The sequence below is a fragment of the Marmota flaviventris genome, chromosome 5 (genome assembly GCF_047511675.1).
Source record: "Marmota flaviventris isolate mMarFla1 chromosome 5, mMarFla1.hap1, whole genome shotgun sequence".
Lineage (NCBI taxonomy): Eukaryota > Metazoa > Chordata > Mammalia > Rodentia > Sciuridae > Marmota > Marmota flaviventris.
In genome coordinates this window covers 41,256,303-41,327,590 of record NC_092502.1, presented here as the reverse complement: position 1 = coordinate 41,327,590, position 71,288 = coordinate 41,256,303, and the positions used below count along the sequence as shown (strand labels likewise).

The window sequence follows — 71,288 nt, the reverse complement described above, 5'->3', positions numbered from 1 at the left end:
TGTTTACAAGGAGATTATTTGAGAGTTTGGGGATATAGGTCAGTGGTAGAGCACTTGCCTAGCATGCACAAGGCCCTAAGTTTGATCCCCAGCACTGGAAAAAAAAAAAAAGACCCAAGAACAAAAACCAAGGAGATCATTTGGAACACTTTCTCTCTCCCAAGAACCCTTGTCTAGAAACCAGTATCTCCAGGAATGTGTCCCTGAAAAGGGAACCTGGTAACCTAGGAGGGGAGAGGGATGTTGATTCCTGACTTCTGATGTCTGGGGTGGGTGTCGGATTGGTGGGATGGATCTATTTAGGATAGAGGAGGAAGAGGGCTTTGAGGATCCCATCAGTCATGAGAACTGGACCCGGGATAGCTTCTCTATCCCTCTCTTGTTTTTCTAATTCCCATTGTGTCCCTGGTAGCAAGAACCATGCCAGCAAGAGGGTCAATGTAAAGATGAAAGGTGCTAACTAAACCAGATAGAGATGGTTTATCAAACGGTAATGGTCTCAGGAGGTGGACATGTAAAGCCCAAAGGCTCTTCTTCCCTTTTGTCAGCTCTCCTGGAGCTGGTGTGGATGGGTGGGGCAGAGACACACACAGTTAGTGTAGGTCAGCTTACCAGACTCCAGTGGGCTAATTCTTTACATCACAGGTAGCCAGTCCCTTTAGGTTCTTTAACCAAGTACCTCAATCTACAGTTTTGCTGGATTATAGATAATAGATAAAGAAACCCTGTTTTTCACCTTTCTACCCACTCCATGACCCCCCCAACCATAGTCTGTGTGACCTGGGTCATGTGATGATTTCTTTGATCCTGGGTTTATTATCTGCAAAATTGGAGGGTGGGGTTAATAATATTATCTACATCATAATGATTGTGAAGATACCATTAACTAACATAATAAATGATATTGCCATTTCTTGCTCTAGTTCCTATTTGGGGGCTTGTATATAACAGGCATTCTACATACATTTATAGAAAGAATGAAGGAATGAATTTCAGAAAGATAATCCTACCCCCTCCTTTCAGTGAGGTGCTAACTTTCCTGTTTTCTTAGACCAGGGAAATCCCACAGCTTTCCAGAAATGGATGTTTAGCCTTCAGAAACTGATGCATTAAATTGAGAGAAAACAAACAAATCAACTCTGTTTTTTTATCTCCCTGGCAGCTGTTGGTGAACCGGTAAATAGACATCTGGAGAGAGGTCTGAGCCAGAGCTCATTAAATCACAAAGTCAAGGGCTTTCCTTCAAGAATGTTGCTTTTTGCATATTTACATAATGATACCAATGTGGCTGCCCTGACCTTGTCAGGAAACAGAATTCATGCTAGGTTCCAGATGTGGCTGGCAGGATTCTAGTCTGCTTCCTGCTCGGACAGTACTGGGCCCTATGGGAGGAAAAAGATTGGAGAAAATCAGACACTCCCTCTCTGCTGGCCTTGGGCTGCTGTCCCAGTAGATGTGGTCCCTACCTCTGGTGGTGATTCTCAAACTGTGCCCCACATCACCTAGGGGAGTTGCTAAAGCTACAGGGAATTGTTGATGGAGTTGGGCTGAGGTTAAGCCCACAGATTTCATTTTTTAACATGTTCTCAGGAGATGTTGTAACTTAGAGGCTGCTAAAAAACACTGATTCTTCACTTGAGCCTTCGGATGCCCAGTGGGTAACTAAAATAGGATAAAAACTTGATCTTTCTTTCTTCATTTTGCATCTGTCTCATTTCTATCTTAAATTCTGGGTCAGATTCCAGTTCAACTCTACACATAGACATGTTAATCACTTAAAGAGTATTCATCCAAATCTGATAATCCTGCCCCTCCAAGGTAGAAGGCATCAAGAACACTTTTGAGATTTGCAGGAACATCATAATCAACTGATTGTCAACTGCTGGCTTTTACAGTGTTCTGTTTCAGACCCTTGGAGCAGTGTCTAGAAGTCTCCAGTCATGCCCTAAACCTGAGAAAAAATAATATCATCTTACCTTTCCAGCTTATCCTTTGTTCTGAGTCATTCTTTCTTGTAGACACCTGGATATGAGGGACAATAGGTCTGATTCATAAATCCTTCAAGTGTTGAAATAACCCATAGACAACATCAACTTTCTTATAGCCGATAATTATCAACCAGACTACAGTTTGATATACACGTGGCCATATTGGAGGACCATTGTTCTGCATATTCAAATCATCTGGGGGAGGTTTTCAAACAGTTTTGGTAAGACCAACTAAAATCAGAATCTCTGGAGTAGAGGTCCAGGCACCAGTGTTTTAAAAAGTTCCCCAGAGAATTCTAATATGCAGCCAGGATTAAGAACCACCTCTGTGTTGTGCTGAATGCACATCTTACCATTGGCCACTCAAAGTGGCGGTTCAAAGAGACTAAAGCCAGGCAAGGTGGTACAGCTACTTGGGAGGATGAGGCAGGAGGATTGCAAGTTTTGAGGCCCGCCTTTGAAACTTAGCAAGACCTTTGTCAAAGTAAATAAAAGAGGGCTAGGAGTGTAATTCAGTGGTAGAGCACTTGCCTAGCATGCACGAGGCCCCGGGTTCCATTCCCAGCACTTCCAAAAACAAAACAAAACAAAACCTCTCACACAACCAAAATAAATTCTGGTTCTATCACCCCATCACTACCACTCAGGTACTAGGGATGGATCCTGTGTTAATGTAGGAATATTCAGAGGTGAAATGATTGGATTATGAGAGCTGTAACCTAATTAGTTCATCCAAGTCTGAATAGACTACCTGTGTGGTAACCATAGTCAGGTGGGGTATGGCTGGAAGAGGTCCCTGGGGGTATGCCCTGGAAAGGCTCATCTTCCCTGTGTCCTCTTCCCCTCTCTTTCTTTCTCTATTTCTGTTTCTTGGCCACAGTGAGCACAGCAGTAGTCCTCTACCATGCCTTTGCACCAGACTATTTCTGCCTCACATTTGTCCCCAAGCAATGGAGTTGGCTAAACCATGGACTGAACCTCTGAAGCCATTAGCCCCAAATAAACCAGCTCCTCTAAGTTGTTTTTATCAGTTATTTGGTCACAGCAACAAAAAACTAACACTCTAGGCAAGTGCTCTACCACTGAGCTACATCCCCAGCCCTTTTAATTTTTTTATCTTAAGACAGGGTCTGCCTAAGTTGTCCAGACTGGTTTTGAACTTGTGATTCTCCTACCTCAGTCTCCTGAGTCATTGGGATTACAGGCATGCACTACCACACCTGGCAAGAGGTAGCTTTGTTTATTATTGTTATACACAGAGAGTGTGACTGGCAGAGTTCCAGGGCTCTTAGTGACCTAATATCGGTTTCTGGCCAGCCCCAGGGCCACTTTGGGTGCAACAGGGCAAAATACTAAAAGACTACATGTGTTAAAATGCAAAGGTGAACACTTATTCCCAGAAGACCTTGTGAGATCTCACAGGCTCAGCTGATGGGGATTACATTTTCAGGCAAACTTCATCCCACTCTGTGTCAATATCCTTGGGCTGTCAGCTAGCCATCGGGGGAAAGCCCAAGAACACAGCTGTGGCCATGGGCCTACCCTCCTCAGTACCCCGCAGGTTTCTCATGAGACTGGGGAAGTTTAGGTCTGGGGAATCACCCTGATTCTTGAAAAAAGGGCTTGTATCTATGCAGTAGGCACTCACAGGGCCTGAAACCAACCCCCAGGCCCAGGAACCCCATGTTGACCCAGAACCCAGGCTCTCCATGGAGCAAAGCCAACTCAGAGTCCTCTGTGGATGCTCAATGAAGAAAATGAAATTATACTTATAGGATTATACCCAAATATAATTTTTCTAATGTTAAAATATGTTTAGAGGGCTTTTCTCTTTATCATTCACTGGTTTCAGGTGGAACAAATTACCATGAAATTAGTGATTTCAAACAACACCCATTTACTGTCTCACAATTTTGTAAAGTTAGGATTCTGGGTGGGCTCAGCTGATCTTTCTACTCTGTGTCTTATGGGCAGAAGTCATGGGGTCAGTTGAACCTCTACTAAAGGCTCCATAGAAGAATCCCTTTCCTAGCTCATTTAGTTTGGTGGCAGAATTGAGTCTCTTGTGGTTGTAGGTCTGGCTGACATCTGAGGGCTCTTCTACTTACTGAGTCCTCTCACAGTCCCTCCCTAACCCATCTTGGCATGGAGTCCTTCTCAGTCTTCTTTCTGACCTCCAATTCTGCCCCCTGCTGGAGGAAAAATGTTGCTTTTAAAGAGCTGTGGTACTGCATCCTGCCCACCTGGGATAATCTCCCCAGTGCCAACAAGGGAATAACACTGGGGCCATGCAAGTTTAAATATTGGAAATTGCCTTAAAATTCTCCTGACCACAATGCCTGTTTTATTTTTATTTTGAAACCTATTAACAATTTATTTGGGTACAATAAAGGAAAATTACAATATATTATAAACATTCATAGGGTCCTCAAAAAGAAAATCTGAAAGGAGCTGCTAAAACTAATTTGACAAAGGTTGTCACGGGTAGGCTTATAGGTACTTTTTACTTTTTCTTTCTGCCGCTCTTCATTTCCCAAAACTTTTGCAAAGAGAAAGTGTTAATTTTGTAAAAAGAAAAAAGTCATCTTCAAAGCAAAGAGATCTAACTCTATGAGATATTAAAAGATACTGAATTAACACCAATTTACGTGGTGTGCTACAGATGTAAGCACAGCTATGTACATCAAAAGGACAGAACATGTGGCCCAGAGACACAGCTGATATGAATAGAAATGACACATAGCCATGGATAAGGAAGTAATTGGTGAGTTTCTGGTGGTGGGATAACAATTTGGAGGTGAAATTCATTAAGAACTTGAATTCCCATCTTTAAATCAAATTACAATTGGATTTAAAAAATTAAAAAGAAAATGATCTCTTTGTGGGGTTATATACTTATAGTCCCAGGTACTATGGAGGTTAAGGCAGAAGGGATCACCAGTTTGAGGACCGTCTCAAAACCTTAGCAAGGCTGAGGTGGTATAGCACTCTTTGCTTCAGTCTCCAGTTCCAAAAAAAAAAAAAAAAAAAAGACAATAGAATGAACCAGACATAACTTTTCTCTGTTCATATAGGGATACACAACCAGTGAAACTCCACATCATGCATAACCACAAGAATGGGGAGTTAGACTCCATCTATGTATGATAAGTCAAAATACATCCTACTGTCATGCATATATAAAAAGAACAAATAAAAACATTTAAAAATATCTTAGCATCTCCTTAAAAAGATAGGCATATTAGGAAATAAAACTAAATTCACAAAGATGATTTTTCTGAAGTCAAAAATCTGGTTAGAAAGATGATGAAAAGGCTTTTATTTTTAGTCATTTGCTGGCATCAACTCCGTGATTCCACAAAGCGGGTAGTTTATTGATATATGGCTTCCTGATTGAATTCTTTCTATTATGTAAATAATAAACCACAAATGAGGTGGTTCCACATTACTGAAGTGCTGAGGGTTTTTTTACTTTGGGGTACAGGGTGTCCCACCCATGCACACTCTCTGTTGTTGAAACAGTTCTGCATTGCCAGCCAAGGTCTTCCACACTGCTGACATGACGGGCATTCTCCGTAGACCGATGCCCAGGTGGTTGGCACTGTGAGCTCTGTCTGGAGCCCTGTTAGTGCTCTTTCCTCTTTTGCTGTCACACTGCCACTAGGCCATTGAGAGACAGCCTCTATGCTCTGTGGCAGCTCCATGGCCTACTCATTCTGTTTGTCCACCACCTACTGTGCACAGTGTCTGCTTGAGATGCCCCAGGGGGTGGAGACTTGTTGGCTGCATTCAGAAAGCAGGTGGAGCTACAGATTTCAGGTCCCTGTAAAATGTGTTTGGTCTAAGTGTTAAAGGTGTGTGTGTGTGTGTGGGGGTGCTTTCCTCAGAGCTGCCGGGGTTGCAGATATATGGGTATTTTCCTGAGAAGAGAGTCCTCTGCTTCTGTCTGGAGCCCCTGGCCTGGAGGATCAGAGACTCCTGCTCTAAGCTGGACACGGTGGGATCTGAATGTAGGTAATTCCTCTCAAAATCAGCCTGGGATTTGAGGCTATATCTGGGTGATTTGGAGACCCTGTTCTTCTTTATCTCTCAGGCCTGTTCTGAGGAGCTGCCCCTGAAAGATTGAGGTACTTATCCCTCATCCTTTTTCTCTCCCCTCCCTTCCCTCCCTGGGAGTGACTGACTAATCCTCCTCTGCTCCAAAGGTGGCTGGAAACAGCTCCTCTGAAGGTCTTTGTCCTCATCCTCCTATTTGAGAAGCTTGACTGAGAGCTGTCATCAGGGAAGCCCATACATGCAGATGGATTCCTTAAACTTGAATTATTTATGGACTGTTGCCAAAGAGCCATGGGGACCCACCAGCCCCATTGACAGGGGAGGAGAGTAGTTTTCCATCTGTTCACTCAAAAACTCATTTCCGCCCAAATGAAAATATTTAATCAGAAGTCTTTCCTCTCTGTCTCTGCAACTCCCAAATCTCAGACCTTCTTCCTTCTCACAGAACTGGGGGAAGGTCTTGGGAATAGGGAAAAACTCTCTAACCATGAAACTTCCTCCCCCAAAGGATTAGAGGGTTGTCACCTGCTCAAGACGAAGTGACCCATTCTGCAGTGCAATTAAGCAGCTCTCTGTTCCCTGAACCCAGCTATTCTCGTCCTCCAGAAGGATACTGTAAGCATCCAGGGAAACCTCCCCCTGCTTTTTCAGACAGCAACAGGGTCCTGAGCCCATCTTGTTGAGTGAAGAGACCATTGTTCTCTGGGAACCAGGCCCTGGGTTTTGAATACTTATTGTGTGCCAGGCACATCCCTGTCCCCAACTAACCCCCTCCAGTGGCTTCTCACAGTCCTAAGGATAATGTCTAAAATCCTTAATACAGCCTACAATGCCCAGCTGGGCCCAGATCTCTCACCAGAGGGATTTCTTGTACTCTCTCCCGTCTAATGGTAGGGACTCCATGGCTAGATGGGGTGTGGATGGCTCTAGGAACCTTCCCCCAACAGGCCTGAGGTCAGAGCCAGAAGGTTCCTGAGGGGCAACCACACCTCAGTGACTGCCTTTCTCCCCAGGCCCCAGAGTTTGTGGAGTACAAGCTGTCTATGCCTGAGGCTACATCCTGGGTCTCTAAGACCCACGGGGGATGTGTGTGGGTGTGTGCATGTGTATAAGTGTGTTCATGTGTGAGTGTATAAGAGGATCCATGTGTGAGGAGAATGAGTGTGCAAGCGTGTGAGAGGATGTGTGTGTGTGTACACATGTGTGTCTAGGGGGTTCCAGGCTCCCTTCCCTCCCGACTGAGTTCCTGGACTGGCTTTCTGGTGTGGATGAGTTTCTTTCCTCGCCAGGCAGGGATGGCCAGACGCGGCCCCATTTGACTTCTCTGGATGAGGCATCGGGCCCATCCCTCATTCCATGGCCTCCTCTCCTGGCTTTGAAAGAGTTCTGAGCACAATATTCCAGGCAGCTCCTCAAAAGCATAATGTTGAATCATAGTTCCAAGCAAAGAGGTTTTTTTTTTTCTCTTTTTCCTGATACCCGGGTACCCCTTGCTATGGCTGCTCCCCTGTCCGGCTCCCCCAGCAGGATATGAACAAGTTATGGTCTAGGCTGTGCCAGCAGAGGTCAGACTTCCTGGGGTCTCTAGGAGAGTGCCTTTCTGGCCACCTGGCCCCAGGTCCTGCTTGCCCAGGGCTGCCTCGGCCACCCTTCCATGGACTCTGGTCAAGTAGCAGGTAGAGGAGAACAGAGTGGCTAAGAGGCGGGGACTCGTGGGCCAGGTCTGTGTTTCAAATTCTTCCTGTTTGGTGACCTGCCAGACTACCCTTCTGAGCTTCCATTCCTACAGCAGTGACATGAAAATTCTCATCGTTCTTCCCTGGTCGATAGATAGCACGGATACAAGAGACTGCAAAGACAACGCCTGTGGGTGCGCAGCCTAAGGCAGCGGCCCTCTCTGGCCCTTAACTGTGCTGGTCTCTCAGTTTGCCAGTGAGGCCAGGTGGCCCCTGTCCACTGTCTGAGGAAGGCACACCCCATTCTGGAAAGGTTTCTGGGCCCCAATGCTGAGGGTCTTTGCAGTCCTCTCTACACCCCAGAAAACCCTATAGTCCTAGAGACGTGAGCAAGTGGAACCCCTTTCCCTCTGTCTTCTGCATCCTCTTCCTTGATTAGGGCTCAGCAGAGACCTGAGTCCCCTCCTTCCCTCTTGTGCTGCGTTCTGATCTCTGGATGGTACAGGGCACAGGACAGGCATGTCTCTCCCCTACTTCCCTCTTCCTGGAAGTTTATTCTCTGGATAGGAGCCCCTGATTAATGCTCAACCTGAGTCTCTGTGAGAAACTGGATGGTGTGAGGGCAGTGAGGGGTATTTAGGACCCCAAAAAGGGAACTGGACCCTCTCTGGCTAGGAGGGAGGGCTGTGCATGGTTATCAGCCACAGGATTCCCCAGGAACAGTTTAGATAATCAGATGGAGAGCCTCTTATTGGAAGGGGTGGGATGAGGGCAGACTAAAGATCATAAGGGCAAATGGAGGGGAGAAGTGGGAAGGACCTTAAACATACATTTTAGCATTTGACATTTTTGAAGGACTCCTGTTGTAAGAGGACAAATAGATGAGGATGGTGGGAACACAAGGTTAAGAGAATAATTCCATAAAATGAGCCCACTGTGCTGACTCTCCACATGCTTTCTTTGCCAAAAAGCAATATGCCTGCAGTTCAGCGTGGCCCAAGGGGACAGGATATGTCACATTCCTCAACAAATTGAGGCAGGGGGTGAAAGGCCTGACAATCAGTATAGATAATGAATGATGGGGGTGAGAAAATGAAGGCTGGTTATCAAAGAAAAGACCATGGGTTGCTAACAGCTAACACCTCTGGAATCAGGGCATGGAGATTCCCAACACAAGGGATTACTCCCTGTGCTGCTCCTTCCTGTCCTTAGGCATCTACATGGAGAAGAAAAGAGAAGGTGAGGGTTCTGGGGTCGATAAAAGAGCAAGACACACCCACTTTTGGGGGCACCTAGCTTTGAACCCCACTACTCTCCAGAATAGTTTCTATCTCTCTTTTTCTTAAATAAAACTTGCTTTCTATTCTTGCTTCTGCAGTGTTTCTTGGGTGTTTGATCTTTAAAACTGGGGAACGAGGACCTGTTCCTGATCTCCGAGACCCGTGTCACTATGGTGATTTTTATTTTAAATGCAAGCATTTTTAAAAGGTATGCTAGCCATCTCTTTGGGTTCTGATGTTGTCTTGGTAAAGTCCAGGTATGTGTATTTGGGGGGGGGGGGCTTAAGGCAATGCACAGCTGTAGGATACCTGGCATGAGCAAAGCCAGTGTGGCAGCCCAAGCTGGTGACACTCTGGGAGGCAGGATGAGCTCTTGGAAAGAATCCAGGACTGGTCACTCACACAAGGCTAAGCTTCACCTCTCAGGACACCTTCTCCCCAGCCTTCTCCAGTTGGACCCTTCCCCTCCAGATTGCTCCTACACCTCATTTCATCTCCTCCCACTTCTGGTTGCTCCTGGGTATCTCTTCCTCTGGTCCCCACTTTCTCAGATACCTTCAAAATCTATCACAGAACCACATGCTATCCTTCAGGGTTCTCTGTATCATAGTCCATTGTGCCATTTGCTGACTGATGATTCTTTTTCCCTCCTGTAGGGAAGCTTCATGAGAATAAGACCATGTCTATCCCCAGGGCCTAGCATGGGGGTGTATGAGGATGGCCTTTAACAAATATTTGTGGAACAAATGGATGAGTGACTTTATTTGCAGTATTGGGGACTGAACCCAGGGCTTTGTGCATGCTAGGCAAGGGCTCTACCACTGAGCCACAGACCTAACTGGATGAGTGACTTAATGGATTGATTTAATGTGTCTTTCTCTAGACTGGAAGCTATTGAAGGGAGGCTCTCTGGGTGCCTCATTCAACATTCTGGAATCAGTAATGGTGGACTGAGCTGTATTTTGCTGTAGACACATTATTGAATCACTAGGTTCATGAAGTGGAGTGAATCAGCCCTGGCAGAGTAGGGTGAGAAGAGGAAGGACAGTCCCATTCTCCTGGAAAGTGGGCTCACAGCTCCATGGATCCTGAGCATCCCTGACAGAGTGGTAGCAGTAAGGACAGGCCACGCTGCACCAAGCATTCTACATGGACCCCCATTTCATCCTCTTAATGGACCCAGGAAGCAGATGTGGCAGTCATCTCCCTGTTACAGAATAGCAGGTCCTGAGAGTTAAATGAATCCTCAAGGCCACACAGGTAGGGCGCAGTGACTCCATAGTGACAGAATGACTCCCTGAGTGCCAAGGCAGTCTAGACAGCAGATAAAGGAGTGGGGAAGGGATTTTATCATGGATTGACACAGAGGGTAGGGCATGGGAAACTTGGACTTGCTGTCTTGTCAGATGGTGGTCTTTGGGAGTCAGTGTGCTGGGGTTCCAGCCCTGGCTCAGCTATTTTCTGTGTTATCAGTGGTTCTCCCTTTCCTGAGCCTCAGTCTCCTCATCTGTGTAACGAGACCATGTGAGCAACCACTTCTCAGTGCAAAGACGAAGGGTCACAGCACAGAAGGGAAGATACTGCAGAGTAAGGAAGGGAATAAAGTGCTGGAGGCTGGGGAATAATATTGGTCAAATTATATTGTTACACTGTGTATATGCACAAATATGTAACAACAAATCCCACCGTAGGTCCAACTATAAGGCACCAATTAAAAAATGTGGGGAAAAATAACATGCTGGGGAAAGGGAACAATGAGGACTCAAACCCCCAGGTCTAGTGGAAGTAGAATTGAAAACAAGTTCAACAAAGATCCAGGTTCAAATCTCCACAGGCAGTATGGGCATCTGAGGGTCAACTGCTGGATCCAAGACCATCCCTCAGAGCTCCTTGTTGATCTGTTCCCAGGAAGACTTGAGGCATGAAGGAACGTGGAAGGCGGCCCCAAGAAACAGAACCCATCCCTCTGATACCCAGGCCAGCACCCGGTCCCATCCACACAAGGCATCTATTTCATTGGTTTTATTATTACAAACACACCATGGCGGACACACTCAAGAAATACGGGCTTTACATCCTTTTCTACCTGGACAGGGCCACATAGAAGCGTCCAAGCCACATATGGATGCAAGACACATTTGACAGAAACAGTTCAACTCATAGCTTATAATGACGCCATTTCTCCAGCTGTGCAAGAGCTTTACAAAAACTCACGCCAGAACTCCCCAGAGCGCTGCACTGCGTCATTCACATTTTGTGAGCTCCACAATGCTGCAGCCTGGAAGAGATTCCAGGCGCTTGGCATTGGCAGGACATTCCACGTTTGGGGTAAGTCCTTTCTGGAAGTGAATGTCAGGTAATGACATCCAGATCTCTACCCTCAGTAGGCTAACAACCATGTGTAGGGGGAACAAAAAGTAAAAAGTACATATTCTCCCATCCCCCCACCCCAACCACCCAAGGCTCAGATCCCATTATGGTGCAGCCCAGGTGTATTGAAGTGTGATATTTGGTTTCAAAAACATTCAAATAGTCTCTTTGGCAAACTGAGAGAAATTGGCGGGAAGCTGGGAGGTGCATTCCTCCTGTGCTCCTTCGTGCTAATGCTTCATCCTTTCCAATAACCTCTGGTAGACAGGGGCTGTAAAAGAGGTTTGAAAAGTTAAAAAGATGCAGACTTTCCCTTGTTCATCTGGGGGCACTGTCAGAATCTTCTGGAAAGGGCCAAATGGCCTTCCGCCATGCTTTCCAGCACATAGCAGGTGCTTTTTGGTTTGTGAAACTTTATATCTTATTCAATGTCTGATGTGCTGGGATTTTCTACATCTATCTGCTTGGAACCACATCCTTACCATGGGCTCCTGCCAAGTCCCTATGCAATACTCCCAGGGTCCCAAAGCCAAAGCTCACAGCAACCCTAAAAGACTGTTATGATCTTCATCTTACAGAAAAGGAGAGGGCTTTCTGGGTCTGACCTCAATTCACCTCTCTGATCTGAGCTCAAAGGTCAGCTTACTCTACTGCACCATGATGTTCTTATGTACATACAGTAGATGGCAAGCTTGGTCCTGATGGGGGTATGGCCCAGATAGAAATGCAAGGACTACAAATCCAGACCAGACTTACCTAGTCGCACAGACCTCTGGGAAGCCTGAAAGAGAACACAAGGTGTCAAGTTTTCTAGTGAAAATTATACCTGCACCTACTTATGGAGTGGTTTGGCCCATCACCATGCCTACTCAGAAAACATGCTGCAACGAGGAAGAGGAGAGGGAAGGTAGAACTGATGGGCCCCTGGGAGCCCCTCAGTAGGCCTCAGGGGTCCTTGTCTGTATAAGTCCCTTTCAAGTGGGGTCTTAAGTAGACATTCATGGGAGATCCCCAAGCCAGGCATTTCCATCGAGATCACAGCCTGGAGTTGGGGGACTGGTACTACTCCAGGTGGCTCCCAGGAGTGGGAGTTCAGCCCTAGAACCCTTCTTGAGGGCACTAAGGAGACACCTCTTTTCAAAAGTGAAGTGATGTGGTAGAGCTCCAGGCCTCTGGGTTCAGGCCTGCACTCCTAGCCTCTTCTCTTGAAATGTAAACCTTCTGTTTAGTGCTTCAGGTTCCCACAGGCTCCACCTGACCCAAAACAGCAAGGAGATTGTGTCCTGGGCCAGTTGGAGAGTAGTTGGAAAGGAAGCTCAGAAAGAGAGGTTCTGAGAAGGAGGCAGGGCTGAGGCCAGGGAAGGAGGCCCCCCCCCCCCACCCACATAACTGGCTCGGTAGCCCTTACCCAGGATCCACACACTGCCAGAGAGCCCCAACATCACCCAGAATGGGTATCCTATGGAAAATGGAAGAGCAACTCAGAGGCCCAGGCTCAGGGCAGGCCAGGCCACCCTAAGGTGACCTCAGTATGGGCTGGCATTGTTGGCCAGATGGACTCCAGAGTTTTTCTCACTAACAGTGGCTTCCTGGTGAACTGGGGTTCAGAGGCCCCTTTGTGGGCTAAAGTTCACAAAGGAAGCAGGAGCTACCTGGGTACTTTCTATGGATTCCACATCATCCAGGGCAGAGGATATCCCAGTGGATGTGGGGAGATATTTCCTAAAAGCTCTGGGAAAGTGGCCAAGGAAGTCAGGATCTGGAAAGACCCTTCATGGACCCAAACAGGGGCCCCAAGGCTGTTCCAGAGAGGCATGAACCTAATAGGCTTCTTACCCTGGAAAATGCGGATGCCTGTTTGAAGATTTCCAGGGCAGAGTCTGCAAGCTCATCCCCTCGTTCCTGAGGTCTGTTGGCTGGAGAAAGAAAAAGCAGCTTTGGTACGCTTAGCCTGGCGTCACTAACAGCCATGAGTGACAGGCACTATTGGGCTTTCTGACTCATGTTTCCAAACAAAATTTTCCCCTATAACTTTTCATAACTCATTGTGGAATTTGGCCCCTGGGGGAAGAGAGAGCAGAGAAAGCTAACATGCACAAGTGAGGAGGGACAGGACTGAAGTCCAGTTGCCCTGGGGGTAAAGAGGTACTGAAGATGAGCCCTGGGAACCCTGCAGCCCACAGTTGCATGCATCACACAACTGGACCTTGTCTAAGAGGGGCTAAGATAGTGGGCAATTCAGCAAGAAGACATGTATCCACAAGTTCCTTAGTGTAGTGCATTCAAAACCACAGTTCCCAACTCACTTTTTAGACAGCCACAAGGAGCCCATTCATGTAGCCATGGTGGGAATGTCACAATTTCAGGTTATCTTTGTTTAGAACATTTTTCTTCTGTCACATGGAGAGAAGGAGCCTCTGCAGAGTCAGCAGTGATGCTGTATGTTAGGGACTTACCTGGAGGCTGCAGAATGGTGGTGATGACATGGACCACGCCATTTGTAGCCATGATGTCGGCTTCCGCAACAGGTTCCTTATTGACATTCACTACATTGTTTTTCTAAAGGAAAAAGAGACAACAATAATAAAACAGAACAGAATCTTCTTTCTTTCTTTTCTTTTTTTTTTTTTTTGGTATAGGGGATTGAACTTGGGGGTGCTTAACCACTGAGCCACATCCTCAGCCCTATTTTGTAATTTATTTAGAGACAGGGTCACACAGAGTTGCTTAGTGACTCGCCCTTGCTGAGGCTGGCTTTGAATTCACAAACGTCCTGTCTCAGTCTCCCAAGCTGCTGGGATTACAGATGTGTGCCACCGCACCCAGCCCAGAACATAATTCTTCTATTCATTCACTAAGCATTTACTGAACACATACCTGTGCCAGGCCCTCTGTTGAGTACTGGGGATACTCTGGTAAGTGACACAGTCCCCACCCTCTGCTGACCTTCAACCCCTGTCGTGGATTTGGCACACTGTGATTTATAAAATTCTCCTTTGTGTTATCCACTTAGTCCTCAAAAAACTTAGTTTTGTTTTTGTTTATCTTTGTGTCACTGGGGAGATGAACCCAGGGGCACTCTTCCACTGAGCTACATCTCCAGTTTTCTCTTCTTTTAAATTTTTTCTCAGGCTGGCTTTGAGCTTTCAATCCTCCTGCCTCAGCCTTCAAGTTGCTGGAATTCCAGGGGCATACCACCACACCCAGAGGGAGGTATTGTTGTCTCACTTATTGAAACTGAGTCTCAGGAGAGGTAAACTACATCTTTTAAGCCATGTAGGCGAGATAGCTGGGCACAGAAGCCTGGCCTTTAATTCTGGGCCAAAGGCCTGCCTTCCCCCTTCCTCCCTTCCTCTCTTCCTTCCTTCCTAGGAGGCCCACTCAGGGAACATCTATCTCAGGCCTTCCTGAACCCATGCTCCTGTGACAGACAAGACCCAACACCTGAAACTAGGTGTTCTGGCTTGACTTGCAGGAGTCATACAAGTCACTCCCTATGTGTCTTCCCAGCTTCTAGGAAAAACTGGTAGTCAAGGGATGCCGAAGGCCAGGAGAGAGGATCGGGAGCTGTAGCCAGCCACACACAGAGTGATCCTTCCATGGAGAGGTCAGCAGCCTCTGCCAATGCAGCCGCTGGGCTGGGCTGGGCTGGCTATCAGCTCTCTCTCCAAGGCAGAATGGTATCAAAAACATGCAGAGCAAGAGAAGGTTCACGGAGCTGGCATCGGAACTGAAAAGTCCCTTGTAACAATCTGGTTCATGATGCAGCTCATGCAGCTCATGTTGGGGGCCAGCATAAGGAGGAGACAGATTTATCTCTTAAGACATATAGGTAATTCCCCACCATCTCCCCAAAGGGCCTCTCCAGATGCTTTATTCCCTTGTAAATCTGGAAGTTCTTACTCATGTCTAACTACATTCTCACTTCATTTCCCTGAGGACACTCTTCTCTTTTTCTCTCGTTCTTTGGACAAACAACATTCAGAGACTCAGGATGCATCTTAAAGAAAGTATGTGTCACAGGCCATCCTGGGTGAGATGTGCCTTGGAACCTTGGAGGCCACAGCCAGCCTTTTGACTTGCTGGCACACTCACCGAGCTGACTTCCAGTTTGTCTCCTTGGAGAGACTTCAGCCGCACCAAGGCCCCAATGCCTCCGCTAACCAGGATTTCATCACCTACGTGGTATTTCAGGATGTTGCCAAGTTCCTTGGCATTTCCTGCAGGTCAGTGGGAAAAGGAGACAGAGTGAATCCCAAGGTTGGAAACTGCCTGGAGAGGTCAAGGACCCAGATGAGAAGATGCAAGCGGTCATCCCTGAGATGGAGAACTCTCTGCCCTCGTAATAAGCACTCATTGAGCACTCAGTGTGTGCTCATTCCTGTGACCTGCTGTCTGCCTAACAGTCAGTGGACACAAGCACATATCTATCATCATGAATCTGCCCCTGCAGACCCCGGGCTGCTGGGTTAAGCTCAGGCTCTCTCTGATGCTGAGCTCCCTAGCTGCTGAGAAGGAGTTAATCCATACTCCTCTGCGAGTATGACTCATGTTTCCATGAACTAAATATTTGCTTGGAAAGCCAGGGACCTTTCCAGCACTGGCATCTGGGACGATTCATCAGTGTGGCTCCTGATGTTTACAACACAGTAGTGAAATATTTACACATTCTGCCCTCAAATGCATACTGTGCTTGAGACGGCTGTTTCCTGAAGGGAGATTTTTTTAAAAGAGTCAACAGCTGCACTCTGGAGGCGCCACAGAGCCCGCGAGGTCAGGGCCAAGGGGGTATTCCCTCTGCCGCATCCCTCCTCGGCACGTCTCCACATTCCTTCCAGCCCACATCAATTTCTCCACCAACTGGGGAGGCATCTGATGGCTCATAAAGGTGAACAGGCCTTTCCCAAATTAAGTGTGGGAGGCAGTTTCTAAAACCGCCAGCTGCCCTCTCAACTCTGAAACTCCTGTTTCCAGTCAATGGCTGATTCTCCCAGGGCTCATGGGCAGCTATTCCCATCATCCTGAAACTGAGAACAGAGGAAGTTTTAAAGCCTTTTTTCCTGGTGGTACTGGGAATTAAACCCAGATGCATTCTACCTCTGTGCTACATTCCTAGCCTTTTTTATTTTGAGACAGGGTGTTGCTAAGTTGCCCAGGCTAGCCTCGAACCTGCGATCCTCTTGCCTTGGCCTCACAAGCCATTGGGACTACAGGTGAGTCCTATCTCACCTAACTAGCTTTAAAGCATCTTGTAGACTTTACTTGGACAAATCTACATTAGTGCCAGGGGATGGAGTCATCTGCAGCTGCCACTGATGAGTTCCCCCTTCCACAAAATACTGTCGGGAGATGCAGAGCTAGGAGAACCCCCACCCCACCCCCCCGCGCTGATGCCAGGGGCCTCCTTCTTTCCAGAAAGAGCTGGACTACACTCCATCTCCCAGGTCTGCCCATTTAGCCTGCCTGGGGTGGAGGTGAGGGGGGCGTGTTTGGGGAAGCTTTTTCTTGGCCCCTCCTCCACTCCCATACAATTGAAAATGAGAGGGAAGCCCAGCAGGCCTGGGCCACCTAGGGAATATTCCATTCTTGCCTGGCTGAGAGAGGATGGAAAGTTTATGTTGTGCATGAACTTCTCCCCTCTTCTCAGGAACATACGTCAGCCTTGGGGACACAGACATTCATTTAGCAATAAAGAAAATTAAACAGGACACAAATTTAGCTCAGAGCTGACTGTAACCCGAGCCTTCTATGCTCCTGCAGGAAGGGAGGTGTAAACAATGTGTGTCTAGAGGTTTGGCTGAGGTCCTTCCTTGTCCTCATCCTCCTCCTCAGGCTCACCTTTCTGTGATGGTGGCCCTGCCTTTCAAGGGCATGCAACTCAGCAAAATGCCAAAGCCGTCCGTCACCACAGCTCTTGATTCATGATGTGCACCTAGCACTGCTCGCAGCACCCCACAGAATCCCCACAACACATCCAGCGAGGAAACTGGCTACCCTCATTTTTGTAATGGGAATACTGAGGCTCAGAGAGGTTAAGCAATTTGCTAGAGGTCACTCACCTGGTAAATGTCTGAGCCAGGATTTGAACCTGTTTTCAGGTAATCCAGAAGCCCAGACTTGTTACTGCTAGATTGCCTCCCGCACATCCTCAAAGACATTTCTCAAGGCTGTGACTACCTTCTTGGGAAAGCTTTTATCCCGAGGGACATTTAACACAAATAACACAAGTAAATAGTCTCGTTATTGCTCTTCTCACAGGTCCCCAGTGGAAAACACACCCCTGTGACTGAGCTGGTTGCCATCCACACTCAATTTCTGTCTACCTGTCTCTGCCTAGTTTGGTGCCCCAGGAAGCTGATTCTATGAATGACAACATCCTGGCTCCCTCCTCCTCCTGTGATTGGCTAATGGAGGCCCAGCAGGCAACTGGGAGGAGAGGGAGCTAGGGCACTGAGTGGCCTCCCTTGCTGTAAGTCCTGATAGTGGCTATGAATGGCTCTGCTGTTCTCAGCCCAAGGTGCAAGGTCTCTCTGGTTCTGCCCTCATTCCCCACCCCAGGCCGGGGTGGTGGTGGTGGTAAAGGCTTCCTTCTGTCACCAGCCCTGGATGGCATCATCCTTTGCTAGTTCCCTAAGCCCTGCCCTTTTTACAAATGGGCTCATCACTAAATTCCTTTGAGTCAACGCCTTTATAACACACCTACAGTTTCCTTCCAGGGCCCTGGATTGTTACTTTAGAAAAGTGGAAACATGGAGTTAAGTTGGTTTTTACCCAAGAGTTTGTTCAGTTCTTCTGGTGGCATGGCTTGGAAGGCTTCATTTGTAGGAGCAAAAACTGTGTAAACCCCTTCCCGGTTGAGAGTCTCTGTCAGCCCTGCAGACTGGATGGCGGCTACCAGCATGCTGTGGATACACGCAAAGGAAATGTCACCCACCTGTGAGGGATGAGTCGGGAGGTTTTCTCCAAATACCTCACTACTGGGGATAGTAGAGTCCACACAACCAGAATGCACACACCTTGCTGTTTTTGACACCTTACTGGATTTGACATGCTGTCTATGCAAGAAAAGGAAACTGGTTCATTCTGCATCTTCTCTCCACCCAGTATTAATGTCATGCTTGGTTAAATGGGCAGAGCTCAGGGACCAGAGAGGGAAGGAGGGAGAAGAGAGGTGGGAGACATGGTTGACTGAGCCACTGGGGACTAGGTATGTGATTGTGGGAAGGGAAGAGGGATGTGTCTTCCAGATCCTGATACAGACAGCTGAGAAATTCAACATGACAATACCCAGTGGTGAATAAGCAAGTCAGAAATGGAGAGGGCACTGGGGACATTGGTTGCCAATAAGTAGATACTGCACAGAGAGGCAAAGACTTGTCTCCCCCTCAGAGTCCTGTGCTGTGTGTACTTAGGGATTTTGCAATGAGAAAGCAAAGTTTTTCTTGTGCTTTAGTAATAAAAACATAGTCCTCTGTCCACTTCCCTTGATTATAGGGATTATAATCCCCAGAGTAACCTTTCTTTTAAACTTAAGATTCCAAGGGAAAGGACCCTTATCCTTTCCCTACCCCAAGTCTGGATGGTCACACAGTGTACCACTACTGTTAGCTGAAGCTCTGGGGAAGTTGAGGTACAGTGTCCTGCCCTGGCACAACCACTTGGCAAAAGTCCCACCCTGGGATGAGACTGGTTACCTAAAGCGACTGTCACCCTTCAGGATGTCCATGACGGTCCCCATGGGAGGGGTCAGCATCCGGTCCATGGTGAACAGGGACCCATACCGCCCCCTTTTGTCGTGGGCAGCAATGCAGCTGTTCTCGATGCACAGGCTCTGCAGAGAAAGACAGGGCTGGTCATCCTCCCAGGGCCTCCCGTCTGTTCAGGGTCTGTGCTGATGGCATCATCCCAGAGGTCAGAAAAGGTGGGATAAAATGACATATTTTCTCCAGGAAAGAAAACAATACCAAATAGTCTTGCTCAAGGAAAGAAAGAGCACAGAGGTCCCAGGAAAGTCACCCAGGGGACCCATAATGAGAATATTAGTTACACTTGAGGAACATGGACCATGATCAAATAAATAGAAGGAGGCCATGAGCTTGTTTATTTAACAGATGACAACCATCTTTAGTTAAATGGTGCTGGTTGGTCCCAGGCAGGAGCAATGTTTTGCCTTTTGATATCCCAGGGTAGTTGTGGGGTTTGAAGACAAATAAGAGACCAAGGAGGGCTGTTCAGGGGGCTTCTCTTCACATAAGTAGAAAGACTCAAAACCTTCATCCTTCCTCCCACATGTCCATCCCTCTGAGTTCCAGGTGGTCTTACCGTTTAACAATCCGGGTCAGACAGGTGTGTGGCTTATTCTCTGAGACCTTCAGAAAAAGAGGTTCTAATCTTTCTCCAGGAGCTCACTTACTATCCTATACTCTGCAAAAATCACTTCTTTCCTTACTAGAAACCAGTTCTTATGCCAACTCCTGCTTATAGAGGACATTGTAAAAACATGAATACAACTTCCATTTCTTAGAATTGAGCCAAAGGAGGATGATTTAGGACCCAGAACTTACATTACGATAGACAAAAACTCTCAGTTTCTTGCCACCCAGCGTGTCCAGGGTCTGACCATGGTACAAATACTTGGAGGCCACTTGGTCTTTAACTATGTGGTTCAGAAGCAAACTCCTCGTTTGGGCATCAAGGCGAGGGGTTCCATCTACAAGAGAAGGTGGGGTTACATCCAGAGAGCCAGGCTCCTTAGAGGACCAGAAGGATGAGAGACAAATGTGGTGAAAAGCTGATCACTCTTTTGAGTTTGGAAATGGAGATTGAGAAATCAAGCACGGCTGCCAATATTCCTTAATATCTGGCATCTTCCTCAAAGAAAAAAAAAAAGCGCAGATAATGGAAGGTGTTTGGAGTCTTGCCCTAAGTGGAAAAGAAAGGCATGCATACAACTTGTTCCCCTTCTCTGCCTTCCCCATGGCTGCAGCTCAGCACTACCTTCATGCTGACCACCCACCTATGCATTGGCATTGGCCTTACAGACAACAAGGCAAGGGAACGTGCTGCTCTCCCGGCAGAGGTAAAATCTGGAGTTCTGAGAAACAGATCCCCAAATGCACCCTCAGCCTGGCCAAATGCAGAGCGAGTCTGAAGTTTCTGATGAAGCCACATCTGTTTTGAATGGAGCTGGGTGGAAGGTCTAATGGGTCCTTCAAAGCAGGAGAGTGTCCTCGAGGTGACAAGTGTGTGTGTGTGGCTGCCCCCAAAGATGGCCCAACTGGGGCACTTTCCCCATGTTACCTTTGAATACTGAATTCAGGGGGGCCAGGAGGGTCACCCGTTCATTTCCGGAGAGATGTGTACCGAGGCCTGCTTGTCTGAAAAGGTCAACGGCTGTGGAAACGTCAGACTCCGCAGCCAACTCAAACAGCGTCTTGGCTACGGGAAGGAGAGAGTGGGTTCAAAAGTTAACAGTGCTGTTTGCACTTGGCATCCGTCCACCCCAGAGTGTGACATGTATCAGCAGGAATGTCATCTCATGAATCAACAATCCTCTAAACACTGCAGGGCCCAGTGGGTTTGTGTCACCAGAAAACTTAACCCAGGGGAAATAGGTGAGCTTCAGTTGGGCACAGGGCAGAGGCTGCCTCAGGTGGCTTCATCAGGGCTTCTCTGAGGCTAGGCAGGCCACATCGCCTGTGTGGTGGCTTCTGAAGACTACACAAGGGTCATGACCTCTCCTATAGATGGAGTTTTGTCTGTAACTGTGAGATTCCTTCACCCACTAAATAGGACAAAGGCAGTGACCCTGGGCTAGCTTGAGCACTATTGATGAAGCAAATGCTCTGAGGTCAGCAAATGGTCCTCTGTGTCCAACCACAGTAGGCAGATCTTCTGAAACGATTCCAGGATTGTGCCTCTCCTTCCCCATGTACTTTCTCAATAGGTCCCCACTGCCTCCCAGGTAACATCAAGACCCCCATACCTGAAGCGAAGTCTCCTTATAATCTGGCCCCAACCCACCAGTTTCCAGGTGACTGTAAGACTACAAGTTACGTACAGGCAAGGAAGAGGCCCAAAGGATCCCTGAATCCCTCAAGCCCACCTCCAGGGACAGCAGGGGTGGTAAACCTGGCAGAATCAAGAGCCCTGGAGGCCTGGCTTACCTGAATCTGGGATAAGCAGCTCATCTATGAAGTGGATCACACCATTGGTGGCCAGGATGTCTTTGTTGGAGATGATGGCCTTCCCATTGATGGTGAGCATGTCCCCGCTGCAGCCTACCTCCAATGTGGTGCCCCCCAGAGTCTCCATGGACACCCCCGCAATAATAGCCTCTGCACACATGGCTGACTTCAAGATATGGTTGTTCAGCAGGTCTGGGTGCAAAAGAGGACACAGGTCAAGAAAGAGCCTGCTCTAACCCGACTTCAGGGCCAGCTGGCAGTCTGCCCATGGCTGTGAGCATTCTACACTTTTGGATAAGGACCTTCAGATAAGAGTAGAGTGACACAGGGCCCAGATTCTTTCTCCTCCTGCTGGCTACCCTCTAAACTCTAGCTGGGGCTCTGGAGTTAGACTGCCTGAGTTTGAATCCCTTGCCATGGGCTAGTTGTGGGACCCTGGGAGAGCCATTTAGCCTCCTTGGGTCTCATCTTCCTCATCAGTCAAGTGAAGTCAAGAAAAGTATTTGTCTCCTAGGCTACTAAAAGGCTGCCATGCAATCTGAAGCCTGAGAACAGAGGAGATTGTTAAACAACGTTCCCATTATCTTAAGAGCACTCAAATTCAGGGTGGATTCTCTATTAGGATCCGAACTTCAGGGGAAAAAGAAAAACTCAAGTGAGACTATCATGGGATTTTAAAAATTACTAACCTTTATAAAAATACAATATATGGCAGGAAAAGATGAAAACTGCAGCAAAGGACAATTTATTATACAATTCATTTGTCTGGGTTTTTTGTTTATTTTACCCAAGAGTCTACTACTAGCTGCCAGGATCTGTCTTAGAGGTGTGCATGGGGAAGAATAAGACATGGCCTTGGCCATCCCATTTGCCACACCTGCAATTAATAAATATCATTGTTTATTCACTTGTCCAGGTGCTACATTAGGGGCAGGGAAAGAATTGGGTTCCCAAGAAGTGCTCCTAAGCCCATCATGGCTCTTGCTGGCATTCATGACCTGTAAACAGAGGTGGCTATAAGGGTGGTCAAGGAGGTCACACCTTCCCCACCCCCAGGCCAAACAGGTTCCTGGGCTGCTGCTCTCCAAGATCGCCAAGGCCCTCTGTCTTACAGTCTCACCACAGAGTCTCAAGCTGTCCCTCAGCGTGGGAACCAAAACTGCGCTGTCATGGAGAAGAGGAAGCTCTGAGGCCCTGTAGAGGCTTTGGGCTGCTGGAAACGGACTTTGAAAGCCAGTGCTGACCCGATTCAGCCAGAGGGGAAGAGAAAGGACAGCAAGACCCCATGGGAATGAGGCCTTTGGGGACCTTGCATCTCAGACAAGGAAATTGAAGCTCTGGGGTGGGGTAGGGGTGAACTTCTAGGGCCAGGAGTAGTAGTCAAGCTTCAAATGGGACATGCCAGCCCAGGGTTGCTTCTCGCCTATCAGTCAACCTATGTAGTAAGAGCAGGAGACCACTGATGGTAGGCCCATGGCCCTGTTCCTTCAACTCTGCAGCTACAGCAACAGAGAGCCCTTTCTTTGAGAAAACCAGTTTCCAAGCAGAAAACACCAGATATGCAAAACGCACAAATTAGCAGTCATTTTTTCTTCTACTTTACAGTAAGGAGTTCTGATATTTATGAAGATATAATAATGCTCTGTACAAAAGATGTTTTAATGGGTACTATAGCTCTATTCTGGACCGTTTCCTGAAGACCCAGGTGTTAAAGGCTTGGTCCCCAGGATGGCATTATTGGGAGGTGGTAGAAATTTTAAGAGGTGGGGCCTAGTGGGAAGTCTTTAGGTCATTGGGGGGTGGGCCCTCAAAGAGGATTGTGGGAACCTGGTCCCTCTCACTGTCTTTTTTCAGGTGAATGGCCCCAGAGTCATAGGCCCAAAAGCAATAGGGCCAATTGACCACAGATAGAAATTTACAAAACTAAGCCCAAAGGAACCTTTTTTCTTTATGAGTTGATTATCTCAGGTATGTTATAGTGATGGAAAGCTGACTAACACAATGGGGGACATAGTTCTCAATGGGAAGCAAACCATCTTGAGATGCCTGTAAGTCTCCTCTCGTTCAGGAAGACTTCAAGACCCCTGAACCTGTGTAGGCCCCATCCCAGCTTCATTCCCACAATGTGTTGAATATCTCTGTCATTGAACGCATCAGATCAGATCCCAACAATATGTTTTGAAGCCTGCCACTAGGCTTTAATGTCCTTGATGGCAAAGACTGGGCTGTATTCACTTTTGTGACTCCAGGATCCAGCACCGTACAGGCATCTAGAGGCATCCTAATCCTCTGGACATACCACAGATCCCATCTGTGCTTTCAGAAATGTGCTATTTCCTATCCATGCCCAGCCAGGAGGAGAACATTTTAAATTTATAGTGTGTCTGAAATGCATGAGGCATGTATTGTAAAGGTAGGTTTAAATAGATTCAAAAGAAATGAAGTCATCCCTAGATTTTATGTTTGGGAGGAATTGTGTGGTTGGGGTGCACAGGAGACTTGGGGCCTACTTTCTTTTCCAGGGCATTTGGGACTGATCAGGAAGCTTACTGCTCATGACCCTTAAAAAGTACAGAATTGAGCCAGGTGCAGTGGTGCACACCTGTAATCCCAGTGGCTCAGGAGGCTGAGGCAGGAGGATTAGCAAAAGTGAGGCATTAAGCAACTTAGTGAGACCCAGTCTCTAAATAAAATACAAAATAGGGCTGGTGATGTGGCTAAGTGGTTGAATGTCCCTGAGTTCAAGCCCTGGTACCAAGAAAGAAAAAAAAAATACAGAGTTGAGGACTATGGTTATGGCTCAGTGGTGGAGTGCTTGCCTAGCACATGTGAGGCACTGGGTTTGATGCTCAGCACCATATAAAAAAACAAATAAAATAAAGTTATTGTGACCATTTACAAACACACACACACACACATATACAAAAGAAGTACAGAGCTGAAAAGGATCTGGTGGGGGAATGCTTGCTCCTTCCCTCCCCTTGGCATTAGTTGATGCCCACCTAACTTAGCAGCTCACCAAGGAAAGGATAGAACCAGCAATGAAGAGTTAATATAAGAAATAGGGTTTTTGTTGTTGTTTTGTTTTGGGGTATCAGGATTAAACTCAGGGGCACTTGACCACTGAGCCATATCCCAGCCCTATTTTGTATTTTATTCAGGCTGGCTTTGAACTGGGGATCCTCCAGCCTCAGCCTCCCAAACTGCTGGGATTACAGGCACCCAGCAAGAACTAGGTTTTAACTGTAGCTTACCCATGACTAGACAGAGGCAGATTTCCAGGGTCAGCATGGTGATTCTATTTTCAGGATGCCATTACCTGCTACCCCATCCCACATCTCCAAACTGCCTATCCACCGGGCAGCCCTGCTCTGGTCTTGGCCACGTGAGTCTTTTGCTGTGACTGGCCAGGGTCAGCTGTGACTTCCAGCTCTGCCTACTTCCCCAGCTCTCCACAAATGCTGTGGGGTTCTAGGCTCACCCCTTAAAGCCAGGGAGGGGGCTCTCTGGCTTCTGCAGAGACACAGCTAGACAGAAACAACGCAAGCCATGGCTGTGGTGGTCATTCTGAAAGACCTCATGACAGGCAGTGTTCCTGTCTTGAAGTAGAGCAGGTCTTGGGCTCAGTCTGGCTGCTCAGCAGTTGCCGGAGCTAAGGATGCTCACCTCTCAGAGCCTCAGGGTCACCCAGGATTCGGTTCAGGGTCTCAGCAGGGATCTTCTCAAAGGCCTCATTGGTTGGAGCCAGGAGAGTGAACTGGCCGTCACCCTCAAGCACAGTGTTGAGCCCTGATGCGGCTACAGCAGCCTGGGAGAAAGAGAGAAGATGACGTACTTTCTGGAGCTCTGGGCTCTTCCCAGCAGGTGAACACACAGACTTGCTAGTTCTCTGTTGGGAGCTGGAGACTTTTATAGAAGCCCAAGGTGAAGAGAGAAGCTGATCTGGATATGGTGGCATACACCTATAATCTCAGGGACTCAGGAGGATGAGGCAGGAGGATCATAAGTTTAAGGCCAGCCTCAACAAATTAGCAAGACCCTCAGCAACTTAGGGAGACCCTGTCTCAAAATAAATTAAAAAGGTAGTTCTGTGGTAAAGCACCCCTGAGTTCAATCCCTAGTGCAAAAAAAAAAAAAAAAAAAATGGAGAAAAGAGGTGCTGGACCAAACCAGGCCTCCATGGGGGTCCTGGCTTGACCCCAACCATAGGGCCATCTTTCAGGTACTACTGTACATCTTCCTTCCCACCTCCAGGTTGTTCCCTCAGCCCTTCCCTCTTTCTTTGCTTCTTTGACTTTTATTCCTTCTTCAGGTCTTGTCTGAAATACCCTTTCTTTGAGAGGTCAACGTGGTATTCCTCCCAGCCCGCAAGCCCCCAGACAAAAGTTTATCTGCCTGGTACTGACGTTCTCATCGCCTGTTGCCCTTCTCCCAACGGTAATCCCATAGTTATTGGTAATTACTTCTGTGAGCTCCAGGAGCATAAGGATCACATGACCCATTCTTTACACCATAGCCAAAATGGCTCCTAAAAGCCTGAGGGCATCCTGTCCCTCTCAGGATGGAGCCAGCCTCCTGTCCCCTCTGCGGGGTCTGGCCTGGCCTCGCTGCATCCTCTTGCTTCCGTTGGGGTGTCACTCTGGCTCTTGTGCCTCTGCTTTGCTGTGCCTGCTTGGAGCTCTGCTCTTGCCTTCCCTCCACTGGCCGTGCTCTTGCCTTCCCTCCACTGGCCGTGCTCTTGCCTAGTGTTTTGTAGAACAGGCCCATTATGGTCCTTCAGGCCTCCACTCTGGTCATCTCTTCCAAAGAGGCCTGCCCTAGGCCTCCTGATATTCTGCCCACCACCGACTTGCTGACCTCACCCTCTGTTCAGTCTGTGGCTGCCTTGTTTGCTCGTGTGGACTGGTTAACACAACAGAGAATATGAGCAACCCCAAGGACAGTCCACTCTATACCCCAGCACATAGAACAATACCCGGAAAGTAGGAGGTGCTTAGTAAGCATGTTAGAAACAGGAAAGATGGCCATCAGGGAGGGCAAAGGGGAAAAAGCAAGGGAGGAAGATTTGCCAAACCTAAAGAGTAAGAGGGCTTTCAACAAGATCAACCATTGTTAATGAAAACATATGTCGCTAACTTTATAGTGACATCTTTCCCTTGCAGATTCCTGCCCTTTGGGTGACCCAGAAGAAAGGCAGGGGAGAAGAGTATAGAGTCACAGGGCCCTCCAGAGCCAGCTCCAAGCCATCCCCACTTGCTGAGGCCCATCCACTCCAGCCGGTCCCAGTGTGTTTGTCTCTCTGTGTTGGAGATCTCCAGGGAGGGGCGGCCCACTCCCAATTGTATCCTTTGTGGTTAGGAAGTTCTTCTTGAATCAGAGCAAAAACCCTGACGGGGCAGCCTGCATTCACTTCCCCGAGGGGCCACTGCCAAGAGCAACACCACTCATCCCTTCAGTTGTAAGACAGATGCCTGCTGGGCATGGGGGATGGGAGCATGTTCTTTTGGCCCCAGACCAGTCAGAAGCCAGCCCAGGAGTCAGACTCTAAACTCCTGGTGGCCTCTCTGCTTGGTCTGGGTTTCAAGGAAACATGGGTAGGACTGGAACAGGGCTCCCAGGGTGGGAATGGGTTGTCTACACAGCCTGGCGGGCCATTATTCTGGTGTCCCCATGAGGAAGCCAACATCCAGGAGGAAGGGTCCTCCCACCTCTGGAGCCCACAGTGGAGATCCAGGAAGCTCACAGCTCAGAGGACCCCATCCTGCCTCAGTCACAAACCACTGAACCTTCCCAGGTAGCCAAGGAAAGGAAACTTTCCAAAGGAGAGGACAGAGAGCAGGCATTCCACAGCTAGGCCAAGCTGGGCATATGATTATTGGATTCTCCATGTTTCCCACATGAGACATCCTCTGTTCTACCAGGCCTCTCTTGGGAAGCCAGGTGTCCCCAGCCTGGGCCTCCGCCCAGGGAAGTGCCTCACCCGAAGGGTCTCAAAGGTGTCCTCAATCTCAATGATCTGTTGGATGTTGTTGGTGATGGTGGAGATGACCTTATCGATGAGGTGCACCACACCATTGGTGGCGTGATGGTCAGCTTTCAGCAGCCGAGCACAGTTGACAGTTATAATCTGCCCAGAGAAAAAGCAAAGACAAGTGGTGAGCAAAACAGAATCAGGATGTGGAAGCCTCAGGAGGGGAAGATGATGTTTTCACACCCACCCACTGTGGAACCAGAGGATCTAAGGAGAAGACCCAGGAGGCCAGGGGTTGTAGGACAAAACCCCAGAGAGTAGCCCCACATATGGGTCAGCAGTGGACAGAAGACAGTGCTGTGTGGCTGGGGATTCCCGTACCCCATTGGGATAGTGGTGGATTTGGATGTTGGAATTCTGGTACATGGAGGTGAGGGCCATGCCGTGCTTCAGCTCATCAGTCAGGACCCGCCTGTCCACCATGTGGTAGCGGAGGGCGTTGAGCAGCTCAATGTTGACGTTGCTCACCAGGGAGTCCAGCACTTCCTGGAAGGAAGAACAATGTGACAGTTAGGAAGCTGCAGACCCCATGTTCAAGGGGTGGGCCCTCATTCCCCTGGGAAATATGCTTCCTAATCCCCAAGTAGACGTAGACCTCACTCCTACCAAAGAGACCTCCTCCGTGAACACCAAGACGGGTCTGTGCCCAATGGGACAGACAGGACACTGTAAGAGACTTGGTGAGTCCTATTTAATTTGTATCTGTGGGGTGAAAGGTAAAGCTTCCAGAAACAGTAGGATATTGCTTCAGATCCTATTCTCCATGCCCAGACCTCTCAGAATAAAGCAGTTCCCAGGAAGAGCCCCCTGGGCAGAAGGAACAGCTCACCGCTGGCAAAGAAGCCCAGGCCTCGTTGCTAGGGGCGAAGATGGTGAAGCTGCCTGGTCCCTCCATCTCAGGCCTCAGCTTCTCTGTGCGGTCCGTGTACAGCTGAGTGGTGGTGGATCCGACAACTCCCAGGGTCTCGTAAAGGTTTGAGAGGGGAAGGGCTGCAGGGATAGAAGACAAAGGAGGGATGGGCCTCTGCAGGGCCACCCCAGCCAGACCACCCCTGCCCTTCCTTCTCTGCCAGAGAGGCCTGGAGATACATCTGCAGGTGAAGAGGGGTGAGGGAGTGGGTGGAAAAGCCCGAAGACAGTCTATTGCTGGGGAGCTGAGAGCTTAAAATAACTCAGTAAGTAGTCAAATGCCTCTCTATGTGAACTCAGCTAATTGGAAATTTCTGATCTTTTTTTTTCCCTAATCATTTTAAACACAGCAGAGCACAGCTTTTTTTTTTTTTCTTAGACATTTAGATAACACAGGTAAGAATGTACACCAGAAAGAGAAATCCTAACTACACACTAGTTTTACAGACTTGTCTTCTTATTGAAACTAGTTTCCTAATGGCCTCTACTAGAAGGAAACAACTATAAATCTTTGAGAGGTATTTTGTGTATTTGCAGGTAATAAAATCCTTCTTAGACAGTGAGCCTAATGTTCATTTTAAAAGATCTAAAACTAGGGTCCAGAGATCAAGCTCCCCCTTCCGGCCTATCTCCTTTTCCCAACCACTCTCCCCATCCCACCTAGTCCTTCTACTTGGGTCATAATGACATGCTCCCCACACCATGCCAACAACATTCTCCTCGTGACCTTGGCACTGACCATGTTGCACGCCCCCCACCCCCGCCCTTTAAATCAGGTTCACATTCTTTTTTTTTTTTTTGTCAAAAAGGTCTATTTTGTTGTCTGTCACTGGAATCTGGAATCTACATTTTATGACTTTGATCTAGTTATGGACTCTCATGCTCAGTATCACATTGCTTTTATCATCATACTTTTTTTATTAGCCATTTTTCAGGTTCATAATCTTAACTTAAAAGTAACTTATTTTTCAAAGTTAAAACACAAACTCCTCTGCCCAGTTGCTGGTAATGTGTGGCACTAAAGAAGATACTCTGATCAGTTTCAAAGGTGGCATCCTGTCTTTGGCTCAGAGCTGCCAATCATGGTATCCTTTACTGACTCTGGGTGAGCCTCCTTGCAGCTCTGCTCACTGCTGAACTCCAGTGGGCCAAATTTAGACACAGAGTGGGGGTACCCTGGGTTCCCAGCCCAGCCAGAGACCAAGTTATCCCATCTGACTTCTAGCAGGATCTGATCAGAAAGCAAAGGGCTGCCACGCCAAATCTGCTGAATGCAAAGATAAGAGGCCCAGGAACCTCCACTTCCTAAAGAGTCTGGGCAGGCCAGAACTGGGTTCTGCTCCACTAGTTTCTTGAAAAGTAGCTCAGGAAATGCACTATTTCTCGCTCCTATCTTCCACCTCTTGCATGGAACATAAAGGCCAGTGACACGTGAAAGAATGGGAGAATGCCAATACACCCTCCCCAGGGACCCATGTTCAGACCTTGTACACTTTTATATGCATGCTCCTCTCTCCTTACTCACCCCTCCAACCACACCCACAGGCAGGGCCTGGCTTATTACCTGCAGGACAGCCCTTCTCTCCTGGGACCTTCTCATATCCAGGACAGCACTCATAGCTGATGACTCTGTAACAAGAGGCACACACATGTGTCAGGCAGGGCTTCACTCCTCCTCCAGCGCCATCAGTCTCTCTCTCCCAGCAAATCACCAATAGAAGAAGAGAGATCATGGGTACAGCATCTTCCTCTGAGGAGGCCACTTGCTAGATCATAACTACCTTTCACTGGCAAGAAGCTCCTCATGTCTCCTTGGCCTTATAGAATGTTCCTGAAGGTTGCCAACATCTACAACAAACCAACTAGGAAGCCCAACTAACTCAGTATATTCAATAGTGTAATTAGAAAACACCAAGAAATTTATCTCCAACATGCACCAGAAACCGGATGGCCACTGTGCTGGAAAGGGAGCAGGGAGGAGCAGACAGATATGCACTAGTTCTAGCTCTGAGTCTGTCACATCCCGGCCAGTTCCCTTTCCTCCCTGGGTCTCAGTTTTCTCATCTATAAAATGCACGTGTGCATGTGTGGGTGTCACTGATTAAATCTCTCATGCTCTTCTAACTCTGATTTAATAACCAAAAAGTATAGGGTACCTGTGATCATCAAGTTTTTCTCAGTTTCTAATAACCAAATTTTAAAATTTAAAACTAAAATAAAAGCAGAGCTCCTCCTATGAAGTAGTCTTTTTTAAAATTTAAAGCTAAAAATGTTTTAATTGATAAAATGTTTTTATGGTTTCAAACTGAAGATAAACAAAGGATTACACAGCAAAGTGTTCCCTACCCACCCTCCTCCTTCAACCATGCCTCGTCCTTCCAGAAAAAAATCCATATTGTCCATTTGTAAAATTCTCTGCATTTGGATGAACATAAGACTGGTAGTGCAGTTTTAATCTTTGAAACAATTTGTTCAAGAAACTAAAGATGATCTCCTTTCCTTCAGACCACCCTATAATGAGACATTGATTCTTGTGTGGGGATCTGAAAGACACAGCTTCAGAAAATGTGATACTATGGGGAAGCCACTGGACTTCAATAACATTGCAAGGAAAAATTCTGAAAGTCTATTCCTAAGAAAGATCTTGTGGAGGTCACACCACAGTGCCAGCCAACTCTCCTTAGCAGGCCTGGAGCCAAATGCAAACAGCACGGACTCCCCATGTTTTCCCTTCTTTCTGATACATCGATATGCCCTTTGGGACAAGAGAGAGGTTAGACTTGAATTGCAAAGAGTTTTATCAGACTCATGCAGGATGCTTAATGACATCACCAGAAGAGAGGCAGATGGATTGGGAAGAAATGTGGCTTTGGGGCGCTGGATTAGACTCTCAGTGCACACTGAGCTTCCTGCTCTTGTGAATGCAACTGGAATCAACTCAGGGAAGACTTATCAAGTGAAGATGAAGCCTGGTTCACCAGTTATCCAGGAGAATGTTTCAGATTCTCAGGATATCAGGGAGTTATAGGTGCCACTTTTAGCTAGAAATGGGCCCCCAGGGAATGACTGAGGATCCACAAGTTAGAAACATTCTTCTCTGACCCATTTTCTCCATTCTCCTTTTGTCCAGCCCTTCTGTTCCTTTCTAACCTTGCATCCCAGCACTTACAAGGCCCAAACATGCTGTTCCCCAAGACTGACCTTGACCCACCCACAATTTTATCTTCAGTTCTAAAATTGACTCTGCAACTAAAATAATATTTCATTGACATACAATTTGTAAAGGCAGTGTAGTTTAAGAGAAACCGTACTAGAATCAGGGGTTTGCATTGTGATTCATTGGTAACTAGCAGGGTGACCTTGAAAGTCTATTTCTCTCTGGTCTCAGTTTCCCCATATACACAATGTTAAACTAGATGATCTCTAAAATTCCTTCCAACCTCACACTCACAAGTCTTCTACTGGGTGGGCTGATTTCTATGGGACAGAGAGCCACTCCCTCAAAGAAGGACAGTGTCCTTCAATCCAGGGAGAGCTCCAAGCTTTGATCCTATGCATAAATACTAGGGTTCAGTGACTTCATTGGGAAGAAATGGAGTTAGGGAAGTAGGAAATAGGTCATATCTCTCCACACTTAGTTTATTTCAAAAGTTATCTGTTATAAAATTCCATGGAGTTGGAGAAGGACAGTTGGAAAATCTACCAAGTCCTCTGGGCCCCTGGTGAGCATGGGTGCTATACACTCTATGGCCTGCAGTCCCCCATCAATCTGGCCAAAGACTCAAAAAATGTTGGCTTCTGAGTTACATCTCTGCCCTAATCCCCAGAAAAACAAAAACACAGGAAAGACAAACAGCTCAGGTAGCTTCCCAAATGGGAACGAACCTATGATTCCTGCAACAAGGTATGTGTATTGGGAAGGGGGCACATATGCACATGTGTGCAAGTAGGATGTGTAGGGAGAAAGGGGTGCTGAGGGGCTGGGGGGAAAAGGTCAGAGATGAGCAGAACAGTCTCAACAAGGAGAGGGTTAACAGGATTAAATAAGAGTGTGAAGACATGAATGGTGTGATTCTACTTTGTGTATAATCAGAAACATGAAAAATCGTGCTCTATATATGTAATAAGAAGTTAAGTGCATTCTTCTGTCATATATAACAAATCAGAATAAATAAATGTAATGAAAAAAAAAAGCTCTGAGGGGTGAAGGGGTCTCTTGACATGACAGGTGGGTCGAGGCAGCACTAGGGCTCTCCTCACATTGCACCAAGTCGGACTCTTTTTCCATTGCTCTTGTCAATGCGCACATTTGGCAAAAGCAGAATGATCTGAAACTCTGACATCTGGGGGACACAGTTGTGTCTCCAAAGCAAACAAGGTTAACTTCCGTCAGCACTCCCTGTGCTTCTTCAGGTGGGCTCTCTGCACCCATGTCTCATGGCAGCAGGACTGTACTCTGCTGTCACATGCGGATGGCTTTGACAGCAAGTTCCCCATGGTAGAGACTCAGTTTCTGAGGTTGCAAAGTCTCCCTCAGCCAAGATCTTTTTCTAGTAAACTGAGCACAGCTCTCAGAAGGTTTCTCCTCTTCCCCTTGCTCTGTTGATCTCCCTCTCCCTGGCCCTCTCTGGGCATGCAAGTGTAAGCCAGGACACTCAGCCTGGGTATGGCAGGCTTATGACTTGAGATGGTTCTACAGCTGCTAGTCTCCTTGCTCTACCTGTCCCAACAATACTGGCCCTTTCCAGAGCCAGCCTGCATGACCCCAGAGAAGCAGAGAGCAGCTGCAGGCCGCAGACCTAGAAACGGTCCATTGGGACGATCCCCCCGAAAGATTCTTGGGTTGCTGATCTGCACAGCAGCTTGCCCCGCCCTCCCTGTGCCCAGTGGGCTACTCCATGTGGGCTCTAGCCCTGGAGAGAACACAGATGCTATGGGGAGACAGACAAGCAAGAGCCCAGATCTAATGCCATCCCTCTAGGATGAACACAGAGAAGGACAGAAACCAGTGGGAACCTACAGTTCCTAGGTTTCTCTGAACAGCAAGGAACTGTTGGTCTCTGAATCTCATCTCATCAGCCAAAGCTGCTCTGCTCCTGTCTTCTTGACCAGAAATAGTTTCTAATAACTAAAAACCTCAGGTCAGAAAAAGCAAACTCTCCAAGGCAACAAGTTACTAATTATCTGGTTCCAGTTTCTCAAGACAGAAGAACAAGTTGCAGAAGAAAGTGAGTCAAGGTACCCGGATTAGAAGGGTATTTAAAGTAGCAGGCCAAAAAGATAGTGTCTACACAGGGCCTGGGTTTAGGGATGTTTGGGAAGCTCTCCTCCATCCCCTGTAACTTTTTCACATAGAATGGGACACAGAAATGACCAGTATTTCTCTTCCCAAAGTAATTTTCCACAAAGTTAATATAAAGTTAAAATAATCACTCTCTCCCAAGTGCGCTTCACTAGGTGTAAATGCCAAGGAATTAACTAGACTTGTGGAGGAGATGGAGCAAGGAGTGGAGCCTGAGAGCCAGTCTCCTGTGACAGAAGGTAAACTATTCTCTGGGTCACAGTTTCCAACAGGAATCTCAGAGCAAACAGAGTCACAGCGTCTAGACACTGGGGTGCCCCGCGGACTGCCTGCCTGAAGTGGTTTACTTTTTTCTGCATTCCTGGCCTTGGAAAGGAAGCTGAGCTGATTCTTAAGGTCCCCAATAGAAAATCAGAGATTGCTCTGAGCCACCTTCCACCAGCAAAGGCTTCCAGCATCCCAGGAATTCACCAGCCTGGTTAGTGATTAGGATGAAGACTTCAGAAAATGGGTGTATGCAATTGTGGTGATTTGTGTGCGATGTGTGAGAAGACACTCCTGGGTGTCTTCTCAGTTCTCATGCCCGTCATCTGATGAGGGCTACTGAGGAGCCTCTTGCAGCAAGGGATCACCAAAGCCACCAGATTGGGAGTGACTCTGGGCCAAAGGGCTTCTCTGATCCTGAGGAGGCTTTGTCTCTGGAACCCACAAACACAGTTTTCAGGGCTGTAGAGAGAGACCTGGGCAGTTCACTCAGGTCCCACAGGCATGCTCATTTGTATACCTCCTTTGACACTAGCTGCTAGGCTTGATTCTTCCTAGGGGCAGCACAGTAGAGTGGACAGAACTGCCCCATTTACCAGCAGATGACTCTGAGCAGGACGCTTAGGCTTGCTGGGACTCAGTCGCCCCATCTACAAATGAGCTAATGATCACATTCTATTAGAACATAGAGTATGAGAAGCGAATGAGTTTTCATACGAGAAGCACTTAATGGATACTTGCTGTCAACTAAGTGCTCAGTTGTCCAGCTTCTTCTAAAACAAAACATTCCAAGTGTAAACTTTAAAGTGGAAGCTAGGATAATAACTTGAGGCAAAGCAATATCCTACAGTGAGCTCACTGATCGAGTCACATTGTAACAAATAAATCCCCATAATACATGGGTGGAAGGCTTCTATTAGTCTCCCATAGCTTACTGTAACAAATAACCACAAATGTAGTGGTTTAAAACATTACAAATTTATTATGTTACAATTCTGGAGGTTAGAGCCACTAATCGGCCTCATGGGGCTAAATCAAAGGTTGCATTCATTCTAGAAGCATTAGAAACTCGGTTCCTTTCCATTCCCAGTTTCTGGAGGCTGCTGCATGCCTTGGCTTGTGGTTTTATCACCCCAACTTTCCACCACATCTTCTCTGACTCTGAACCTGCTGCCTCCCTCTTATAAGGACCCTTATGATTTTATTAGATTCACCAAATAATCCAGGATAATGTCCTCCTCTCAAGATCCTTTTTTTTTTTTTTGAAATGCATGAATACGTTTATTAAAATTATATGTTTTAAGATCCTTAACCACAGCTGCAAAGTCCCATTGTCCATGTTGGGGAACACATTTACAGGTTTGCAGATTAGGATGTGGACATCTTTAGGGGTCATTTTTCTACTTTTCCCCAGGGCTTTTGCCCCAGGTAGTAAATATGTGGTTCATATAAATTCTCAACAACACGAAATTTCAAATCAGCTAAGCACCTTCCTAATTTACAGAATGTTCTAGAATCTTCAGGAAACACTGCTTAACAGATGTGATTTTGGTGTATGTCCAATATCCCTGATATGAGGCAGATCATCCACGGGGTCCTAGATGGTTGTTTGGGGAATATGAAACAGTGCTAGGGTGGGTCTGGGGACAGCCTAAATGGCTTCCCACCATCTTCTTTTTCCTTTGGGACCAAGTTATGGGATACAGAAAAGAAAAGAAGACTGGCTCTTCTCCAGTTTCATGTCAGATGTCTCAGCGTGCTTTGCACAGAATGAAATCTATTGAAAACAGACCTGCCACCTGATGGAAGAGCTCAACCTTGTCCTGGCTGGCTTCAGTAAAGGTGACATTTCTAAGCTTTAACACAGTGCTGAACAAGCATTGCAATGTAGCCCCTGGGCAAAGCAACACTTGCTACTAGAAAACCAGCAGTATCCTGCCAGCCCATCTTGGCTCCAGAGAACTGCTTGTGCACTTGTGAAATGTGTTGCTTATGGAACAATTTCAAGACTTTGGAATGGACAGCTGTCATCCCTACCTGCCAGCTCCCTTCCTGTGTCACATTCATGATGTCTGAGCCTCTGCTATGTCTGCGACATCCCCATGATGTCTGCTCTGACTTAGCTATTAAACAGATCTCCCTCTCTGCACGCACACACACACACACACACACACACACACACCAGTACAGACACAACCAGACTCCTGACTACAATTTCCTGCACCTTTGTTCAACCTTCCACATGTAAGAATTTTATTACCAATCAAACCAGGGCCTGAAATCACAGAGGAGGATGCTGTCTATTTCCCATAACCCTTTTTGATTGACCATTGTTATCACTCTAGTGCTCCTTAGGATCTGAAATAAAAGCTAAAGTGAGTTTCTAAGGAATAAAATGTACTCAAGTCTCTAGGTAGGAGCCCACTGGTAACTACTTCTTGTTATAAAATGTATATGTTGGCTTGACAGATAGTGTCCAAATCTCAGATTCTTCTCTTTGGAAATACAGAAAAGCTCTTGTCTGAAGACATGAGGACAATGCTGAGTGTGGCCTATCCTCTCCTCTCCAGGAAGTGGAGTCCAGGGCCTCCCAGCTGCAGGCAAGTGGGTTCAGGGTCCTGCCTCACCAGGCCTGTCCTGTGTCTCTCTGTTAACTTGCGTCACAATCTTCACCCTTGTGCTTGGGGCTTGGTGCTGTTCATTTGCTTTCAAGGTCAAATTTTCCTTCTGGCCTTAGGTCCCCTGATGACCCATGTCGCCTCCTCCCCCAGGCCATTTTGCTCTTTCATCCCAACACAACTGAGTCTTGCTGGGAAAAGGCCCAGTGCTCATGTCAGCCCCACTCTAAGATGGTTTTCTTTACTCCAGCCACCATGCTCCCATGTCCCACTCAGTTCCTCATCCAACTCAATGCACGAGGGACCTACTTCCCCCAGGGTGACATTAATTCCAGCCAGCATGCACCCCACCCCCAGTACCCACAGCACTTAATTCATGGTGGTCAGATGGCAGCTCCCTCAGGGGTCTGGGTCTTAGATAAACAAGTTCCCCTGCAAAGCTGCCCTTAGCTTTCAAGGACAACAGAACTGAGCTCAACCTCTTCCTCTTTTCCTCTCTGCTTTTTCTGGTTCTTCTCCAAGTCAGCTCCACCTTTCTGATGCTGCACGTGATGTTCCAGGAAGGGCCTGTCTTGTCCTGGATCATGAAATTTTACAACGACTCTTGTTTTTCTCTCCTCATTTCCTCTTTTCTGAAGCTACTCAGAGCAACAGCCACATTCAAGAGCTGAGTGTGAACATCTTTTCCCTTTGATTTTCGTTTTCCTTTTCTCTATTCCCGGGCACCCCTCTGTGCTGACTGGAGTGAGGGTTCTGCCCAAATTCCTCACCACATTCTCAAAACCAAACCTGTCCCAGAAGGCAAGATTATTGCTGGGACTGTTTTGTCAACACGTAGCTCTACTGCTTGTGACTTGTCCTGGCACACGCACAGAGAAAGAGGAGAGTGTTAAGAGCCAATAAGCCAACGTGACTCATCCTCCACCAGCGTCAGCCACGAGCTGCCGAGGAAAGTTATCAAGCTACTGTTAACCAGTTGGGCAAATGCTTCAACAGGGGGGCATCCAAAGTGCCACCCTGTGGCCAGCTTGTCATCACAATTGGATGACATTTTTAGAGAAACTTCAAATAATGAAAATATGGCCTCATTGTAACCCAGAGCTGTGAGATGGAGAAGTACTCTTGGCACAGGTGCTTTGGTTATCTTCCAAGAAGCAATTATGTGGGGCCTGGCTTTGTGTTTAATTGAGTAATTAATTGTTTGAGTAGATAATGTACCCATATGAAAAAAGTCAGTTGGTACTAGTGGTATTATTATTTTTGAACCCAGGGTTCCTCTACCACTGAGATACACCTCCAGTTCTTTTTATTTTGTATTTTGAGACAGGGTCTCACTAAATTGCCCAAGCTGGCTTCAAATTTGCAATCTTTCTGTCTCAGCCTCCCAAGTTGTGGGGACTATAGGTGTGTCCCACCACACCCAGCATTATTATATATATATATATATATATATTTAATTTGGGCATCAGGGAAGAATAGGCTAGGCATAGAATTTGCATAATCTCTTTTTGTTCAAAACAGGAAAAATTATTGCTGAGCTTCTGTTCACTGAACCTGGAGGGTGTATCCTTCTAACTCATGCAACTCTTTTTAGATTTCAGGTGGGACTCTCATTGGCAGGGAGCCAGCTGCCACAGACATGCCCCAGACAGGCTCCAGGGAGAAGCAGCTCTTTCCAGCTCTGTTCCAATTCCTGATTTCCCTTGATTCAGACTAGGATTGATCATTGCCTCACATAATCAGGGCCACACATTGGGATATTTATTTCCATGTACATTTTAAGGAAAGGGCATTTCCCTTTCCTTTAGTTGATTATTAAATTGGAAGAGATGGTTACTTGAAAGCAACATCAAAGCAATAAATTTAAAATTCCATAAGAGTGAAGAAGTCCAAGATAGTGGCTTAGAGTTGCTTAATCCTCCTATTACGCAGATGAGAGGAAGGTCAGACCCCTACAAGTGGAAGTTTTGCACAGCACATCTTCCTATCTGTAGGAGAGAGCCAACTTTGACAACTGCTGACAGTTAGTGCCCAAACAGATTAGGTTTCCTCAGAATTCTGTTAGAATATGCACACTACCCTATTTCCACCAGGCGCTGGGCAGTAGGGATGAAGGCTGCCTCCCTTTGTGCTTATACAGGAAACAGCAAGCCTGATAGTAACGTCACTGGAATATAGCCTGTTGTCACTTTTCCATCTGTTTGTGTGGTCTAATTTGCAAATTCTGTTGTAATGATAATAGCAGCTAGTATTTATTGAGCTGTTACTATGTGCCAGGCACCATATTTGTTCTCTTATGTACATTATTTCATTTAATCCTCATAACAAAGCCATAAGGCAGGTCGTTTCATTATTTCCATTTTACAGAGGAGACAGCTGAGTATTCTAAAAATGAACCCTGTCAAAGTTAGGGTCTAAGCCTATCTTAATATTGGGGGCCATCTCATTGTGGGCACATTTCTAAGCAACCTAAATCTTTTTGAGGTGTTTACCTTAGGACAACAGAGTAAGAGTGGGCTTTCCTATCAGTTCACCAACAGATTTTCTTTCCCAGAGTGACATGCTGGTGGCCTCTCCATGGACTTTCTGAATCATTTAGTGAAGATTTGGAAACGCACACACGCATGCACGTGCGCGTGCACACGCACACACACACATACAATTTTATGCTTCTTGCAATTCCAAACTAGCCCTGAAAGATGTATTAAAGTGTTGTCAGCAGCCTTAAAAATGCAGAAAAAAATTGGCCAGGTTCCTAAAAATGCCACTCCCCAGAACACATTCTCTGACACGTTTGTACATGCACCTTCATGGCTCTTTAGGCAGCCTGACCTTTTAGAAGGTGGCTGGCCCAGCCCTGGGGGCACCTGTGGCTGGCACACGTGCAACGTGGCCTCTTTGGTCTTGGGTATTTGCAGATACTCACGTTGACTTGCCACAGATCTTCCTCTGGTACCACTGCTTGCAGTTGGTGAAATACTTCTTGTTGGTGCCAATGAGCTTCTGCACAGCACACACGTTGGGGCTGGAAACAAAAGCAATGGTGTTAGTGAGGTTGGCATGTCCATCACATCATGTAGGTCTTCCCAGTTCATCAGATGGAGGACAGACAGCCATTTCGGTCTTGGCAGCAGGGTGGATTTTGGGGTAGGCTTTGGACCTGTCTACCTAGATTCCCATTGGTCCCCATGAAAGCTTTCCATCAAACAAAAAATTGCTTATCTATCTCACACATTGATATAATTTCATGTAACTATCCTTGGCATGGGCAATGGGACAGTGTAAATAAAGGGGTCGTAAATGTTTTAGATGGCATGGTATAGATCCAAAAAAATAGCAAAGTCAAAGTGGCATGTTTCCTAAGCAAAGCAGCTTTGAAAGACATCCCAGCCATTCTCTGCATCTGTACTTCATACTGAGCCCAAACTTGACATCCCAGTGTCTGTCACAGGCTCTGCAATCATGAGGAGAAGACCCCAGCATCCCCCTGGCAGCTCTACATATACATATACTCATTGTCTAGACCAGCTGCCTGTCTCCCCAGTGATGACTCATCCAGAGGACAACACTGTAAATGAGGGTACATGGCAAGTGGTACATGACACCAAATAGGGGTGTTCTCCTACTTAACTCTTAGTTGTCGATTACTTAGACCCCAGTTTGAGTTCCACTTCTCCCCAAAAGCCTTCCTCCACTGCCCCATGTGACACTCTTCTTTACATTCTCTGACCTGGGATGCAACTCGTTTGATGCTGGTTACCAGAAACCCTATAGCTGATGTGCGATGGATATCTCCTTTCTCCAGCTACCCTCAAAAGAACCTCGAAGGCAAGAGTCCTGCCTCTTTCTACCTTTGACATTCTGGATAGAGCCTGGCAACCGGTCAGGTGCAGAAGCTTGGAATAATCTTGTTGAAAATACTTGTTGAAAAGCCTGACCCAGCTCAGAAAGACCTCAATGACTGGGAAAGCAAAGTGCAAATTTCCTGGGGTTTTGCCTAGAAGGCTCCTCCAGAGCCACAGGGTTTTGTTGCAGGGTATTTTATTCTATTGTACCATCTCCTGATCCAATAGAATAGTGCTCAGGCCATTAGGAACCCCTGGGGTAAGGAGGCTGCTGTGGCTGCATGGTGACATTTGGGATGGGAGAAGACGGGGAGGCAGGCAGTTCATCTGACTAAATCATAAATCAGACAAAGCAAAAAAACTACAGCTGAGGGTTTTCACAAGACATCAGTTCTCAGAGAGCTTCAGGTGTCACCCAATGAATGGGTAATTACTTCAACATCAATTTCTTTGTGACTTTAAAACTGTAATCCACAGGTACCCTTTCATATGCACGATATTTTTCAGGAAAACCCTGATTTTTGCAGTAAAGCTAGGCTGGCCATCCCACTATTGGGGCTGCTAGAATTTGATCAGCTCTTAAATATTTAGGTTATTGGGTGATTGTTCACTCTGAACCCTTACTTCTTTACCTGTCTCTTTTACCATGTCACCTCTTATCCACATTTTAAAATTATTATTATTTTTGGTTGTCCATTGACCTTTGTTTTATTTATTTATTTACCTGCAGTTCTAAGAATCCAACCCAGTGCCCCACATGTTAGGCAAGCTCTCTACCACAACCCCAGCCCCTTGTCCACATTTTTGTTCAATAAGCAGAGGTGAGTGGGCCACGAATGCACAGAGAGTATTAGGGAAGTAATGCAAGAACCAGATAGGGAACAAAGCTGAGAAGCTGAGGCAGAAGAGAACGTAACAAGCCAGCAGGAGGGCAGGTGAGGGCTGCCTTACTCCCAATAGGATGTCACTAAATGCCCCCAGCAGATTTCTAAACACCTTGCTTCTCTGTTTGCTCTTTGGGATTCACAGGTTAGACAGTCCCTAAGTAACTCCTGAAGATTCCCAGACAGCTACACTCCAGCCGCAAGTTCTACTTATTGTTGAATAATCTGCAAAGTTCTCCTATCTGACCAAGCAGGAAATAATTACTGTTGATGAATTCCCTGCAACTTTCTGTAGGCGTTTGGCCAATCTTCATGAGCCTCTTATGGATGTGGCTCCTACATTCCTCTGCAGAGGGAGAGTTCACTGCTGCTGCCCTGTGTGACAGAAACAGTGGTTGGGGCTGCTGTGACCCTCTCTTTCTCATATCAGGCCTGTATGAGCTGTGTACACAAGAAATGTATGCTGTAGTGCAATCAAAAAGAGCAAGCCATTTCTGGGCCTTCTGCCTGAAGAATAACAGAGCTGCTGTTCAACTTGGACTTGAAAAACCAAGTGCTTTAGGAGGATCACTCCAATTTTTGATCTGTGATATTTGGAAGTGTGGCTGCATTTCTAACTTCTCTTTCAGTAGTATTTTTCCCCCTTCCCTATAGCAAAAGGCAAACCTGGGAGCCAAGAGACCCCATTACAGAGACTACCCTCCCAACAGTTTTCTATGTTTGGATAAAGTCAGTCTCTGTCACTAAGCTGTAGTTTCACCATCTGTAAAATGGGAACATGTACTGTGGGGAAGTTCAACACAAAAGTGGTGGTAGGGAGAAAGCGCTGCCCGTGAGCAGAACACTGACCATTTCTCCCTTCATATCATGGAGCAGTCTGCATTTCCTTAAACTGGCAGAAATGTTTTTCTTCCCTTTTCACCAGTTCTCACTTTGAATAAAGGGCTGGAACTTGAACAGGGTTATCCATTTGCACAGGGTGCCACACCCATGTGTGCAGGGCCAGGCAGTCCCGTGGTATTTTCAAGGGATGGTTAGATCAGGGTAAATGCAAGTGTGCCTGCAACCACTTTGCCATGGTGCATGCACACGTGTATCCAGATTTTAGTGGGGGAGGGAGTGCTCGCTCCTGTGACTTCTTGATCACTGTGCCCATCACAGACAGATTACTATGGGTTTTTTCAACTGCACTGCAAGAAGTTAATCAAGAGGATTAGCCTGCAGGGGTATGGCAGGGAAGGTGATCTACTATCTGAAACTCAATAAAAAGCATCTGTATTTTTTTAAAACCCTATTTTCCATCCTGTCAGTGTCTCTTCTGGCCTCTGAAGGGAAGTGGGTTTTCTGTGGAGATGGTTCTTGGTGCAGCACCCTCAGTACCTTCACTGTGTACAGAGATGCCATTCTGGGAGACAATGCTGTGGGGCAGACTATGGGGATCTTCTCCTGACTTAGTGGTTAAGAGGCAGAGGAAACAGAAACATCCCAGGCATATTGTGGCATCAAAATAAAGCACAAGAAAGGCAGAGGAAGCAAAGGTGGGCTGGAGAGAAATAATAGGCCTGTCATCCCAGAGACTCAGGAAGCTGAGGCAGGAGAATTGCAAATTTGAAGACAGCTTTGGAAACTCATTGAGACCCTGTCTTAAAATTAAAAATAAAAGGGCTGGGGATAGAACTCAGTGGTATAGCAACTCGGGTTCAATCCTCTATACCAAAAATCAATAAAAATAAAACAAATAAATAAAAATAAAAATGCCAGTTTCACATTTTGACATTGAAGCCCCATGTCCTCCATGTCCTTCTTACCTGCCCTCTCACCCTTATGCCCAGGGCCTAAGTCAAAGATCATCTCCCAGTTCCCTAAGACCCCAACTCATCCTCAGTGCTCTCCTTCCAGAAGCCTGTTGAGGCTGTGGCTTTATTTCATTTTGCAGAGTAGACAAGACAAATTTGCCCCCAAGAGCCGTTCTCCCGAAAAGCCCTGAGCACCTGGAAGGCCAAGTGAGGTCAGAAAGCCATGGAGGAAACAAGGGTGACTACTCTCTAAAAGGGGCAGCCTATATCCACCCCCTAGAGCATGGCCGGGTATGGGAGTAAAGGCTTTGCTGGGACCTATGAAATCAACTTTGTCACCCTCAACAGTGACTTTTCATCTAAGTATAGATCTGGCTAGACTCTTGAAGGGCTGGCATTGCCTGTAATGTCAATGCCAGACCCAATAGCATCTGATCCTCCCCTGAGGACTCTAACCTGCCTCTACCTACATATAATTTTACAAAGTTGTTAAAAAAAAAATGTCGGTGAAAACAGGTAGGCTGGAAGCCACAGTAAAGCCTGGTAATGTGAGAAGCCCACATGGCTTGGCTTTGGATGGATGTAGAAATGTTGCCCACCTTTGCATGGGTCTGTGCCTGGGTCTTTACCAGGTTAGACCTTTTACCTGAGTCTCTCTCCTAAAGCAAAGACATCTTCAGTGACTCAAAGGAATGCCTGCAGTTATAAGGTCCCACAGTTACAAACCCAACTTCTGCTTTAGATCAAACTCAACCCTGGACCCAATACATACCACAGGACTGTGGGAAGGTCTTCTAGGGGCTCAGTTTCCCCACCCCTGCTTGGTGAATACTGCTCTTCATTGTGTGTTTGGTGGGGAGATGCCACACTGTCCCTTCTGTGCCCGGGAAGTACTGCCTGATGCCAGATGGTGGGTGCAGGGCACGACCAGGTGCACAGAAATCTGGGGCACCTATGCCACCTGGTGTAGCCCCAGTCTCATGTCTGGAGTCACTGGACAATGACCTGGCTGGGTTGGTATGTGCATGGCTGCCTTGGGCACCTTCCCAGAGTGATTTTGGTCAGAGAGATGCCCACGCCCCCTTCTACCTATGTCTGGATGGAGAAACTGAAAGTGTGGGCTGTCCCGTGCTTTTGTCCTGAGTAGGGGGTCACTGTTCAGCTTCCCCACCCTCTTCCCCTACAAAGCGTCCCGAGCAGGCTTCTCTCCATCCTCCGGCACCCCCCTCCCTCCACCGAGTGCAGGACTGGTCTCAGCGCTGCACATTGCTTGCTTTTCTATCGGGCTTTGTCCCTTGCTCTCTGCCCCCTTCGATGCCCCCAGCGGCGTGCGTTCTGAGCCTGGCGACCCGCCCCTCCGCTCGGCTTACCCGTGCTGGCGGCCCCGGAGCTGGCTGTGCTGCAGCACCAGCTGGTAAGGTGACTTGGCGGGACCTGCCAGGGTCGCGGCGGGACCCAAGGCCAACGCCAGGGCAAGGGCCAGCAACCGCACGAGGAGCGCCATGGAGAGGGAGGACTCGCACCGACTGACGATGCGCGAGCGGGCCACTCCGGGGAAGTGAGAGCGCCCCGCTGCCCGCGCCAGGTTAAGTAAGCCGCGAGCCTAGGGAGCGGCCTCGAGGGGCGGGGAAGCCGGCCGGCCCGGAGCGGGGAGGGCGGGCTGCTGGCGCCTCCCAACCCGCGCGCCCGGGGCTGCGCTCCGCACTCATTACGCCCCCTCTGCCAGCAGATCACTTTCCTCTCCGTTCTCTCCTGCGCTGCCCAGCCCTCACTCATGCCCTACCTCCGTCTCCTCCCCTAGTCAATTTTGCTCGAGCACAAAGTATGCAGATCCTTGAGACTTGGGCTTCTTGCAAGTGGGGACACTGGGAGTGAGGGGCAACTTTCTCTGAGGCCCGCTTCAAACTTTGTTCTTCCATAAGGGGCCGCAAGTCTTTTTTTTTTTTTTTTTTTTTTTTAATTTACTGGGATTTTAGTAGGATTTGCATTAAACTTGTATATCAATTTAGGGAGAACTGATATATTACAGAAGTGTGTTTTCAAATTTCTGAATACATAGAGAGGTTTTCCTTTTTCTTTTTTTTTTTTTTTAAGAGAGAGAGAGAGACAGAGAGAGAGAGAGAGAGAGAGAGAGAGAGAGAGAGAGAGATTTTTAATATTTATTTTTTAGTTTTCAGCGGACACAACATCTTTGTTTTTTGTATGTGGTGCTAAGGATTGAACCCAGGCCGCACGCATGCCAGGCGAGCAGGCTACCTCTTGAGCCACATCCCCAGCCCAGGCCGCAAGTCTTGAGTCCAAAGATGTCTCAATGATCAGGTTACAAACACTGCAAGAAAGGGGAGGGGGCTGTGCTGATTCCCACAACGCTATGGCCCATCAGAATGGCCTCTGCCTTCCAGACACACCAGTCATGATAATAGAAACATAGATGGGGAGTAAGTCTTCTGATTGTCAGAAGCCTTAAAATGTCGGGCAGGTTTTGTTAGGTGCTAAGCTGCTCTTGGAAACTTGGGGAAGGGTGGAGTCCTTACCTTATTCATCTACCAGTCAACAAACATCTCTGCAGCCTTTGTGGCAGATAAAGATTCAAAGAGACAGAAAAGGCAAGATTCCTGCCCTGAAGGAGCTCAGAGCAATTAAGCAAATGGTCAGAGCAATTATGCAAATGGACTAAGGGTTGAACCTTGCCCTTATTAATCACCCATCAGTTACCTGGCATCTCTAGCCCTGGGGAGACAAAGATGGATGTGTGGATGAGACCCAGGTCCTTTGGAAGAAGCTCACAGCTGGGCAGATCCCTAGGTCAAGCCAACAGTGTGGCCCAGAGGAGTAGCTTGGGCTTTGTAAGTCCAGAGAAGGCACCTGGTCTGGACAGGAGGTGACATCTACTTTTAGGCCTGAAGCGTGAAAAGGAGTTAGCCAGGCAAAATGAAGCATGTATTTAGGAAACTCAAGTTAGCCAGTTGTCTGAAGCATGAGGACTGGAATCAAGGGTAGGAGTGGAAGGCAAGAGTGTAGCAGGGCCCACCCCAAGTTGAGTCCTACAGACAAAGGGGAAGCTAGCAAGTGCCATGGTCGGTGGGTGTCACTAGCAGGCTTTGGTAAGACCAGATGAGATAAGGCAAGGTGGGAGGAAGGAGGATCAGGTGACCAAGAGGGGATTTTGTGAGAGCTTGAACTGTGGTAGCAGAGGTGGAGAGGAAGAGAGGTATCTAGGAGGTAACATGCTCAGGAGGAGACTTAAGGATGAGTATGGTGTTTTTGGCTTGAGAATCGTGGTGGGGAGTGGTGCTATTTTTAATATGAGGGACCTGGTAGGAGTGCAAGTTTGCCAGGAGAGGATAAATGGATTGAGGCGCGCTGAGTTTGAGGTGCTTGTGATTCATCCAGATGGAGTATGCCCCTAGGCAGCTGGATGTAAGGATCTGGGTCCTGAGTGAAGGATGCAGGATGGGGATTCACACCTGGGAGTCCTCCTCCAGGACAGCATGTGAAGCTAGAGGTAAGCGATGACAGATGATGGAGCAGAGACTCAGGCCAAGAGCAGTCCATAAAGAGAGAAAGGAGTGCTGATGGTAGAGTGGGCGGAAATGGCTAGTGTGGAGCTGTCAAGGGAGGAGGGAGTCCTAGAAGAGGAAGCTGTTAACAGAGAGGAATGCTGCACACAAGACAGAGTCCAACAGCATCCACTATGTCGGAAACAAAAAGGTCCCTGGGGACTTGGCTGTGCAAAGCAGGATGGCCAAAGCCAGATATGGTGATCGAGTGTAGAGTGTCAAAGGGAAGGAGAGAGTTAGGATGGAAGCCAGAAGAAGACAAGGTCAAGAACACTGATAGAAATAACTGAGAATGAGGAGTCAAAGCCGTGGGAGGGAGCGAGGTAATGAGTGAGGGATGAGGAGCAAGATGAGCCTGGAGCAGAGGGGTTTAGGTGCTGGAAGAAGAGTGGGATCTTCAGAAAGATATTGAAGGACTGATTAGAAGAGTAGAGTGAGTGGAGGGGCATGGGCAGGTTTAGGAAAGACTTTAGTCATAGCACTGACTAGACTTGGAAGCTCTTTGGACATGGAGACTAAGGGACAGGGATAGAGATAACTGGGAGGCTCATGACTGGGAAAATGGATTCATCCACAGGGTGCCTTGGTGAAGGTTCACATTTGAGTGCATGAGGGCAGTGACAAGCCTCTAGCATTTCCAGGTGGACGAACTGGATGGGAGACAGCTGCATTCACTGGTCTGCAGCTCGGGAGAGCTGTGAGAATTGAAGAAGCCGATTTGAGTCTCTACCACTAGAGGTGGTTTCAAAAGCCATGAACTGGATGAGCTCCGTGGGGAACATGTGTTGGAATAGAGGAGGAGAAAGAGTGAGAAGAAGAGGAAAGGATGATTGGCAGAGATCTAGGGAGGATTTTCTGATGTAGAGAGGATGGAGACATTACGGAGGTTGAGAGGCAGGCAGAAAAAGGAACACTAAAGGGACAGAGAGGTCCAGGGAAATCCAGAGAGGCCATAGAGGAAGAGAATTTCAGAGAACTACCATCATTACCAGGTGGTACACAGAATTCAGGCTGGACCATATCAGTGAGTTGTTTCTAGCACTTGGTTGGCACTCAGGAAACAAAAGATTACAAGGCTATAAAAAGTTTCCTGGAACATTCGAACACTAGCCGGTATCTTTTGCATTGAAGACTAGAAGATGTTCTGGAATGGCTTTGACTTTGGGGAAACCCACATCCTTCCCTGATGCTCTCCTGGTCTCCTTCCTTACCTCATCTCCCCCACAGAGAGACATTTATTCCCCTGGCTACATATGGGGTCCAGTTCCAGTGCTAGGGTCTTCTGCCATAATGGGGGTTAATGTTTCCTTTGTTCTTTCTGTCTCTGCCCAGGTGGGATTCACTGCTTGATGGTGAGGACTGTTGAGTACAAGGTTTGGTCTACACTAAGTGGATTTTCCCTAAAGCAACTTTCTGAGAGAGGAGGATGCTTCTCTTGCTGGATTAGTTCTGGGCTTGGACTCCTAGGAGTTAGCCCTACTTTATCTGTGAATCATTTCCCTTATTATGGTATTCATCATCGTTTTTCTTTGTTTTCTTGAAACCTCCAGGGATACTGGTGATTTCTACATCAAAAAATCCTATTTGCTGACTTTCTGCTCAGCCAGTGGATCCTGCAAAGAGAGAAGTGTCCCTGGCCATGACCCCACGCGCCACATCAGGTTGGATGGCAGCTAAGATTCTGAACCGTGAAGGTGGGCTTGGCCAGGGTGAGGGTCTGAAACACAGTGTGGCCTCCGTGAGGCATCCAAATATGAGCTGATGTTAAAGTAACATCAGGGTGGTCCTGGCCAGGGTAGGACAAGAAATGGAAGTTTCTGGAATGGATGTGTGTTCAAAGGGGAGAAAGCAGCTTTTGGCAATGTTGCTACATGGTTCTGTTAGTCAGTATTGCATCGCTGTGACCAAAATACCTGACAAGAACAACTTGGAGGAGGCATAGTTTATTTTGACTCGGGGTTTCAGGGGTTTAGTCCATGTTTGGTGACTCCGTTATTCCCCAAGGTGAGGCAGAACATCACAGCAGAAGGGCAGCAGAGGAAAGCTTCTCTGCTCACGGCAACTGGGAAGCAGAGAGAGAAAGGGAAGGGCTTCATGAAATATGCACCCTTCCAGGATGCACCCTCAATTACACAGCTCCTCCACCCACACCCCACCTACCTATAGTTATCACCCAGTTAGTTCTTCAAACTATTTAGATTAGGTTATAGTGCTCACAAGTCCATCATTTCACTTCTGAACACTCGTGCAGTAACACAGGAGCTTCTGGGGACTCCTCATATCCAAACCATAACAATAGTTTAGATTTACAGCTTGGATCCCCCAACCAGGTTCCAGTGATGAGGCAATGGCATTGGCGTAGCAAAGTTGTTGAGTGCCAACTCTTTGCGACGGGTGATGTGAGTTCCAACACCAATCTTGTTACTTTCTAGTTATGCAGCCTTAGGTGGATTATTCAGCCTCTCAGAGACCATGATAAAGCCTACTCCACAGGACTCTAGGGTAGGTTGTATGATGTAATTCAAGTACAATGGCCAGTCATTTGGAATTGCTATTGTTATTCCTTTTCCCCAGTAACTGTTCTGTAATACAGAGCTCAATGAAAAGATATGATACTTTAGCAACTATTGAAACAATGATCTGAAAGTGCTCATTTGACTGACTGAAAGCAAAAAGCTTCTCTGTTTGAAACTGAATGCTTGGTCTAGGACACTGGAAGGCACTCGAAGAGACGCAAGCTCGTGGTTCATACTGGAAGATGTTTCCTAGGACCAGGAGAACTGGCAGCATCACCATTTCTAGGGAAGATAGATGCTTCTTGTAGGCAAGAGGCTAGGAAGCATACCGTTCAATCCTCGCTCCCCTCCAGCAAGATGGAGGGGCTCCAGGCAAGTCAAGTAATCTCACTGGACCTCACTCCCCTCATCTGTAAAACGAATGCTCGATGACTTGAAATTTTCCATGAGCTCAGTAAAGAGATCACAGTAATACTTCAGTTACTGTTTAGATATTTAAAAAAGTTCCACTCCATGCTCCACCACCCACCCCCTCTCCAAAACCATAAAAAGCAGAACCCTGCAAATGTAAACATGTTCTTCCACTGCAGGCTGCTGCTTCTCTGGAGACGGAGCGATGCTGCTCGAGGGAGGAGCAGGGTCCTCCATCCCCAGATGACCTGGAATCACCCAGGACAAACACAGCACAGCATAATAAAAGACCTTTCATTTGGGCAGGATATATTTTTTTTCTTTCCATGTTGGAAAATCTAAACAGGAGAAAATGAGGCTTGTTTGGAACAATAATTACTAGACTTTTTCAGGTACTTAAAAAAAATAACTACTTTCACATTCTGTGGCACATACAAGATTACCAAAAACGGCTTAGTCTTAGAAAATAACCGTGTAGTGCATGACAGCAGGCCTTAAACATCAAGATGAATTAGTAGTTCCAACAAGTTGCCTGCAAAGGAAACTAAGAAACTGAGTTTGGGGCTATCAGTGGGAGAACTGGCATTTGTGGGGGTGGACCTGGGCCTCCAAAGTTCCTGGTGATGTTTGGCCATCAGTGGAGATAGATGACACAGTCAAAATAACTTCCAGAGGACACTTGGCCCTTCCTACCTGCCACCACTCAGCTATTTAGAGAGCTCTTAGAATTCAGAACTTGCTCAGAAGAAAGAAGGATGAGTTTTGGCATGAGATCTCCAAACGAAAACGGTACATGAGTCAAATTTTGTTCCGTTCCTTGTATAATGCACAGCACGTAGGACAGGACTTCACACAGCAATTATTCCATTCAGGTAACAAACATAGGGGAGAAACATCATAGTTAGGAGAATTTTTTTTTTTATTTGATTTTGAACAACTCTTTCACAATCTTGCCATTCAAAATTTGGTCTGCAAACAGCAGCATCAAGACTACCTGGAACTTGCTAGAAATTCAGTGTGAACCTACTGAATGTTTACAAGATTCCTAGGTGACTTGTACGCACGTCACAATTCGAGAAGCACAGTCCTACAAAGTCATTTAAATAGCTCAGAGTTCAGATGAGAGTAAAATAAGATTCAATTTATATAGCATTTGGTCAAAAAGAAATACACCCAAATATGTGCACCAGTAAAACGATCATAGAGGAAATTTCATCTTGTGCTGAGGCCCAGCTCCTAATGCGAATGACTGTCAAGATGCGTTTTTCTCTACATCTAGTTGTCTTCTACGCACTAAACAGGAACAGGAAATCGGGTTCTCTCTGAGTAATCTTCCATCATTCTCTCCTTTCAAAAACCTCAAAAGGTGCAGGGATGGATGACAGATTTGTAACAGCAAGAACTTAAAACAAACCTGCAGCTTCAGGCTCCCCAGTTGATAGACACCAAACAGCTGTCAGGCCCTGAAATGGCATTAGGTTTACTCTGTTAAGTGACTTGCTGCTTTCCCAACTTCCTCAAACTCTGGCTTTTTAAATGAGGCCTTGCCAAATGCTGCTTGCTGGTTAGAACCCAAATTTAATTTCTAGGGAAATTGATTTTTCACAAGAGAGTTTCCTTGATTTGGCTCAGCTAAAGTATCTTAAACGAGAAGAATTCAGAAATGCTTTTGGTATGGCTTTAATTGCCTGACCTCAAATACTTATATGAGTGTGATACCCATAGGTGATTGTTGGCTTTGGAACAGAGATTACTCACACCTCTTCCTCTGCATCCCTTGAGTTCTCCTACAAGATAGGCTTAGAGAACTAGATCCCACCCAACAGCAATGAATTCCAAAGTACAGAAATCCCATGACTCTAGCAGCTCCCCTTCTTCCTTTCTTCATTTTTGCCGATGGTAGTGCTCAAGGCTGGAAATCTAGCAAGCAGCTCTGCATCCCCTCGCTTCTAACCTCCACATATGCTGTGAGTGTTCTTTCCAAGTATCTCCTAAAAATTTCTGTCTTCCCCCCAGTCCTTGAACATTCAGATCCCCATGGCCCCATCTCCATCACCTCAGCCCCCCACCAGTCTCCTTAACATCAGCTCCCACTCCCAGGCATCCATCTTTCCCAACAATTGCTCATTTTCTTCAAGCACTTCTACCAAAACGCAGCTCTCCTAGGACATTCTTGATGGTTTCTATTGTTTACAAAAAAAAAGTCTAGACTTCTCTGCCTGTTTTTTCATTTTTTTTTCCCAATGAACATCTTGACTTTCTGACCTTGTTTAGAAAAGGAATACCGTGTGTTGTAAAAGGCTTGGTAAATACTGAAAAGGTTAGATAACAAGAAAACATCATCCATCCATAATCCCTATGCCAAAAGAACTTCAGATGTATTGCTCTATTTCCATTGCACCTGACTTTTAAGTCTTTCCAAAATTCCTCCTTTTGAGCCATCTCACTTGCTTGCCTGTGTGTGCCAGTGTGGGCCAGTTTCCTGCAGGATATGGACCTCCTCCTACGGTCCCCAAGCACGGAGTGCTCTCCCATGCAGTCAGTTCTCTGGGATCCTCTTTGACTCCATATGTATATATAATACTCTCCCTCCAAGACCAGCTTTGCTAATAGGCAGCTTTACTCAGGCAGATTCCTTAACCTTTCTGGACTGCTATTTTCTCAGCTGGCCTCCCTTCTGTGGCTTTCCCATTTATTGGAGCCTCTTCTTTTTGAAGTCGAATGCCTGTTCTCACAGTCAGCCCATGTGCTTGCTCCTGTGATTCTTTTACAGCCTCATAATAAGTCATCATAGAGCCCAGTTAACATTTATGGATCCACCAATGGACTGGCTGTCTGTGTTTTGAAAGGTCTAGCCTACATTCTTTCTGGTGCAATTCACACTTTTTCCATCAGAGAGAGAGGAGAGGTCTGCATTAAATACTTTGGTGGCGCAGCTTTGGGGGCTAATCCAGCACATGCCTTGGGCTAGACTGATATGTGTGGCCTTGTGGGTCAGGCAGAGATTCTGAGGGGCCTTAAAGAACATTGGTCCTGGGTTCCTCCCCAGGGTCCATAGTGTGGGATATCCAGTCCTAGCAAAAAGGAGAGAGATTCTTCAGACTGGTGCTCCCAACATCACATCCTGGCTTTCTAGATATTCCTCCAAGCCAGGTAAAAGAAAGTTTCTCCTTTATCAGTTTCAGTGTTGTACCAAAATCAAAGAGCAGACAGGAAGACAGACTGAAGCAGCTGGGACTGCTGGCTTTATAGCAGTCATTCTGAAAGCTGAGCCCAAAATTCCTAAGAATTTGCTCTTATCCACTCCATCTTAAAAACTCTCAGACAGTCAAGTCCAGGCTGTAGAAGGCAATTTTGTGCAGGCTGGAGAGCTGTGAGATGAGGACCCAAGCATTTTGCCTGCATGTTTGAACATTTGGAACATGCTCACTGTCCAGATCAGCCCTTTGTCCCTGGCATGAAAGATAAAATTAAATCCAGAGAGTGCCCCATGATACCTACCTTAGACTGCTTTGGACCCTCTACTTCCTCTCACCTAGCTCTTGGGCACTGGATCCATCCAGGAAGACAGGATCCACAGGTAGGTCTATTAGCATGGGCTAGCTATAACATCCCATATCCTGGTCTTCCCCAGTGCTTTCCTCCTCAATCTTCCATCCAGGGGGCTCCTAGTATTTCACTGGGACATGAATAGGGTGACTGCTGAAGTTCTACACAAACTACACATTGCCTTATAGTGAAAATCATAAGTGTTTAGAGTGATCAGAGGAGACAGTTAAGGGCCTTGGATTGCTGCTTCTAACAAGCAAAAATTAGCCTCCAAGTTTCCTCTGAACCAGGCTGATTAAGAAAGACTATATGTTTGAGTATGATGCAGGGAAGTAATCAGAAGAGGAAGAGAAGATACGTGCGTGCATGTGCACACACAGAATACTAGCCCATAACAAATAATTAGAGTTCACCAACATCAAGTGCCAGCCTAAATACTTTCATGTATTAAGTCCTTCCATCCTTGAAATAATCCTATGGGTTAGGTTTTGTTATCTTTTCTATTTAATGGATGAGAAAAGCAGGGAAGGGGGAGGCAAAGAAACTTGCTAGAGTAGTGACAAAGCTAGTAAATAGCAGAGTCAGCATTCAAAGGCAGCCAGCCCAGCCCCCAGTTCCGGCCCCACCCAAACCACAGTATGCACTATGCCCCTTTCTCAGGGAGTAGAATTGCGTATTTCCCCCGCTTGTGCTGGGGATTGAATCCTAGGGGTACTCTACTCATAAGCACAATTCTTTTTATTTTTAATTTTGAGATGGGGTCTCTTCAAGTTGCCCAGCTGGCCTCCAACCTGAGAGCCTCTTGCCTCAGCCTCCTAAATTGCCAGGATTACAGGCATGCACCACTGTGACTAGGTATTTGCATTTATTTCTATTTTTATTTTTTTGAAACCCTCAAACTTCCTCCTTTGCATAGATGTTTATTAAGCAAACCCTCTCAGGTTCACAGCAGTCACTCTGATGAATGAGGCAGCTTTGGTGAGGAAAGCCACAGCTACTTGTTCCTTTGTCCAGGTGGCTGGGGTAACTGACCTGCTGGAAGCCACTATTTAAATTTACCATGAAATCGGTGCTCCTGTGACTAGATCAACTTGCGTTGTTTGGCAATCCTCAACAATCTTACTGTTCCCACTCCCAGCCTACAAGAAGAATGCTCTGTATATACAGCTTAGTGAATCTAAGTGAGGCGGTGATTCCCAGGCCTGGGAGAGGGGATTATTTATCAACCAAAATCTCCTTCTGCTCAGGTAGTGGTGACTTTCTGCTCCTTCCAAATCATACTGTTTTAGAGTCTGCCTGTCGTGGCAACTCTAGAATTTTAACTAAAAGTAAAAATCCTACCCACCTAGCATGAGCAAAAGGGAGATTGGATTGCTTCCTTGAATTTGTGGCAGGTGTCTCCCTATCTTTCCTCCAGGGTCTGGGTAGATAGCTGAGGGAGTCTACAGCACTGACATCTGCCTCCCTAGGGCTTGGGACCTCCCAGAGGGAATCTTCCCCAGCCCCATGCCATTTACCCTAGGGTGTCCTGCAGTCCCAGGTGTTGATTGATGGCCTCTGCTCCTATGGGGCTCTTAAGTATCCTGAAGCAGGAGCTAGCAGCTTCCACCATTCATCATGGACTGCCTAGACCCCTCTTTGCCTTCTACATTTCAAGCAGTGACCTCTGTCTGACTCCTTGGTTGGCAAGACGGCGCGTTTTCTTTCCTAATGTATTTCAGATTGGGGATAGACTCAGACTTAGCAGTCACTGTTTCTTAAAGCACCATAAAAGTATGAGAAATAAGTGAAAGACGTTGGGGGGCTGGAGGCGGATGCTTGGCACAGCCCCACAGGTGACGACACTCTGGCAAGGCATATTCCAAGAAAAAAAGCTTCTCCTTCTTTATTACCTCATTTAATTACTGATCAAATATCAATATTCTGCCTGCGAATTATTCACATTGATGGCATGGTCGTTTTAATTTAACATTTAAAACACCAAAAAAGAGGAAAAAATTAAAATGACCTCCTGGGTCTATAGAAAAAATTGGCCCACATTAGTTGGCACATTTCTGAAATAACAGTCAAACTAGAGGTTGAGTTAGCTGTATTATTCATCATTAAAAAAAAATATTGCTGACAGTGTTCAGATAACCAGAACACTCTGAAAGTGGGTCTTGACTGGTTCTACCAACACTTGAGCCCAGCCGGCAGCGGGCTGCACACTGGCTTCCAGACATGTGTGAGTCACACTCTGGCTGGGAGACGCTTGCAGTCCCAGGGGAGCCAGGCGCACATACAAAGAAATGAGTGCCCAGTATGGGGCTATATGCAATAGTAACTCCAAAGGAAAGTACCAACCGCATACTCCACTGTGGAGGCAGGGAGCAGGGGCTGTGGGGGGGGGTGGAGCATGGAGCCAGAGGGGACCGGAGTCTTCCCAGAAGAGGTGATTCATCATCGGGTGGAGAGTGATGCCAAGTCAGCAAGGTAGACTGCAGCTCATCAAGCCAGAACCGGCGACGGAGTTAGCACTTGAGGTAGGATTGCTGGTCTGGGTTTCTGGTTCTTGTTAGCACTTTATAATTCCCAAGACATAGGAGAGCCTAAAAGAGTTGCTTTTCTGTGCATTTATTCTGATTGGCCCAGGAAAATATCCTCCTGGTTTTTTGTTTGTTTGTTTTTATTTAAGATTATCATTTTATCCCTTCCAAGATTGCACAGAAATCTACTAAATTTCCTCAGGATTTGGTCTTTCTCAAAAAATACATCCAAGTCTTCTCTGTAGCTACTTTTGAAATTCTAAAACCATCAGGCCCTGAAGCAGGCCCCTAGCACTTGTACAACCTGTTTATATCTTCAGGACACCAGCCGGTGTCGGGTGTCCACTAACATTATGCTGGTGCTACACAAAAAGCTCTTCCTCATGTTCTGGTTGCTTACGGTTTAAAGGAGGCAGGGAATGACAGCAAGTATGTGTGTCTCTATGCTCTGAAAATAACAGAATCTGCCTGTGTGACCAAATCCAATAAGTACAAATTCTATCGAGCCCTTGAGACCGAGACCACAGAATCTGCCAAGTTGGGGAGGGGCCCAGAGCTTAAGGCAGGGCTTACAAAGGCTTGGCTTGATGATTAAAGTACACCACGATATGCAACTTCAAAAATGTGTTTATTTGGATGCAAAGTCCACCCAAGCCCCCCAAAATAAGACCTTGGCCTGCTTTCATAGTGTTGTGACAGTCATGACCTATTTTTTTACTTTGGTTTCTGGACTTACTCTGGGGACCCCAGTTGATCACTCCAAACCCAGTAAATTAATAAATAGAGCAGCAGAAAGGAAGACTGCAGGGTCATGAGACCCAGGCTTTCCTGCCTCTTCTTTCTCCATAACTGTTTCCAGATGTGGACTTTGGCGTAGTATCAGCTCTGGGACAATAACTAATCAAAGTCCTTTCCCCCCAGCTAACAGCAGGTGGCTACTGGTCCCAGATGAACAGGCTGTTTGTGTTTTCATTTCAGGACTCAGTTGGCTGGAAGCTTTGCCCTCGGCAAGTGTCTACCTGGCATCAGCATGGAGTTGACGGCAGCGAGACGCAAGAACCTCAGTGCAAGATGTCCCTGAGAAAAGAAGGTTGTGAAGATTGTGTACTTATAACAGTAGGCCTAAACAATGGGGCAAGACAGGCTGGATTTGGGGTGAAAACATCCCATCACTGAGGAAATGACACATATGCAGTCATTATCTCAGAGCCCTGCCATTAACATTGATGAAACACTTGCTTCCTCTATAGTGCCAAAGGGAAGAGGTGAAGAGAGAGTTGTTCCTGACTTTAGGGTGCTTATAAACTGAGATGGGTCCCACACCCATGAAACAAAAAACCGGAAGAGTGACCAGGACCAGATGGGATTTATCAGGGAAGGTGTCCGGTCAAACAGGTATAGGGAAGGATTCATTCAGCACATTCAGAACTGCTTTCTGTGGAGAACAAAAGTATTAGAAAATGGTAGGTTCTGGAACTGTTCAGGTGGCCTCTTTCCATGTGGGGGGCACTTCACCCTTGCATTCAGACTGAAGCCAACGCACAGCCGAGCTGCTTTTGGCCCAAGGTGTTGAGGTCAGGCCAGCAGAGCTCAGGCTTCTTACATTGTGCCTCAATCCATCCCTGGTTTGGGGGAAAGTCTCTTTCTTCTGCTGATTTTCATTTGCTGACCAACTTGCTTGCCTTACCCACAAGGAAAATCAACTCTGCATTTTTGAAACTGGAAACATATCAGTTGGTTTGGCATAAATGTGGACTTCTCCTACAGACATCGAGGGAGTATCATTGACCAACTTGGAGCCAACCATGTCATTCAGCTGGTGTGGATAGTGTAAGAATAAGCTTTACTGCTCTCTAGAACCTAAGGACCACTGATTTGTGGATTTCCAAGCTCACAAAAATTTCCAGGAAGAGCTCTGAAAGATCACAAAAATCTTTGCTTCATGCCTTTGAAGGAATATCCCATCCTAGTTGGTTTTGACTGGTTGGTGAACCAGAGCTTCTTTCCCCAAATCACTTGCAAGAGTTAATTTTGTGGATGTGAGCAGCACACCCTGAAGGATGTGGGCTACAAAGGAGAGCACGGGGTTGGTAAGGGACACAGAGCAGCAAGAAAGGTGAGTCTGTCTGCTAGAGACTGGATCTGACCTGTCCCTGATCAAGCCAGTCTGAATGGACAATCCTGCTCTCTCATCCCTGCTGCTGACTCTGCTCTTCTCTGGTCTGGGATGGGAGATGCAAGCTGAGACAAGCCGTACCACTGCCACCCATCCATCCACAGGCTCAGAGTCCCAGCCCCAGGGGCACCGGGCATGCATTCCCCTTGCAGGGGAAATGCTCCCATACAATCCTGATTTTGGAAAAATGGAAGGAAAGATATTTCACAGCATTGCTTCCTGGGTATTCATGTCTGAGGGGCCAGCAGATGGTATCTGGTAGCCCCTGTCTGGTTAAACTGTGCTATGCTTTCCAGGCCCAGGGGGTATATGAAGAAATTTCTAAGAGGGCCTCTCTTTCTAGTAAATTAAATGACCAATGCACACTTACCAAAGTATAAACTATGGCTATTGCATAGTCAAACAAATATGCCGGTGAGCACAAAAGATGATGATTATTTTCCAGAAACACACCATTGTCTAGGAGCGTCAAGCAAAGGGAAGAAATCAAGTTCAAGACTAGGAAACATGCATCTCCATGGCCAAGTTTACCAAAAGCTTTTCAGTTCTCCAAACCCACCCAGCATGCTTTCTCTCATCTCTAGGCCTTTGAACACACTATTCCTCCTTCCAGGGGCCCTTTAGATTTTAGTTTAAATAGCTCTCTCTGCAGGAAGGTTTCCTTGATGCCCTTAGCCTGATAGGTGCCCTTTCTCTGGGCTTTTACTGGCCCCTCTTTCTACTGTCATAGCACTGGTGATGATATGTCTGTCTTCTCTGCTAGATTGCAGGTTTGATGTGGGTAGGAGAAAAGCCTGTCTGAGTCACTACCCCATTTCCAGAAGTCATTCATCAATTCATTAACTTATTTATGGAGTACCTAGCATGAGCTAGTGAAATAAAAGAGAAAGGTCATTTGAAGCTATGTTGGTCAGGGAGTCTTCTTGGAGGAGGTGCATTTTGAGATTTTCTTTGAGGAAGATTGAAAGGGGAGTGCAGAGAGAGGTGTGGAACCTGGCTGCATAGGGCTCTCCCACCATGCAATGTCTGGGCCTCCATGAGAATCAATCTGGGAACCATTAATCAGGCTCCGGAGGGGTGCACACTTTCATGGGGCTACCGCTACATGCCAGAATGGTTTCCCATATGCCAACCATGTTAACAATCCTTACCATTCACCAGGAGTGGGCTGCCTGCCCACTTCTTGGACTGTCTCAGTTGATTTTTTCAACATCCCTGCTGAGAAGAGATGCTTGTCCCCATTTTTACAGATGAGGAACTGAGACTCAGAAAGGGTGGGATTTGGCCAGTACGAAGGAGAGACTGAGCCAAGAGTCTTAGCTAGGGCTGTTTGGCTCAAAATCAGTCATCTTCAAATAGTTTGCTTACAAACCTCCTCAAAGAATTGACCCTCTTACACATTTTAAAGCTGATCTATAGTGATTTTTTATCATATATTTAAATAACTGCAATAGATGCCAGAGTATATTTTGAATATGTACATACATTATTTTTTTGTCAAAATATTATAGATTAAGCTCATGCAATTTATAGAAAATATCTGCCATATCTCAACTGTCTCTCTTACTAGCCTTGGGCAAGTTACTGGGAATAGTAATAATACCTACTTATAGGGCTTCTGAGAGGATTAGATGAGCTAATTTATGTAAACTGGTTAGAATTAGGACAGGTCCACACAGCTAGGTATTATTTGCCATTATTACATGATCTAATTGCAAAGCCAGTCTCACTGTCAACATTGCCAAAGCAGACTTAGTTTGGGTAGAAATAGCATGATTTCATCTTAATTCAAATAAACATATTACTACCTGCCCTCCTGAAACCATCTCTCTTACGAATTGTAATTATAGGAGGAAAAGATAAGTCTACGTGAATTGCCAGAAGACTTTTGCCTGGACAGAACCAAGCACACACCTTCAACACTTCTTGTTTTGGTTTTGGGAGACTTGGTTTTCTAGTTGTCCTTTGTCAGGTATCCTGGAACGATGCCCATGGTAAGTGGGTGAAAGGGAAGTCTTGCTTTTGTCAAGGTGGGAAAGGAGCATCAGCTGAAGGGAGGGACACCCCAGGCAAGTCTGCTTTAGGAGAGGGCACATGTGGAAAGGTCCCCAATTTCCTTGCAAGGCAGCAACCACCAGTAACCAAGGAGGAGGTGCTCTTTCATCAGGGGCCAGCATCCCAGAACATAGCAGACAAAAAGAGGTTAAAGGTTTTTCTCATTTTTTGCTCCCCTAGGAAGTTAAATTGCAGACAGATGCTTCAGTCCTATGGACTCCAGCTACCCAAAGAATGATCTATGGACCAGCAACACAAGCATTTCCTCAACTTGCAGAATGGGTCCCACCCCTAGTGACTCAGAATCAGCTACAAATCACTGGTTCTCACCTGAGTTGCATCTTAGAATCCCTAATCATGGTGAATAGACACGTATATGTGTGCACAGATACACACACATACACATACACACACACACATAGTTGTTCATATTTAAAGGGTATAATATATTTTGACACAAGTATACAATGTGTAATGATGAGATCAGGTTAACTGGGTTATAAATAACCTCAAATATTTATCATTTCTTCCTATTGGGAATACTCAAAATCCTCTCTATTAGCTATTTTGAAATATACAATTAACTATACTCACCCTTCTACTGATATATAGAACATTAGAAGTTATTTCTCTTGTTCAATTGCTTCCCTGTATCCATAAATCATCCTCCCTCCATTCCCCCTCTCCCCATTTCTTCCCAGCCTCTGGTTACCACTATTCCTCTCTCTATTTATGAGATCCACTTTTTAGCTTCCATATATAAGTGAAAACATGCAGAATTTGTCTTGATGCAGGCATTGCTGTTTTTTAAGTTCTCCAGGTGATTCTAGCACATAGGAGTGAGGACCATGGATGCAGACTCCTCTGCCACAGGCTTCGTGCATCCCCACCCTTCCCATCCACTGCCCTGCACTCCCCTCCTCTCCTCTGAGCCACTGTGGCAGTCTCCAGCCTTTTCCCATTCAAAGCAACATGGCCCTGACTTCCCTTTGAGAGAAGTCAAATACTCCCCTACTTTCCAATCCGCAACTCAATGACTCACTCTTCTGCAAACATGCCTCAAAGTTTCCCACATGCCCACGCTGATTCTCTGCCTTCCCCATCTTCCCCACTTCTTGCCCAAACTCTGCTCATCATTTCTTTTTTTTTTTTTTTTTTTTTTGGTGCCAAGGATTGAACCCAGGGGTACTCAACCACTGAGCCACATCCCCTTTTTATTTTTTAACTTTGAGACAGTGTCTCTCTAAGGTCCTCACTAAGTTGCTAAGGCTGGCTTTAAATGCGTGATCCTCCTGCTGCAGCCTCAGCTAGGATTACAGGTGTGCACCACTACATCCAGCTTCTGCTCATCTTTTAAGGCTTTTAGGATGTTTCCTCTGCCTGATGCTCTCTCCCCATAGTATATTATTTGACTTTTTTCATGGCCCTTCACACTAGCTAGTTTGGATTCGCATCCAGTGCCTTCTCTCCCCACTCTGCTCCTCTCCCATTAGACAGAGGGCTTCGAGGCAGAAACACTTACCCGTGTTTATCTTGCAGGACCCACACTTGGCTGGGTACACAGGAGGCCCATGCACAACCACCATCTCCACCCTGCTCCTTCCCAGGAGAGGGCAGGACCAACCCTACTGGGAAGGCTGTGAGAGGCAGGCACAGCCTGACAGCCCTTGCGATTCTGCAGACCATGCCACCACCACAGGGGAATTTGGGGCATGCCAATTTGTTTCATTAAGAGCTCTTTTAAAATTAGGTAGTTGGGCAAAACCAACATTAGGCGAGTTGCTTTGGCCCTTGCAACATAAAAGTTGTCTAGAAATGAAGTTTTCTGCCATTTGTAGCCATGTTAACACAGAACTTCAAATATGGGGACCCCTCCCTTCTAAATAACAGCCTTACCCTTTGGTGGGACAAGATGGGTCCATTACCACAGTCAGCAGAAACTGACCACCAAACTTCAAAGGAAATATTCTCCAGTCACTGCTTCTTGCCCACTCTGGCAGTCTGTGCTTGGCCTCAGCTCAAGTCCATGATAAATGTTCTTTTTATGCAGAGCCTTGCATTTGAGCTCAGATTCTGTCTCTGCTTTCCTTTTGCACTATGGAAACCATTTAGTAATTTGCCTGTGCAAAATCCAAGCGGTGGTAGATACTTAGTATCAAGACGCTGCACAGAGACAGGGGGCCTGGACCTCGCCATGGCTGCCATGCATGTGCCTTTCAACAGGACTCATCCTGTGCCCTCCTCTCCAATGTGTTGGAACCCATGCTGCAGCTCCTTCTAGTCCCTGGTGACTTCTTCACTTTCATCTTCTGTCTGTGCCAGACACCCATTCCTAACCTGGCTCTGCCAGTCCATGTTTTAGACAGAGTTCTGATAGGCTTTAGCGTGTGTCACATTCAAAGTTATTCAAAGTTCTGTTCTTCTCTAAGATCAGATGTGTACTGACAGGGTTGCAGGTACATGGCAGGAGTTATTAAAGAGCCAGATGAGGTTTTTCAGTATTGTCATCTTATCCCTAAACCACAGGTCTCAAGAGAAATGTCAGAAAGTGTTGCCTCCCTAATACAAATAACTAAGAATAAATATTTAGCAGACACAGAAGCCGGCCAGTCTCTCTGTGTGTCTTACCTAGGCTTGTGGTATTACAACAGCACCTCACAGAGCAGCAGGTTAGAGCAGGACATGTTTATATGACATGTTCAAAAGGTCCTCTTGAATGGCAGGCCTGGAATGGGATGTAGAAGCTGCTGGGAGACATTCTGAGGAGATCTTGAAGACTATGCAGCCCTATATTACACTGTGGAAGGAAAAGTACTTCAGCGTGGAGAGGAAGTTTGCTGAAGGCTGCTTGTTCCCTGGAAGTTTGTGCCATGAATAGCGGACCTCTGGCCAGAGCCAGGCAACCTTGTGGTCCTTCTCTAACTTTTACTTAAGTGCCTGTAACTCAGAGAACACTTTTCAACACGCCATATAATTTCTACACTGCTCTGAGGTCTCACTCTTGCAGAGAGTTAGACATTTCAGCCCAGGGGAAGGAAAAAAATTCAGCTTTGTGAGCCAAACCCCAAGTAACTCATGTTCGCACATGCCTATGCATTCATCTCTTCAGAGTGAACATCTAAACAGTAGTGAACATCTAAATTCTGAACTGTCCCTTGTTTCAAAAACCTTTCAGAAAACAACACGTCAAAGTTAACTAAGAGCTTGGAGATTTATACCTTGAGTTCAAAATTTCTGATGAGAACTGCAGTTTTGCCATTTATTGGGAAAAGCACAAATTAGACACTTATAGTAAGAAGAGGAAATAGCTTGCCAAATATCAGCATTAATTCCTGAGCTTCTGTTTTATTACACAATACTTGACTTCCTATTCCACAACAAACATGAACAAGCAGTTGTCTGAAATACTAGCTACATAAAACGATAGCAAATGCTAACGTCTAAATCTGAAAATTGCATATGGGTATTCTTCATGTGCAAAAGCAAATAGCATTATATGCAGAGAAGATCACATAGATGAGGTGATCTTTTCCTCCCCTGCTTTCCTTGAAGATTCTAGGAAGACATTTTTCAAGTTCATTTTTGATTTTCAAAACCTCAGGCTGCTAACAATAAGTAGTTAGCTTTTGCATCTTGGACTACAAACACCCAGAGTAAATTGCTCCCTTATTAACCTAGGGCGCATAACTACCAAGTACGAGATCATCTTTCATTCATTATCAGTGATCTGTCTCCAATCCATACATTCAGTCCACAATTTTTCACATATGTGAACACTTAGACATTGGCGTGAGTTTCCTGCCAGTTGTCAATGTGCCTTTCTTTTCAATCCCTCCCCTCCCCAAAGATTATCAGATAAGAAATAGTTCAAAGCTTAGAACAAATCCTCTTGTTATATTCCCACCTACCTTGTATCTCTTATCACCAGTTATATTAAGTGCCTTGGGCTGTGTTCTCAAACACCCAGACACATTTCTGGGAAGAGTGAGTCACGGCAGCATTGAATTCATGGTTCCGAACAGTCTCCCAGGAATAGAGAAAACAACGGTAGGATCTTAAATCGTTGGTGATGATGGATTGGGAATGAGACATTTATTCAAGTGAAGAAAACAAAATAGGAAAACATTGCTTGCCAACTTTAAAGAAAAGGAACGAATCGACTTACAGGAGTTGTGTCAACTAAGAAGTATGGTGCTGTTGGCAGAGGCTGGCAAGAACAGAAGTGAGAGCGAAGCTGCCTTATTAATGAATTAAACTAAACTCTAGAGTAAAATGTGGACTTGTAAAAGTTTCAGGGGAAAAACAGATTTACTCTTTTCCCTCCATTCATTGTTTTTTTTTTTTCTGTGTAGAGAAATTTTATGGTGGTGATTTCAATAGACAATGAAGTCAGTTATTCCTAAAATATCTATTTGAACCAGATGCTATTTAACATGTGTGCGATAATGACTAATGTGCTTGTGTCTAGAGCCCTTACCCTTTGACATCCCCATGTAAGGAGTTTCATTTCTGCCAGTGTGCTGATTGGAGCTGCTGATTTTGATTCAAGATATTGGAGTACACCTAGGCTCAGTGGGCATGCATAAAATCCCAGCTATTCAGGAGGCTAAGACAGGAGGATTGTAAGTGTGAGGTCAGTCTCAGCAATTTAGTAAAACTCTAAGCAACTTAGTGAGACTCTATCTCAAAAAAAAAAAAAAAAAAAAAGGGTGGGGTGTGGCTCAGTGTTTAAGCATCTCTGGGAAATAGATAGATAGATAGATAGATATCAGGGTAAAGAAGAAAACTTCTGGGAATCTTCACTGATCTGACCCAGCATCATCAGATCAGTGAGAGTTACATATATAATTTTAATTTTTTCTTTTTTCCATGCTGGGGTTCACATCCAGGTCCTGATGTATACTGGACAAGTGCTCTACCATTGAGTTATACCTCCAGTCTAGTAAATTTAAACTTTCAAGTAACCATATAAGAAATATGAAGAAGAAACAGGGAACCACTATTATGGAAAGCAATATCGAGATTCCTTAGAAAATTTGGTATGGAACCACCATTTGATTCAGTTACCCGACTCCTTTATACCCAAAGGACTTAAAATCAGCATACTCCAGTGATGCAGCCACCTCAGCAGCACAATTCACAATAGCTAAACTATGGAACCAACCTAGATGCCCTTCAGTAGATTAATAGATTAAGAAACTATGACATATATACACAATGGAATATTACTCAGCTATAAAGAAGAATGAAATTATGACATTTGCTGGAAAATGGGCAGAACTGGAGAATATCATGTGAAGTGAAATAAGCCAGTCCCCCAAAACCAAAGGCCGAATGTTCTCTGTGATATGGTGGATGCTAACACACAATAACAGGCGTGGGAAGGAAGAATAGAAGTTCTTTAGATTAGACAAAGGAGAAAAAAGGGAAAGGAGAGGGAAGGGAATAGGAAAGACAGTGAAATTAATCAGACAAAATATTCCTGTCTTTGTATATGAATACATGAACAAGGTAACTCCACATCATGCACAACCACAAGATTGGATCCTAATTAAAATAACTTATACTCCATGTATGGATGATATGCCAAAAATATACTCTACTGTCATGTATATCTAAAAAGAACAAATAATAATAATAATAATAATAATAATAATAATAATAATAATAATAAAATAAGTGGATGAAATTTAATCTTAAATACATATTTAACTAAGCCCAATATTTTGAAACCTTATCACCCAACATGTAATCAGTAAAAAATTAACCAGACATTACACATTTCCCTTTTTTCATACTAAGTCTTCTAATCATCTCAATACGGACGAACCACATGGCAAGCGCTGCATAGCCACACTTTTCTAGTGGCTCCCACATTGAGCAGCACAAAGATAGATAATAAGTTACTGGAAGGGAGGAGTGGAAATGAAGAAGAAAAGCCTCGTGGGCTATAGGTTTAGGGACAGTTTTGGCAAGAGGAAGAACTTTGAAGACAGCCGTGAGCTGTCAGGTCAATGTGCAGACTTGCGGGGTGGCATGTACTTAGACATGGCTCAGATTTTCAGGGAGTGAAAGTATTTGAGCTATTTTGAAGTTAATTTGGGTGGATGGACTGTGTTACTTCAGATGCACCTCCTTGAAACTGAACTGCTTGGGCCTGCCCATATGAGGGCTATCTGTCCAATCATGGATGGTGGAAAGAGAAATGAAAGTGTCAAGCAGGAAAATGTGGGTGGCTGTGGGCCTTGCCCATGTGGAGAGATAGGCAGAGGCCGGAGCTCTGTCCTTATCTACATCTGCACAAAGAATGCCTGTCACACATCTGGAATCAATAACAGCCAACCCAGGAGGGCATGAAGTCAGCATATCAATCACAAGCAAGAGAGGATATCAATTGGAATGTCTGTTGGCCTTAGGCAACAATGATCTAGAAACCCTTGGGAGGTACAGGCACAGCTTGGGCCCGGATCCTAACACAGAGAATAATGTGGGCTGCTTTCCTGGGTGCAGAAGCAGGGGGCACACAGGAGCACACCACCCCTTAGCTCTCAGGGGCACCACAATCAGAACATGAACAGGAGAGAATGGCACGCAGGTATGCATGCAGCTAAGTTCCAAGGGTTAGCATCGTGTAGACAAGAGTTTTGGACTCATCCTATATTGTGCAACAGTTGAACATCCCCAAATAGCATGTCAGCACTTTCTAGCGACCTAATCTCCTGAGATTCTGTGAAGGAAATACCACACTGTCCTGTGAGAATAATCCCAGGTGTCAGGGCCCCTGGGATAATCCCATTGATATGAGTCCTGAAGTTGCTTGAAACATCTGGTTGACCCCATTTAGGGGAAAGAGGACCAGAGATACTGCAAAGGGAAGAAATAAGGACCAGGACCCACATGATTGCTTGTCTTGGGGTATCCTGCCCAGATGGTACCAATGGTTCTCGCTGTTCCCAGCATTGGAGGAGATCTAGAAAATTTCGAGATATTTACTCCAAAGTGAAGGACCCTCAGAGACATGGGGCCCAGGCCAGAGACTTCACTTTCTGGACCTAGGGACACTTGGGAGGAAGCTCTACCAGAATAAGGGAACATAAATCAATACCAAATGGGGAGACAGAGCCACAGAGAGTCTTGCCCGATACCAAGCCCTTGAGACCAGTTCTCCCCTGTAATGATCAGTTTTGGCAGCCAACAAATTTGCTTTCTGACTAGTTCGCTTGCATTGTTTCTCTGTCACACACAATTAAAACAGACCTGGCTGATGCTGAATTGTTTAATGCCTTCAAGACCAAATTTGTGGTTTCCTTCCTTAAGGGAGCCATTCTGCTCCTCCCAGCCCCACGGCTAAGGATGGTCCTCTCTCCTTCAGGTCCAGACGGGCACCAGAGGGGCTGAGCAAGCTGAGCTGCTGTAAAGGCAGGTGCGTCAAGTCACCTGCCTCCTGGATTGCATAAGAATGGAGGGAGAGAGCAGAGTGGAAGAAGGGGACCAAGAGAAGGGAAGAGGTGAGGAAAGGGGGAGCCACTGGGAAATGAAATTAGCCAAATAATGATATGTACATGCACAGATATGTAACAACAAATCCCCTCGTATGTGTAATTACAATGCATCAATAAAAAAATCATCTCTCTCCCTGGAAAAGAACGTGTGAGTGGAAGGTCAGCCCCATACACGAAGGATGGGACTCTGTTTTTTCCCCAGAAATTTTCTCAGTGTCTTCATAAACAGATTTATCCCACCCAGCTCAAAGTGTCTCAGTGGCTTCCCAATGCTTCAGAGTCAACTGTGTGACCTGATCCCACCTGCTCTTTCGTCTCATTCACTCCCCACTCCTCTGTACACTCTACCCACTCTATATTTCTTCCTGTTTCTTTTTTTTAAAATTTTTATTGTTGGTTGTTCAAAACATTACATAGTTCTTGACATATCATATTTCACACTTTGATTCAAGTGGGTTATGAACTCCCATTTTTACCCCGTATACAGATTGCAGAATCACATCAGTTACACATCCACTGATTTACATATTGCCATACTAGTGTCTGTTGTATTCTGCTGCCTTTCCTATCCTCTACTATCCCCCCTCCCCTCCCCTCCCCTCCCCTCTTCTCTCTCACCCCATCTACTGTCATTCATTTCTCCCCCTTGTATTTTTTTCCCTTTCCCCTCACTTCCTCTTGTATGTAATTTTGTATAACCCTGAGGGTCTCCTTCCATTTCCATGCAATTTCCCTTCTCTCTCCCTTTCAAATTGGTGCGGCCAATTTGGAAAGCAGTATGGAGATTTCTTGGAAAGCTGGGAATGGAACCATCATTTGACCCAGCTATTCCCCTTCTTGGTCTATTCCCTAAAGACCTAAAAAGAGCATACTACAGGGACACTGCTACATTGATGTTCATAGCAGCACAATTCACAATAGCAAGACTGTGGAACCAACCTAGATGCCCTTCAATAGACGAATGGATAAAAAAAAATGTGGCATTTATACACAATGGAGTATTACTCTGCATTAAAAAATGACAAAATCATAGAATTTGCAGGGAAATGGATGGCATTAGAGCAGATTATGCTAAGTGAAGCTATCCAATCCCTAAAAATCAAATGCCAAATGTCTTCTTTGATATAAGGAGAGTAACTAAGAACAGAGAAGGGAGGAAGAGCATGAGAAGAAGATTAACATCTTCCTGTTTCTTTACCATGCCCAAATCAGTTCTACCTTAGGGCCTTCGCACAGCCATCTAGAATACTCTCTCCTATGTTAACTTTTTTTAATCATTCAAATCTCACTTTAAAGAAGACCAAGAGGTCTTCCCTGACCCCAAGCACTCTCTATCAACCTATTTTAATTTCCTTAACAGCAACTTCTACTATTTGGTTTGGCTTGTTGGTCATTTACCATCTGTCTCCCCACTGTATGCAAACTCTTGGTAGGAATCTTATATCTTGTTTATTGCTATATCACCAGTATCTAGAAGAATACCTGGCACATAGTAGATGCTCAACAAATATTTATCAGTTACATAAACTGAATGCATGCAGGCTGTTCCCATTGACAGATATGGCTTGTCTTCTCAGGCATATCATCTTCTCAGCTCTTTGGCAAAGTTTAGCTGACTTATTTTTCTGGCTTACACAGATGATCAATGAGCACCTATTGTGCACAGTTTCTGTCAGAACTGATAACCAGACATGCTTCTTAACCTCTTCCAAAAGTTCAGGCTGAGGGAAAGTCAGATGCACAGGCAAATACAAGACAATATGGAAAGTGCTTTGATGGTGCTGAGCACTCTTGCAGGTAATAGAGGAGAGCACGACCTTTAGATGATCACAAGAGGTTCAGGTGGTGAAGTCAGGGAAAGTCACAGGGAGAGATCTTTGGGATGTGGGCATTTTCCTTTCTTGTAACATCTCACCATTATGAATTTTTTTAAAAAATTTGTTCTTTTTAGCTATAAATGATAGTAGAGTGTGTTTTAAAAGAGGTTCTTGGGCTGGAGATGTGGCTCAGTGGTAGAGAACTTGCCTAGTATATATGAGGCACTGCTATAAATAAATGAATAACATAAAGGTTCATCAACATCTGAAAAAAATTTAAAAGAGGTTCTCCCCACTCTTGTCACTCCTTAAAATGTTGGTAAAGAGTGAAAAGCATGAGCAACTTGTTTTGAAAGAGGGGAAGGGAGAACTCCAAATACTTGGATAAGCTTGGATGATTTGTTCCGTTTATGTGTCAACAGCCAATTAGATTATTTTTGCCCGACTAGGGGATTTAATATCTGGTTTTAGTGTTGTCTTATAATCTTTAAATTAGCTAACTGCCTGTCCTATCCTGATTGGAGGCAAGGAGATGTCAGGAGACACCATAGAGGGTAGTGGGGCTTCCTGTCTATGGAGTGCTCAGGAGGACAACCAGCCAGTTGCGTCCCTGTGAAGGACATTGCTCAGGAGCATGCTGTAGTCCCAAGTCTTCATCCTGTTGCCCCGAGGGGTTCGCACCTTAGTTCAGCCCCATCAGACAGCAGGGTGGCACCCTGCTCTTCACCAGGGAGGCTGACTCACCTCTGCCTGTCAGACAGCAGAGAACATGAAATGCTGAAGACCAGGGAAACAAAGGCCAGGTCCCCAGGTCTTCTCAGCTGAAGGAATCTGCACACGCAGATGCATCAGAGGTTACTCACTCTGCCTTGGAGCCCTTGTCTAAACTTGGTCTAGCAAAGGATCATGTCTCATTGCCAGAATGAGGCAATGTCCAGCTCCTTATGGCTAAATCATGAATCAGTCATAACAGGGAGAATGGATTTTTATTTTTCCAGAGGAAGCCTGAAATCCATTTTCTGTTAGAGTAGATGCACACATGCACACAGGCAAGATGATCTGGATAGATGAGGCCTTTGTAAACTGAAAATCCATGCAACATACAGGCCATCTTGCTCTAAGGAAATCTAACAGATGCAGAAATGAACTAGAGAAGATGGAATTGGGCACAAAAGACAGCAGCCCTGGCACTGAGGCTGGACACTGGGAGTTATGTGTTCTTTCTGTTCCTTTGGCCTCGAGAGGTATCAGTCAGCCCAAGGTCAGCCGATCCCTCTTTTCTGCAGCATTCCCACGGAATCACAGCATGCAAAACAGATGATGAGTGTTGGAGTCAGAGACATATTGGAAACTATCTAGACCAATCTCCTCATTTGTAAACAAAGCAGAAAGCTCCAGAAGGGAGCCTTGCCTTGTTCGAGGTCACACGGCAAGTCCACACTGGAGTCAGGAAAGAAAGTCAAAGTTTCTGATCCCCAGCCCACCTCATCCCAGGGCACCACAATAACACACTGTCTGGGGCTGTTAGTTTCCATGAGTCTGTTGTAGCTCCCCAGTGACACTCTAATCTCTGCTGATTGCTTACAGTGCTTTATTCTGTGATCCCCATAGTTCCTTAATTAGAAGGTTTCTTAGGACTTCAGTTTTAAAGTGATGTTTGGCTTCAGAGTGGAACATACTTCATTAGGCACTTTGAGACCACTGTAATTTTACTTAGTGCAGATCTTGTTCTCAGAAAGTTTAGAATGAAATAAAGAAACAAGCAGGTAAATAGTAGATACAGTATAAATATATTGATTTGTTTTAAGTATAACATTTATTAGATCCTTCAGCAAAACTAGTATGTAAAAATTGTTATTTTATATTGTTCTTTGTATCTTTAAACATGTATCCTAAGTTAAAAAGGTATATAATTACATTTGAAAACAAAATTAAAAATGTCAAAAAAATCTATAATAAAAACTCACTTTT

At 46.0% G+C, this 71,288-nt stretch overlaps 1 protein-coding gene across 1 annotated transcript; it reads right to left on the bottom strand.

Annotated features, from left to right (window-relative positions):
- Window positions 1-11,007: 11,007 nt before the first annotated feature.
- On the bottom strand, window positions 11,008-44,775 carry Tgfbi (transforming growth factor beta induced). Its single transcript, XM_027940987.2, has 17 exons — window positions 44,577-44,775; window positions 39,608-39,706; window positions 30,062-30,126; window positions 28,418-28,578; window positions 27,910-28,074; window positions 27,538-27,684; window positions 25,224-25,365; window positions 21,537-21,749; window positions 20,671-20,808; window positions 19,935-20,080; window positions 19,065-19,201; window positions 18,142-18,272; window positions 15,466-15,590; window positions 13,827-13,929; window positions 13,207-13,286; window positions 12,127-12,151; window positions 11,008-11,641 (listed from the first exon to the last, which is right to left on the bottom strand). The coding sequence occupies exons 1-17, from the start codon at window positions 44,708-44,710 to the stop codon at window positions 11,601-11,603; spliced, it is 2,052 nt and encodes a 683-aa protein (XP_027796788.2). The 5' UTR covers window positions 44,711-44,775; the 3' UTR covers window positions 11,008-11,600.
- Window positions 44,776-71,288: the final 26,513 nt, after the last annotated feature.

What these genes read in the sequence shown, in the direction of transcription:
- Tgfbi (XM_027940987.2), bottom strand. Translation starts at nt 44,710, where the DNA reads ATGGCGCTCCTCGTGCGGTTGCTGGCCCTTGCCCTGGCGTTGGCCTTG. An exon ending in TCCACCACTATCCCAATGGG is followed by an intron (nt 27,685 to 27,909) that starts GTACGGGAATCC and finishes TTCTCTGGGCAG; the next exon opens with ATTATAACTGTCAACTGTGC. An exon ending in CACCATTCTGCAGCCTCCAG is followed by an intron (nt 13,287 to 13,826) that starts GTAAGTCCCTAA and finishes TTCTTTCTCCAG; the next exon opens with CCAACAGACCTCAGGAACGA.